At 40.3% G+C, this 72,089-nt stretch overlaps 1 protein-coding gene across 2 annotated transcripts; it reads right to left on the reverse strand.

Annotated features, from left to right (window-relative positions):
- Window positions 1–10,442: 10,442 nt before the first annotated feature.
- On the reverse strand, window positions 10,443–44,635 carry mvb12bb (multivesicular body subunit 12Bb). 2 transcript variants are annotated; one of them, XM_030060624.1, is made up of 10 exons: window positions 44,538–44,635; window positions 42,330–42,480; window positions 37,591–37,686; window positions 35,548–35,644; window positions 34,391–34,520; window positions 33,184–33,294; window positions 27,296–27,354; window positions 16,152–16,207; window positions 15,581–15,640; window positions 10,443–10,886 (listed from the first exon to the last, which is right to left on the reverse strand). In XM_030060624.1, exons 2-10 carry the CDS (start codon window positions 42,438–42,440, stop codon window positions 10,845–10,847), a joined length of 762 nt encoding a protein of 253 aa, XP_029916484.1. In that variant the 5' UTR covers window positions 42,441–42,480; window positions 44,538–44,635; the 3' UTR covers window positions 10,443–10,844. The 2 variants fall into 2 exon arrangements, with proteins under 2 accessions (XP_029916484.1, XP_029916483.1); XM_030060623.1 differs by having other exon boundaries at window positions 10,444–10,886; window positions 27,296–27,357.
- Between the last annotated feature and the right edge of the window lie 27,454 nt (window positions 44,636–72,089).

Consider the following 72,089-nt stretch of genomic DNA (forward strand, 5'->3'; position numbering starts at 1 on the left):
GGGTTTGACAGCGGCCCCCACCCCCTGTGTGACAGCTATATACAAATTTTAAATCTATTGTGAAGTTGGAAACTGTTTGACTGGATTTGCATAGCTGGTTAACACTGGAGCGGAATGGAGCTGTATTTTAAATGGCACTGGGCCTGAAAATTTAGTCCTGACACCCTCCAGAATAACTGATGCGCTGAGTATAATCCAAAAACGGGAGTTTCAACTGCGTGAAAATCTTATTGCTTATAATCTTTTTATAAGAAATGTTCACATGGAAGTTCCTCACACCTATAAACTGAAGAGAGCCCCTATTATGTAGATAGATAGATAGATAGATAGATAGATAGATAGATAGATAGATAGACAGATAGACAGATAGATAGACTCTGATTATCTTGTTACTGCTTACTGAGAGGTTATGAGTTATAAGTGTGTATTCAAGGCTGCGCTGCTGGGACTCTGGATGATACAATCACAGTTGTAATCTATAATCAATACTGCATCAATGCATCAATACTGTAAGTGAGCTCTACCAGTGGTTCAGCTTTATTACACAGCAACTTTTGAAGTTATGTTAGTGAATCTCAGACAGCCCTAGCAACACATCTTCAATAAGCAGAACGTCAATAAATCCTGCAAGAGAAATGGGAAGCATTGATTGAAATCCTGTTTTGAAAATGCACCAGTGTTGCAAGTAAACATGGTTAAAATGAAACATACTGGTACCACTTCACAAGGAGACTACACTTATAAAGGGTTTATGAATATGTTTATAATTAGATTGATTACATTGTAAGCAGTTTATACACCGTGAATACACAATTATAACAAGTTATAACAAGTTTTCAGACATCGATGCAAGCTCACTATTTGGCAAGATCAAGTGATGTCAGCTAAACAGCTAGCAAAATCTGAGATTTGATATAATAGATGCAGTGCAGCAGTAACTTCATCCTGCCAAATAGTGAGCCTGTATTGATGTATGAAAACTGCTTGTTTATAATTGTTAGATTAATAGTGTTGACTCTAATTAATAACCTAATTATAAATCGTTCATAACCACTCCATAAGAACAGTATTACTGTAAAGTATTATCAAATTTCCATTGGAGCTGACAGACTACAATGTCACTTCTTGTGTCTGTTTGAGCAGAGCAGCGTTGCCGTGCAGAGCGTCCAAACCCAGGGGCAGAGACACAGTGACCCAGCCTGCAGCTGTACTCCTGCACCTGGCCCTCTGGCTCAGTCCACACTCCAAACATACTCAACATTTGTAGCCTGGTGGCACCTGAGACTCTGTGCCCCATCATCTGAATTACAACAGCGTCCCCTGCTGGACAAATCCAGGCATTACACCACACTGTGCTGTCTGCAGTACCTGCCTGCTTTAGAGCCGGAGACAACTACAACTTCAGTTTCATCACACGTTTGGTAGAGGAGTACCGCTCACTGTAAATATGTCTATGCAACACAGTAGAGATGAGGCTACTCTTTTAGATCACATAAGCTCCAAATATTAGTTAAGGTACTTTTTTAAACCTTTTAAGTATATAATGTTTGGCTTTTCACAGTGCATTCTGGTTAAAGTAAGCTTCTTCTAAATGTTCCTGAACTTTTCATCTTAGTCATATCTAAATAGACCTACGTGTAGGTAAGTGTATTTTTAGCACACAGCCTGAGTTTCATCAGAAGAATCTGTGCTGTCTTTTATGGCACTATGTAAATCACATTTTTGCCAACAGGGTTTTGATAATTTGTAGCCTATGTAGCTATTGAATACTCACTGTACCATTTTTACTTATATTATTTGCTTTGACCCTGCCTTTTGATTCAGGCATGGTGTTTATTAAAGGTTTGGATTTAGTGTTGATGCAATATTTATTAAGCACTTTGCAGTTTGACAAAAAAGCTATCTAAATTAATCATTTTTACAGTAACAGTCCATCACAGCCTTAATTTTCAGAATGACCTGCCTTGGTCTTAAGTAAGCTCAACATAATTTGTGGTAAACAATATGCTGATGTTGCTAGACATTCAATGACAAATCTGAAAGGAACCAAACTTTTTTTTTTTTTTTAAACAATATTATATTTTAAACAAATATTGCACCAAATTTATTGGAAAATAAAATAAAAAGCATAGAATGTCCTTAAAACCAAGCTGTTTTAGAGACTTTCAGTGGTACAGTGTATCATTACTTTTCTCCATTAACTTATTGTCTGTCAATTAATATATTCAATATTTTAATTCTAAATGTGGGGTTTTAATGGATGCCTAAAACGTCAAATAAGAAAAGGTACCTTTTATTATTACAGACTAATGTATTTGCAGCCATGACAAATTAAGAGAAGAGACAGAAAAACAAGAATCTCAGTTTTGACTTACAACAAAAGAACTCCAAAACTCCTCAGAGCTTTACGGATATTTTATTGTCACTAATTTGTTTGCAAATGACGAAACATGGAAAAAAAAAAAAACAAACAAAAAAAACAGCTATAACACATTGGTTGTGTTAACTTTAGTGATTTACTTTTCATTTCATTTGACACATGTTGTATTTCTTGAGTAACAAAAACTAAAAAGTGGGACTGAAGAAGTTTTGCATTCTCAGTTTCTGGCAAAACTGAAATAAGTTTGTAATAAGAAATATAAAATGTGTTCTAAAAAATGCCAATAAAAATTTTATTACTTTTATCCATTTTATTTATCTGTTTATTTCTACATTTATTTGCAGAGCCCCACCTTGAAAACATTCAAAGCTGCATGGATCAAAGACGGCAGCAGATGAAACATTGTCAAACCCAGTAATAACAAAAGCTATTTCTGCTGTGATGTGGGGATCTCCCCTTCCCTTCTGTTTTATTTCACACACTGGGACTTTCACAAGTCTCCCACTTAGCCTGTGCTCAGATACATGAGGAACAACTTACCACGGTGTAATTTCAAACAAAATTAAATCATGTCTTCCAAATGTCTCCATCAGGCACACATACCCATCTATTTGTGACTTTCCCCCAATTTTTATTGACCATTTGGATAAATTTTTGCTGAACGCCCCGGTAATCCTACATATTTCTCCAACCAAGAAATATTTAATATCTAACATATTCAGTAGGGCTGAATGCACTAGCACGTGGAAAGGAAATGTTGAGAGGAGTGGTTCGCCCATTGAGAGAAGGGTTGCTGTATTTGTAAGTAGGTAATGAAAGGGCAGAGCAGAGTATACCCAACTGACACAATCAAGATCATTAAACAAACACTGGCTCACATGCAAAACAGAAAATGGATATTATAGCCTCCATGTCACAGAGGAACACAGCGGGAAGCATGGCGTTTGTTGTCGTATGTGGGACTGTTTTTATCATTAGCAAAACTGTCTCAGCTCAGGCAAGATTTGCAGTGCCTTTCATCAGATGATCATGTTATTCATTGGATTTGTCTGCAGAAAAATAATGTTTCCTCTGACGAAAAAAAGAAAAAAAAAAGTGAGGCAGCAGGAGGCCAAGAGCATGATTTTAGGATGTGTGCCATTAACAACAAGTATAGGCCTTCCCTAGCCGCCCCTCATGTGGAATGCATAAATTCTCTGTCTGCTGTCTAAATTGCATGTGCCCAAAGACTTTGTGGCTGAGGCAGTGAAAGATGTTCTAAATACATCGACATACACTGGCTGGGATTTAAAGGCTGAGCAATCATGGCAAACATCAGTCTGGACACTCTGTCAGCACGGGGTACACAAGATGCAACTGCATTTACACCATTAAAATTAACCCTGAATGATCAATACTACTACAACTACTACTACTACTACTAATGATAATAATACTAATAACAATAATAATATTAATAATACAATATTGTGATAATGATGATGATTGTTATAATCAATAAGAATTTTATTATTAGCATTATTATTAGTAGTATTTAGTAGTAATTAATACAACTACAACTAATAATATTTTAATATATAATAATAGCTACTAATAATGATTATTTTATTATTTGTAATTAGTAGGTGCATTATTATTATTATTATTATTATTATTATTATTATTATAACAATGGAAACCACAAAGTTCCAAATTTCACTACCAGCAGTGGAGAAACACCATTAGAATCAGACATAACTTTTTTTTTTTTTTTTTTTTTTTTTTGGCTGGCTGCAACAAAATTCTTGTGTGCATGTGTTTCTTTCTCTATGTCACACACAATGAGTGTATCCTGTGTGTATGTTTTCTTGTGTGTGTGTGTGTGTGTGTACGCGCGCGCACTCAGCACATGTATGATTGTGAGTGTGTCATTAATAGGCTGCACTTCAGAGAAAAGGTAGAAATCCACCATATGTCTTGCAGCTGGATGGATCTGGTGGTGAAGATCTAGACAGCATCTGTCACAGGCCAACATTTCTAATCTGTCCTGAACATTAGGCAGAGAGCACTAAAAACCCATCACTGGCCTTGTGTGCAGCTCCGCGCACAATGTGCCGGCCAAAGGCTTTGCATTTAGGCTCTCTGAAAGTTCACAAGTAACAAGAGCAGAGGGATGTAATACCGATCAAACTGAGCAGGAAAATAAAGATGCAGTTTTTGGCAACATCGTGCCCTTCGATGATTTCTTTAAAGTCTATCTACTTTTGCAATGTACGGCTGATAAACTTTAATAAAAACAAAGCGAGGGCTAATGGGCTAAATGAAGTTAATAGGGCAGAGTGCCTAGGGCTAGCAGAGACCAAGGCTTTGAACTAGAGGTCTAACAGAGCTTAGTGAGGTCAAGATCTGTCAAACACCAAGCAGAACAAACATCACAAGGCTCTGGACAGGGAGAACATTTACATTCCCAAACCTTCTCTTGAAAGGACCCCAGTTGTGTAACACTGTGTGTGTGCATTATTAAAACTCAAGACATAATACATTGCGTTTGGGGTTGGGCAACCATTACCTGAAGTTCATCATTCAAGATCTCTACAGTATATCAATATAACATCGGTATCATTTTGTCAATCCTAGACTTAAGACATGTATTAGCCTTCACAAAGTTCCTTAATTAATTTCACATAAATGTTGTTCAATCAGTCATTGTGAAAAGGTAGTATTTTTTTTTTCCCACTGATGGTACCTTGCCTTATCATAAACCTCAATTATAGATGGAAGCATTGAAAACACCTCCTCAAATAGGCTACAGATGAAGCCCTTAAAACCCACTTTTTATATGCTTACTCCTCTTGTTCCACTGTTGCTCCATGCCTAAGAGATTTTTCGGGGAGGAATTTAGGCAGTGAAACTTCTACAACATACCAAGTCTGCCTGATTATATCAAATGAAGTTCTCCGGCTCTGGTGTGAGATGGGAATTGCTCCAAACTGACCTTGATGGTCTCAAGATATTTTCCTTCCTGGGTTCATGTGCCTAGTTACCAGTTGGTCAACCTCATGCCCTGTGAACTGACCCTGTCCTCCCTCTGAGATTTGAAAGGAAAAGAAAACCAATCCTCCGGGGAGCGCTCCGACTAACAAGAAAACTGCTGGCCCGAATCTCTCAGAAGTGCTGTGTTTTCCCACTGGACCACTTTCAGCTTAATAAACATCTTAACTAGCCAGCGGTCCCACGGGAGCTGCTGGGAAATCCTCTGGGCAGCCAGAGCTCAGGAGCTGGCCCTTTATTACATCCAGGTGGCTGTTAAAAAATGCTGGCCGGCCATAAATGTCCAATAAAATGCATGTGGCACCTTTAGGGGTGGACAGGGTCAGTGCACCTGTCTGTGGACGAAAGCTCCCCTCTTTCCCCTATGGCCAATCAGTCTGATGTCCCACTGCTCTTTTCCGCCACCACCATGCCAGCCACATCACTGTCCACTGGCAGCTGGTAGCATGACACCCTGAAAAGGAAATATAGTGCTGGGAGGCTACCTGTCGCATAAATCACCATTCATTACCTATTACCAATTATCTGTTACCAATTACCAGATTAAACATGTGGTATCATCCTTTCCTATTTACGCCACACTCACTGCTGAGTTGCTGTGTTGCTAATATAAGTACTGTAATTACTCCTCCTTTGTTTACAACTACTTCACACGTAAGTGAACAGTGGCAGCAGCCTCCCTTCCTCTGTCCAGTCCGGGTGCTGTCCTGTGGCAGAGCTAATTGTCCCACAGGTTGTGGAGAGACCTGGACGGTGTATTGGGCCTTTGATCTGACTTGAAAGGAGTTAATTGATTTCTGTGTTACTGGCATTTTATGTTGTACTTTCCCAAGAGGCGGGGGAAGAAAAGATTCTTGCTGGTCATTTCACAACATGTGCAGAAAAATCAGAGAGAGAAAGAGAGAGAGAGGGAGGGGATGAAGAGAGAGATCACCTCACACCCGACTCCATCCCTCCTCAATTACAATAATTTGACTCACATGGGCCGGCCGCCGTGGCAGAGCGAGGGAGGAGAGCCGCTGTGTGGGGGAGGAGGGGATCCCTCCCTGCTCTGGGAGATCACTCATCTTACCTCGGGCTGAGGTAAGGCAAGAGGGGTTTGATGTGCTGCTCCCCTCCGGGTCCAGGCCGGGGGCTTGTTAGGGTGGCGATACACAGAGGACCACACGTCCAACCTCTCACTAAATGCCTTTACGGGACACTCCACTGCATGATGACATCAGCAAACAACAAAGAGACAACAGACTGTTGGAGCGCACTGCAGCTAGTTGGCGGTACAGTAAGTCATTGCACCACCTCTTCCTTAAATCCATGTGGCTCCATCTCTGAGAAAAGGGTTTGCACTTATGTCAGGGAGGAAGACATCAGGATTTGGTCATTCATTTTCTTGACCCGCTCATTCCTGTTCAGGGTCATGTGGGGGGCTGAAGCCTATCCCAGCATGCAATGGGCAGGAAGCTACACATTAGGACAGAGGTTTTCAATGGTTCTCGTCCCCCCAAGTTGACTTTCATTAAGTCGCGGATGCATAAAAACACATAGTAGAGGACCGCACATTCTTATTTTACTTCCATTTGCAAACAGATGCCCGACCTTTCAGGCACATGCCTTCATCAGGGGCAAAGCAGAGAAATCTCCAAACACGCTTTATATATGACTAACAAAACATTTCGAGGCATCCCATTGAACAATCACAACAATTACATTTTCCGTGTAGTTCACTAATTACATATATTGCACTGGCATGTCATTAAGCTGTGAATACCCATTTGAAGTGATTTCACCCTAGGAACCCATGATATGAAAAAAGATATTTTGTTTTGTATTAAGTATCAAATTGTACAGATGGCACACGTACATTGACAAATTGATTTAAAATAGTGAAAAGAAAACATAATGTTAAAGCAACCACTAAAACATTTTTTTTTACCATTGTATCAATTGCTAGTGAAGTAAATTATAGTGAAATTTAGCTATTTCTCCTTTTGCAATCTCGACTTTGTAAAACATCGCATTTCGATGCTTAATGTATTTATTTCTTGTTTATCTTGTTTGCCAATAGAAACATAATCTAGTGAACACCAGATGTGGCACCAAATATTCTGTAACAAGTTCTCTCTGTGTGCTCTTACATGAGGACTAAGCAGTGATGTGCTGTATCACCTGTCGGTTGGTCTGTTCTCCATGGGTCCAGGTCTGGTCTGGTCTGGGCCTGCATGGCTTTGACAGGCCTCCTGCCTTCACTCCTTCACCTCTCCCTCTCTCTCTGGTCAGCCCAGCTCAGGGGAAACAGGGCTGTCAGAGGGAGAGTGGCAGGCTAAGCCCGTCTTAACACAGCACCTCAAACCACCTCATAAATACAGGCTTCCTTTTCCAATTTCCAAGCGGCCCATCCACCTCTGTCTACATGCTTACACACTGCTCCATGTCATGCTCTGGGGTGTGAGTTTAAAAATGACCATGGGACATCTGGCAGACTCGCGGAGGGTGGGGCTTTGATGTGCTGTTCTGCAGTTCAGCTCAACTTCAGCGAGCCAAATCCTCCATGCATCGCAGCGGCGACTGAGGGGTATGAAGTGGGCCTTCTAGGTCAGAGATAGCAAGGGAGTTTGAAAGATGCCTTGAAACAAATCCACCATATGTGTAATGCTAAGACACACACCAGTGCCCAATTACTCCCCTAGCCTTTTAACTACTGCATAGCTTACACATAATACAGACAAAATTATGGCCTTTTCCATTTTCATTTTAAAATGTGGTCTCTGAATATCGTTATTATTTTCCATATCATAAAGTAGAGTCAATGGGAAAGTGAAACCATGTGAGGCAGCTTTTTGATGGGTGACGCCGGGCATGGTTCATGAGGGAGTTGTGGTTCTGAGAGTGAGATTGCTCTGTGCCCATCTGGAGAGCTTGGCCATGCTGTCTTTGCTCACCATGGATGCAAACCTCCAACTGGCGTCTAGCTTCACTCTAAACAGAACAAATCTGACGTGCAGAGCTAACATCAGGCTCCAACTGCAGTCTGATGCCCGTGGAAAATCACAACCAACGCCTTCAGTATATCACATTCAGTGCTCAGTGTAGCTTCTGCAGAAAATGTACCCTCTGAAATTATCAAGTTAAATACACAGCCAACACACATGCAGTTGTGTATTCAACCAACATTATTTGTCTGCATGTTATGTATCACGTGACATTACATAACCTGCTTTTATTTTAATATTAAGAATTTTATTTGATTGTAAAGCACTTTGAGCTAAATCCTCTACATGAAATGTGCCCTGTAAAATGTCTATGAAAATGTCTATTATTTTATATCTAATGAACCACAATAACATCAATAGCTGGCAAGATGTGAAAATTGCTTCTCTGAGAAGTTATAATGGATACGGCTGGGTGATATATTGATATTACAGTGATACTGTGATATAACACTAAATATGGTCTGGTATTTTGGATATCGTAATATCATGATATGGTATGAGTAATGTATTTTCCTGGCTTTAAAGAAAGCTTCACAGTAAAGTGATACAAGTTCCTAAACTTCTTAGACTATTCTTGCTGTTCTATTATTTGCCTCTACCTGCCTGGTCATCATATCCATATTAATGATTAATAATGAATGTTTATCAGAAATATCTTGTGTGTAAATATCATGAAGGAGCCAACAGTCATCCATACAATATTGCTGTAATATTGATATCAAGGTATTTCATCAAAGATACATGATTTTCAGTTTGGTCAGTATTGGCTAGATTTAAATGATTATTTTTCTTAAGGGTTTAATTACTAAAAATGGCGAATGCTGTTTCCATCTATTATTGGTTGCAAAGCGCCTCTCCTACATTTACTGAGAAGAGTAAGACTGTGATGGTGGCAATATAAGAGCTCAACTGAGTCTTTCATTCGTACAACCTGCGCTTTGTGGGAATATGGCTACATAGTGTATTTCATGCCGTATGCACTTAATGTACAGTGGTGAGGGGGGCTGTGTGAGGCTGTCACTGTGCTGCAGGGCATCACCGACATGGGTGTCACCTTCATGAATGAGCGTGGAAGCTGTTCCCTCAGCAGAGGATTCCTCAGACCGTCGCTCCGATTTCAACAGCAGAACAGAGGAGTTAGCGCAAATACTCTTAGAGGGGCTGTCATCTGCTGTACACCTCATTAAACACCTGTGCATACCAAAGCCATTAGGAATTACTGTTAGAGGGGAAAACAATCAAACAAACACCACAATCACACCATTTTCATAAGTTCACAAGCTTAGCAGAAATAAAGTGTAATTATCAATTGGGAAATTAATTTATTTTGGGGTTTTTGAGCGCAAGTAGACACACAAAACAGTGCAAGCACTCCGGTAGTTTCATTAGTTGCAAATGATACATCTGAACAGGTGTGCAAACTTTGCTTTCAAACGTGGCAGCAAAACAGTTGGCAGACTTGAAACTGTTCAGTTTGTTTAAGGGGAATAACACTGGCGTTTCATCATAGATAATTATAATTTGTAGGGGGAAAAAACTAAGCAATAATAATTTCTGATACTGATCTACAACAGGGAGGTTTTCTGTGGATGATGGATACATTTTTTTTTTTTTTATAACCGTTATGTTTGAGTTATGTTCAGTGTACACAAAGAAAACTGCTCCAGGATACTGTCATAGTTTTGCCCATCTTTCCAAGTTCATTGTCTGTGGCTATTATTTTACATTTCAAAGCTGATAATTCATGATTTTACATTGTTTAAGACCTGACTCCGTACAGGAGTCACTGTTGTAGTGGAGTGGGTGGGTGTCTGGGGTAAAAATCTCAATGCTGTGCTCATTCTTGCTGCTCACTGCTCATGATGAACTTTGTGATGGAAAGATGCTGGTGGGTGATGAACATCAGAGGAGCCTGTTTGTGTGTGATGAGGCTGCTCTGTATTCCCTGTTGTCCCACCCACTGCTCCTCACTGTCAGCAAGCCCCTGATATTCTGACGAGCAAAAATATGAGTCAAATGTGAGTCACAGCTGACATACTTTATGAATTAATCTGTTCAGGATATTAATTAGGTCACATTTATTTCAAGCACTGCAGTAATTTAAGCCTATTTGAATGATGAAACTCACTGAGAGAGAAAGAGAAAAATACACAGAAAAAATATATGTATATTTTCAGGATAAAAGTTAATTTCCTAAAAAAAAATTATGTGCAAAGTTCAAGAAAATCTTACAAACATAGTAGATTTAATGTAATAACAGAATCATTCAAGTAAAATTCATCCAGGTAAACATGATATAATATTTAAGTCCTTTTCATTCATGAATTATAATTGTGTCCCGGAAACAGTTCTACATTATTTCACAATTTTACAAGCCATCGCTGCTGAGCACTGATAGCGTTCGGGTCCCAGTGGCAGTGCTGGCTCTGCTCGAGCTGGGTGGGAAGTTACGGGGCAATGCTTCGCTCTGCGCTGAAGCTGTAGTGAAACTGCATGGAAACAGAAGCAGACACAGTGAGATGAGTTAAACTACATCCTAAAAAATAAAACAGGGCAAAAATCACTAATATGAAACACTGTCATTATAAATCACAGGATAGCAAAAAAAAGTACTGCACATTTTTGCTTTGCACACAGGTTTAGCACAAGGAAATGATACTCACTGAATGTAGAGGACTAACAATTAGGTCACCCACTGATTAAAAGCTAAATGATGATGTAGGTTTTACTGAGTGTTTGTAAACTACAGGCCTTTAACCGCCCCTAAAGCAGGGTTGAGATGGCAGTACAGTACCAGCAAAGAAATATGAGCAAACACTGCCCCCTTATGGCATGGCATGGACATGAACGTCTAACATAAAAACCAGTGTGGGGACAACAAAAACAAGCATTTTTGGCTTACCTGGCAGTTAAAAGGCGCGACAAAAGCCCCCCTACCCGAGCCTTTCATGTAAATAGAACAGCAACAGGTCACACTGTATGTGGACTTTCCAAAGTTAATCTTCAATTTAGTATCACCTTTGTATCAGCTGAGTTTCACAACTGAGGGCCATTTAAGGACGATGCCAGTAATTTTGAATGTTTGGCAAATTTTAAACATTTAACCAACATTTTACATTGCAACAAGCAATTCTGCAAATTATGTGGGGGTGCTAAAGATTTCACAACATGTAATCAAAACCCCTCCATTTTCAAATTTAGATTTTTGGTTGAAATCCCCACCTTATGATGCCCTGCTTCTGCTACTAATAAAGTCGTCACAATTCATAAACCAAAGAACTGATAATTGACTGTGCAAAGCAAAAATTTCCCCAGGGACTATTTTCCGGCAGAGGCACTGTTTCACTCCGCCCAATTTCAAGTCATCAAAACACAACAGTGCTGCTGCTGTTAGGAAAACTAATGTGGACGACTTTATTACGATGACGGAATAATGGTGTGAAGAAAGTTTCTGAAAGAATATTTTCATCTTGTAGGGAAATGAATGGAAACCAATGGCCGGATAAAAGGTAAGAAAAATGATATCAGAGATCTAAAAAAGATTAGCAGAAAAATCAAGCATACACATGTTCGAGATATTACCCTAAACATGCAAAATCACTGTTATGGTCCTTTAATGTCATCACCAACCTGTCCAATGTAAACAACTAACAAGGTTGTATCAGTTGTGCTAGGGTTAGATGCTACAGTAGGTTGAATATAAACACTGGACACTCTATTTAAAAAAAAAAAAAAAAAAAAAAAAAAAAAAGTGTTACAAGGCAATGTTCTGACAAACAATTTAACGCAGCCTTTTCACAGCATATGTTGTCTATTTTGGCCAATTTTACTACTAAGCCTAACATACAAAAGCAACAACACTGTTAACAGATTAAACAGAGACAGAGAAACCCTGGATTTTAAATTTTTCTAAGTACCAGGTAACTGATTAATATCCAGACAATACCCAGAACTAACTTTCAGCAAATAATTTCTGTCTGTTTTATGAAGAAATACATGTGAATGAGACAACATCATGATGACATCATGACTGTTTAGCCGTCCTGCTTTTTAATCATGATGACTACAGAAATTAAACTGTCTTAGTGAAATAAAACAAACACCCCAACGAAAAAGCTATGACGCAATTGGTATCTTTTGTTATACTATGGATGTAGGACAAATATGAAACTAGAGCAGAAGACTAAAATAATCATCTAATCACGATTTTCTTCCCGGGTGGCTGCATGAACTGAACAGTATTTGAAGTAATCATCATTTCAGTAAGTTAGAGAGCTGTACTACTGCAACACGGCACTAGGTGATGCTGCATGATCACTGAAATAGGTTTTCCAAATGCACAGTCTACCAGGGCAGCCACTGAACCACAATGGCTGAAATAGGGTTTTCTCTCGATCAAAATACCACCTACCCTGATTTTCATCTACTTGAAGGAAGCAGCAAGTTACCCAGAACCTGTCACATATCACAAGCCAGTTAGTTGTGAAGAAAATCCAGCCCCCCCACCACACAAAAATTCAGCCTCAACATCTGGCACAGTAAATAAATAATCCTGTGCGTGTGTGTATGTGTGTGTGCGTGTGTGTGGATGATGGATGGGGGAATGGGGTGTTATCAGGGAGAGCATGTATCAATGTCTGCCACTTTTACACACAGGCTGACAGGACAGTGACACACTAGAACATGGGCGGCAGTCACCCAGACGAGCCGAGCTTCATTTCCTGTCCCTGCTCCACTGCCAAAAATATGTGACATGTTGTCTTCATTAATTCCACCTCTATTTGGAGCTCTCCCTCTCACACCTCTCACATACCCCTGCACGCTACTGTCCTTCCATACATTCAAATGGAAGCACACACACACGCCCACACACAAGGAGGCACATGCCGGCACACAAAAACACACAAGCACACAACCATATGCGCACACACACAAACAGATACCGCCCTGCAAACGCCGAAAACCCATCATACATAGGTGCTAATGAAAATCTTGTCATGTGTGCATACGCAGTTCTTATCCACCCTAGCCTACTCCCTCACGCACTCCCTCTGAAAATCATTAGCCAGCCGCCAACAACATTTTTCAGCGGAGCAAACTACATAAAGATGTCACTTTAAATCGCTTACTAATTAACACTTAAAAAGACACAAATTAGATATGCGTGGCTAAAAGCAATTATAATATCCGCAAGTTTTGCGAGTCATTTGGGAAATGAAAAGAATGCCTAATTGCTGGAACCAACATCATCTGAGACATGGCTTAAGTGATGCCTGTTAGGAAATGGTCTTATCTACAACTACGTCCGTGATTACAACAGTTTTCTTCAATTACATGTGCATATGTATAATACTGGAAAGCACGTCTCTTTCATGAATATATATATATATTTTTTTAATGGATTTAGAAACCAGGCAATTAGAGTCTGTGCAGAAAGTACCTCTACTTCTTGAAGAGGAAAAAAAAAACAAGCCTGCCACAGCAGAGCACTGACAGTGACCTCTTCTGGACAACAGCAAAGAGCAAGGAGGACTGGCTGCACAATATTTAGAAACCTTGGCTGCTGTTTTGTGTGAAAAGCACAGCATTTGTCTGGACTTTAATCCTATTACATCTACACTGCAGAGAATGAACCACAATTTTCGCAGTAGCAGTAGTCATAGCAGACTTTATACTGTAATGTTGATAGGTGTAAACAATCAAAAATAAATAAATAAATAAATAAATTTAAAAAAACTGAAACACAACAGCTTTTCCTTGTTTCCTGTAAGCAATATTTCAGATGTCCTGCATGTTAGCAGGAATATCACCAACTATATTTTCCTCTCGCTCTGGAGATATCATCATGGGATAATAATAAGAGGAGAGAAGTAAAAATAACACAATGGTGAGGGATGTTTCCACTTGGAAACTAATTATCAAGCTAAGCTGTGACTTCATCCTCATCAGCCTGGCCCCACCATTAATCTTGTGCTGTCGTCCACTTCACTAAATCCTGTGTGTTACACTATCTCACATTTACTTCATCAGCTCCAGCGCGGCGGTAATTAATGATTTCTCGCGCCCTTCCCTTCCCTTCCCCAGCTCAACTCACCATGTGTCCTCCTGCTAATCACACTCTGAGAGGAGGAGGAGAAGAAGAAGAAGGAGGAGAGGAGAGGAGAGGAGAAGAGAGGAGAGAGAAGAGAGGAAGGGGGAAAAGAAGGAAAGGAGCATACGGGACGAGCTGCCAGGCTGTCGCCACACTGGACACGCGCACACACACACGCGCGCACACATACACATGCGCACAACGCCATTAATACCTGAGCTGACAATGAGCTTCATTCAGATGACCATATGACAAGATGGCGACTCTTTGTGATTCGGATAGTATGTGACAGAAGACAGAGGCAGAGTGCAGAACAGACACCCAGTTTGATGAGGGAGTGTTTGCTCTGTAACACATCTCAAACCCAACAGCACCTGTTCTTTTACAGTGGTCTGTCACTTCCTGGCAGTTCTGATACCAAGATACCGTGCTAATGAGAGAGAGGGGGGGTGTCACTCTCTTTAATGCACACACACACACACACACTACACACACACACACACCCACATACAGCATGCATGCACACACAAGCCCACATGCACTTCCACACTAACTCAATCTCTTTCTTTCTCTTACTCTCACAAACACACGGGCTCATTTCTACGAAGAAGGAGCTGCACATATATTATTTTGCTCCTGTGCATGCCTGCAGGCTACAGTGTTTCATCAGAAACGGGGGAGAGATTTTATTTGCTCTGCGTAAAAATCTGAGTGATCTCGGCCTCTTCAGTGTTACTTGCGAAGTGAGGGAAGATCCAGCCGATCGGAGCCGAAAAGTTCAACATGCAAAATCAAGTCGTGCTCGTCATCCAGAACAGTAAAGCTCCCGAAAACCAAAAGCACTACGAGAGATGCTAGATTGAGCTGTTTGAGAGAACAATTGCGGAATAAAAGTCAAGTGTTTTGGAACAGGAGACAAAGCTTTTAAGAGAGAATGGCTGCCTAGCCTGGCCATGCTTTTATTCAATTGGGGCTTAGTGGAGCCAACAGGGCCTCGCTGTCTCAGACACTTAATTACAACCCCAAGACCGTTTGCTTTGCATTCTGGGCCAGCGGCGTCAGTGGCAGCCGAGCGTTGCAGCCCCTACTCACTTCCTCCTCGATCTCTGCCAGGGATTTGATCGTAATGCCCATTAAATTGACTTGCTGCATCTGAAATCAAAAGCAGGGAGAGGAGGAAAAAAAAAAAACAAGAAACATGGCGGTTAGGCTCATGGCTAAGTAAGCATGCTTAAAATCTTTAATCCTCTCCCTCTCTGTGTCAATACAAACGGGGCTATAGTGACAACCGCCGCCAGCCAGCCAAATGGACTGCATTGAGCCAGCTCTGCCTGACTGCACGCATTCATCACTCAGTCTACACTAGAGGAGAGGAGAGGAGGAGAGGAGAGGAGAGGAGAGGAGAGGAGTGGAGAGGAGAGGAGAGGAGAGGAGTGGATAGGAGGACTGATTGTAGTTCATGACCTGGAGAGAGGAATACATATGGGCTACACACTGTGAGAGGAGGAGAGGACTAAATATGGAGAATACTGTGCAGATCATGAGCATAATATGGACCATGACTCACTAAAAGATGCAGGACAAGAAACTGTGAATATTATGACCAACATCACCTTTAATGCAAAACTTATCTGGCATTGATTCTTCAACCAAGAATTCTTACCTCTCTGGGAGTGGTATAAAATTTTTCAGAGATCACAAAGGGCACATCATCCATGGCTGCAAAGAAATAAGAAGAATGGTTGAGCACAACACACAAAATTAAAAAAAAAAAAATGTGGCTTTTCATGCAAAAAAAAAAACACAACTCCCTATTCTTGGTCCTTAGTATTTCAACCCAACTAAATGCTGGATTATAAAACAGCACAGCTATCAACATCCGCTGCGGCCCCAACACCTCCCCTTTCTCCCTCTATGGAAAGAAGATGAAAGGCTTTTTTATTCTCTGCTGTATTTGAGCACCTCCACTCTCTCCTCCACCCAGCCCTTCCCACCCCTCCTCCAGTTTAATTACTCTTGATTATTCCTGATTCTGTCTTGTCTGAGAGATGTTCACCTCCGAAACAAAGACACACTCACACTAGCACAGAAAAGCGGAAAGAAGGGAGACAAAACATTCACCAGATATCAAATTTGCATGAAAATAAGCCACACTGTTCAGCCAGCAAAAAGTGGATTGAAATGAGGACTTGCCAAGAGCGTGGTGGTATAATTAGCATTTGACCAAACAAACGAGCTTCAACAGAGCTATAATTAAGCAGGCCTGTAATTAAGTGTATGCCCTTTATCATAATGATCGTGGTTAAAATGGTGTGATGGCTGCCAGTTGATTATTAATGGTGTAACCCTGTACTGCATGCATCCTGCACTGGAATCAAGGTGTCACGACTGTCAGGCTAGAGAGCAGCCCTTTGTTTATAAAATACATTAGGGCCCAAATTAACACAGGGTGACAGGGGACACAAAGCCTCTCGCTTCCAGGATGAAGGGAAAACTACAGCTGCTCGGCTTCATTATAAAACTCCAAATCTGGAGGTGCAAAACTTGCCGCTGTTGGCTTCGACAGGAGCCCCAAAATATAAGGACGCCAAGCTTCCAAGTGGTGTTCTTTAACCCACAGTCCATCAGGCCGCTGGCACAGGAAAAGGATACTCGTAAATGTAAGCCAACGCTGTTCATGAGTCATCGTTTTGGAGCTGACACTCCTTTAGTCTTTCCTCTTCGCAGCAATATTTAAAACGATGAAGTTTTTAAATATCCCTCATTTTGACACTTATGTGACTTGCTTTCCTTTCTGGGTTATACAGATCCGCAGCTCTGCACTTTCCACGCCAGTGAAGCACAATGTGATCTTTGTAATCAAAGCATGACCCTCGGCGTCACGACCGGAGGAAAACCTATTCCGTTTCCTGGCTCCTCAAACTACCGCCTCCCATAGTAAATCTGTAGCATTAGAGAATGGCAAGGACTGAAAGGTTTGCCCCAGGCCCCCATTCACACTCACCCAAGGGCCATTCAATGCCCCAGCCTTGACACTGAACTTGCTGCAGCGCTATTCACCAGCAGCACCTTTGGATGTGTGGCTATCTGGAGTGCCAAGCCAGCGTTATTGGGTGGCTATGATGGCTTGTTTAAGCCCATAAAAACAAGTGAATAAACATGTGCTACTGTGTCGCTGGGAGCGCCAACACCAGGCAAAGAGGTGGGCGGGGGGAATACATTTGAATCAATACCCAGCAACGGGGAAGCAGAGATTGTGGCTGTTGATGGATCTGCGTGGCACGGACAGATGAATGCGTAGAGCTGAAGGCCAGAGAGTTTCTTTATTGCTCAAGGATTACATTTAAAATCAGATCTCACTTTGTATTCCTCCACCATCTATACTAGAGAGGCTATCTCACATCCAGACAAATGGAGAGGCACAGGAGATGACTTGGTGGCAGGAAATGGATACCATACCAGGGGGGAAATCTGGAGGTGCAAAGGGCAAAAATAATGTAAATCCAATCTTCTGACCGGGAATCCCACTATGAAGCATGTTCCTGCTGCTCAAATGGCCAGGCTACAGTCCATTAACTCATGACTGTATTGCGGTCTGGGGACTTTGGTACTTATTTGACATTTGGAGTAGCGCAATGCCAGTTTTGAAACATCTGGTTAGAATTTTGGTACGACTACACAGATGATGATGATGGTGATGATGATGATGGCAGCGGTGAGCTCAGAGGTGGTGTTAAGTAAGGAGGACCCTGTGGCTTGAGTGATGGTAGTGTAAAGAACGGAGTCAGCACGGGCCCCGTGTGGATCATTGCCTTATTAATGGCTCCGTCAGGTGCGATGAGCAATGGCTGCATTGTCATCTCCAGCCCCTGGGCACAGATGAATGGCTGTTTCAGGGCGGGAAGGGCTCCCTCGTACGCTGGGCTGAGCACTAATCCCTCACTCTTCCATTGTTGGATGCACTGTCACCCAGGACTTCAGCAGCCCCACTCGCAACCATACATCGCGTTTCCAGGGCTCTAGCACAAGTGGGCACACGCGCACTCAGGAATACACACCTAAATGAGTATGCGGGCGCACACACATCCACGCACACTTTCTCTCTCACACACACACACGGTTGTGCTCAGACATTGACTGATGGAAAAATGTGCGTGGGTGATCGAGCATACCCCATATTACCTGAACCACAACTCAAGAGTAACACCTTAGGAATGTTGATGAACTTTTATTTTACACTTCACTAATTCAGCAGAATTGCATTGATCTCTGTCTAGTATGATTACCAGGGTGAATCTGTCTCACGCCTGAATCAAGTGAGAAAGTCACACAGTCGGAGTAAAAGCTCTAACAAATCACATAACAAGTACGTATAAAACTAAAGTATTTGTTTCATGTTTTAATTGATGTTTTATTTCATTTATAGTGTGTAACAACAATGAATAATAAGCAATAATGAGTAATATACACAAAGGAAGTTCGATCAGGACTGAGTTTGGAATATATTTCATATTCCACACAAATGGATGTTGCCATGTCTCCATGTGTAGCCAGCCTAGACACTGCACATGTGCAATACCTTTCCTGTCTTGGCTTGACTCTCAATTTGAGACGGATTCTTTATGCAGACCATGGAAATGCTATTCTAGTTGCAGACCCCTCTCTCTGTCACCTCTGCAGATAATGGTGAGTAGATGAACAGAGAGCTGGAGGAGGACCCCCTATGCCCACTCACAGCCCTTAGCCCCGCTCTGACATGAGAAATAGTGCCCAGGCCTGACAGCATCTCGGAGACATATTGTAGTTTATTTTGTCGCCCGGGCATGCCATCTGTGCCATTCCAATAGAGGGTGTGTGTTCAGGCTGCTGCAAGAGAGAGGGCGCGAGGCTCCGGGTCCCTCAGTAGCTCTGCAGCCACGGCAGGTCATTAGTCAAATTGCCTAATGAGAGAGAATACAAATGGCCCCCTACCCTGACAGGAGGAATTTTGGAGGTGTCAGAGCTCCTGACCCGTGCTATGAGAACAGATGATAGCGAGTTGCTATTTTCAGATTCTTTTAATGACTATGGCTCTGTGAAACCCATTCTTTTTCTTTTATCTTTCTCCCCTTTTTTCAAGCCCTCCAGACAGAATAGTGAAGTTTGAAAAAAAAAAAAAACCTTCTTGAATAGACTCAAAATCTCAGTTGGAACAGTGGACGTGCAACTTTTGAATTATTAAAATGTTTACTGGGGATTTGATTAACATTATAAAAAGTGCATAATGACGATACTGAAACAGATCATGCGCCAAAATGATACTGAGGATTTCTGATTATCTATTTTCATTTTCTTTCCTGCCAACTGTGTACAGCTTTTTCCCTTAGTCTCACTGTGGTGTATGCAAGCAGTTTTCTCTTGCAGCTCTTCTGACAGCCAGTCAGGACATGCGGGAACTTCATACTAAAATATTCATCTCAAGGCTCTCTTCAGCAACGTGTGAAATAAAGGTCATCAAAACACTCAAAGGAGAATTAAACTATTTCTTAATGCTAAAAGAAGTTTAATATGACTGTGGTTGAAATCCAACAGATGGGAGAGTCTGTAGTGAAGTTGGCAGAGAGGCTGCTCAACACCCAGGTTTATGGAGTGAAATTGGGGAGAGAGAGCAAAGAATTAGGGGGAGAAGAGTTGGGTCAGTCTACATGAGCTTGACATTTAACTGCTTTGAAAACCTCTTTTTTTAACCAATTACTTTTAGCTCTTTGGTCAGAAAAAAAGTGGTGTGCAACCTCAGGATATCCTCTATTACTTAAAAACAAACAAACAAACAAATAAACAAACAATACTCCTGAAATGTTTTGAATGCATAATCAACAATTTAAACCAACAGAAACAAACAAACAAAAAATAATACTTGTTCATAAAACTAACTTTTTACAGTGAGTTTCACTTAAGATTAGCTTGCAATTTCAGGTATTTCTATATGTAAAAGAACATACTCTATTTTGAAAAAAGTAATAAAATAATACCACTGATGTCCTCTGATTGCAAAAACACAAATATTAAATTCCACGTTTTTTTCTTTTCTTCTTCTTCTTTTTTTTTGAGGGATGCAAAATGGCAAGCTTATGTAGAATGACCCACTTATTTTTCCATCTGTGACAAGCAGTCCTTGAAATCTGGTTGTGGGTAGGGAGCCAGGAGGCAGTCCCAGTCGGGCGCTGGTCCATCAGTCTTCCAGAAAGTGGGCAGAGCCAGCAGCACCTACGGTGAGTTGGCCACAAACACTGCTGCATAACACAGACTGCTTTGAGGAGGTGTGTACATGTGTTATAACTTCTCCAATATGGGCACCCAGGCTGCACATAGAAGCTAGAAATTACATTGAGCCTGTGGGTTCACTATGTAGAAAAGTCTATTTACTGTAATACTGTAACCAGTACAAATATATTATGCTTAAGGTTATTTGGTATAATAAAAGCTTAACCTCATGCTGCACAGCAATTGTTCAAAAGGAGTGCATAGTACATTGCACAGCACATACAGTATACTGCTGCCAGTGTTTGAGAAGAACTGGGAGAGCGCTTCATGATGGCAACTGTTGCGAAGCCTCATGAAATTAAATGGACAATCAGACTTTAATCAGCAGCACAGTGTCTTTTAAGACATTGCCATGGCACTGGCATTGATCCCCAGCTGTGGCTGCTGGTAAATGTGCAGCAGAATGTGTGTGTATAAATGGGGTACGCCTCTCTGGACAAGTGTAAAAGCTGGCAGAGTGCTGACAGTAAATTGCATGTGCCGGATGGGACACAGCAGAAGGCACAATTACACAAATCCCCTCTTAATTAGCGGTTCTGTGGGCAAACTAACCCGTAATGATGCGAGGGATGTGGCGAGCCCCAGAAATCCTAACAAGAAACACTCACCAACATTGGAGACTGGGTCATATGGCCCTGGTTCCCCTGAAGTAGCGACTGACGTGTGATCTGTTTTGATCAGTGCAGCTGTAGGAGATGATTCCCATGCTGCCCTGCTCTCCCCAAACCCCTAGCCCTCGTTGAGCTGCTTGCCCTCTGGACTGTGGGGTAAAGCAGCAGGCCCTGTGTGGTTGTGGGTGGCATTATTAAGTTCTCCATGCTCACAGTACCAGGCAATGTAAAGTGGCACCTCACACGGTGAGTAATGAACTGTGCCAGAGCGGAAGCAGGAGGGATGACAGCCAAAGAGGCCTCCTTGGCAGCCACTAACCTGGGCATCCACCAATTTATCATCCCCCAGAACCAATCCACCAATGCCGCGCTGCCATTTGTCATTAATTATGCTAATAAGGACACCATTACTCTCCTGATGAAACAGGCGACTGTTATTAGTATAATGCATTTACAGTTTGATACATATGCATTTTAGTTATTAGTTATATATGGATTAGTCGACTTTGAAAAGGCATATTTTTCATTGCGTAAACAAAACCGCAGTGCAATGTAGTGCAGAATGAAAATACCATCTAAAGATAAGCCTAGGACTTTATTTTACAGTCTAATTGACCTTTGTTGAATCACAAAGGAACCATTTCTTAATCATGCTATTTGCCTTGCTCTGGAACACAGAAATGGCCCCATCTATGTAAAGAGGCTGATCTGTTTGAACTTTTTCACAGCAGACTTCATGGCTCTCAGCAAACCAGTCTGAGCAGAACTATTTAATATAGCTTATGGGAGCCCCAGATGCCCTTTTCCAAAACGACTTCATTCCCAGAATCTCATTGTGCTTTCTAAATCACACCACAGTATGTATTAGAAGATCATTAATTACAAACTTAACAAGTCAGCAGAGCCATTAAAAGATCTTTAAGGCATATTTGACCATAAATCTCCTTAAACTATATTTAATGACTGGATTTTTGTGAAATATTTTTTATCAAGTTCTAATTAGATGTGTGATAACAAACCCTGCTGTACATGGGGCAAATGAGGGAGCCATGACAGGCCCATCCATTGAGGCTGTCCACGTCTGGACACTGAAACTAATGGAGCACTGCTTCTATCTAAGGGATGGATAGAAAGCAATGAGGGATGAGACTCCAGGGTCCAGTCTGGCCTGCAAATGCAAAGCCATTCAAAGTCACTTATTTGACTGTAATAAGGGTCCAAAAATGCCTTGGGGCCTAAAGGCCCAAGTCAAAATTTTCATCATGAATCATGTGGGATTGGTCCCCAAATACTACATGGCAGAATCACAAGGGGATCTATCATATTTTGGAAGCAAACCAAGATAAGTCCAATTAGATTTTTGTCATATCTGTAGGAAAAAGAGCAACAGGGTGTGTCGCGGAAATTTAATGTTTTTGTTCCTCAATGTACCCACGTGCATTGAGTTGTGGGGAGAAAGAAAGACAACTTTGACTCAGTATTAGGAGAAAGATAAACTGTCACAACAGTTATATCTGCCTCAAATGCATTCTGCACACTCAGTCTTTATTTGGAGAGGCACAGTTGAACGCTTGCTGAGATTAGCTTTGGTCATAAAAGTCCCTGCATACATTTATAAATTAGAGTGTATATTAGACTGTAGCATGTCATATTTAATTACTACTGACCTTTCAGATTTGGGACTCAGATGAGAAATTTCTTACTGTATTTTTAAATTGATCAGTTTTTTTTTTCATTTTTGTTTAAATGTTAGTGATGAAGTGACAGATAGTGATTTGTAGCTGAAAATTATTTTCAATTAAGTTTTCAGTGTAATTTTCTACCAAGGTTTGATTCAGAGTGTACGATTTATGGCAAACAAGCATTAACTCATTAACTGTGTTTTTTTTTTTTTTTTTTTTTTTTTTTTAAGCTTAGAAATCAACAAGAAATTTACATGTTGCTAAAATACAATTTCGGGTATGTGTATATATGTGTAAATATCTTCAGCACTATGCCAGTGCTAAGCCTCTCTCTCACTCTCTCCCCCCTCTCTCTTTTGCCTTTATGCTGACCACAGGAATAAAGAAGCAAAACGCAGGTTTTAAGAGCGTTCCTTTCATGTCTTGATGTAAGCTTTGGCATTACTTCAGACATCAAGATCAGTTTCATAGAAACCCCGCTCCATCTGAAGTAAAAGCTCGGCAGTAAATCCGCCCATACCTCCCCCATAACACTTCCATAAATGATTCATTCAGCTCAATTTAGCTGATGCAAAACAGAATGTTAGTGAGTTGTGGATGGAGCCCAAGCTGCAAGTGGAGGACCAACCCCATTGCTTAGTAATTTCATCAATCCCTGAGAGAGAAAGGAAGGAGAAAGGAGAAAAAGAGAACGGCATACAGTAATAATAACTTTTGTGTCACCATCCAGAGGTCGTGTTTTTTAATCCCTCAGCCTAAAGAATTGTGTTATTCTAAAATATAGCCCCAGCGGTGCAGAAGCAGTTGAGATCCATCATGGTTTGAGATAAGAGCCGGCTGATCTCCTCCCTCTGCACAGCCTCGCCCAGAACTACACGGGGAGATAAGATGGAACTTTTGTTTGAAACCTGATGAGAACCCTCTTAATGAAAGTGCTGGGCCAAAAATAATCTTTTTTCTCCGTGTTAGTCAATCAAAAAATGGTGTAGTTGGGGGAAAAAGAGGAGAAAGAAAGTAATTTTGCATAATCAGTGAGCACCATCTGGAACAATTAACCAAATTCCACAGAACTCAGAGGATCAGTCATATTGGCTTATTAAAGATCCAGAATTATACAAGTAATAAATCCTTGGAAAAACGAAGCGTACCCCTGCCTGTCACGACTATTTTAACTTCAAATACAGTGGAATACTTGATAAGGCTGAAAAGAGGAGATTAATATATGCAAATTATGTCGAGCATTTAAAAGCCCCCCAACAACTGTCTCATTTTTTTTTTCTGTCTCTTATTACGGGGCTTTATGTTTTATTCATACACCAACTCACCTGTCATTTCATAAGCTATAATATTATGAGGGTATTATTAAACAGCATAAAGTGGCGCTTTAATTGGAAAGCTCCATTGCATTTTCCAATTATTTGCAGCAAATTAAAAGCAGATGCACATAGTTTAATAAGAATTCTAATATTGTTTCCTGAAAATCAAAAATCATTGTCATCCTGCCAAGATATTTTGCAAACCCAAGTTAATTTTGAGTCTCCTGTTTTTTTCCCTCTCTCCTCCTCTCTAAAGGATGAACTGTCTTGTGTCTGTTAATTGAAGTTCTTCTAATGGATAGGGAAATAATTGCTCTCCATATTACATTAGATCAGGGCCAATGTCAGGATTTATTTTTGATTAATGCGATAGATATGTAAATGTATTACTTTTTATTAGGTTTACCTTTTTATCAGGAGGATGTCTGCTGAATACTATATGTTGCTCCCTGGGTAATGAAGAAAGACTGCAATGCAACAGACTGCAACTGAATGTCACATAGTGTTCCTTAAATTTGTTATACACTTGAACTCGCTGGAAAATGAAGTATAACTATTGTGGCTGTGACTATGGCTTGAAATGGGCAATTTTCACCATCCTCAATTTATCTTTATGCAACAATGCCTTTTTGGCTATATGTTATGAGGCAAACTTCAATTTTAATTACCTTTAAAAAAATAACCTGCCCCTCTGTCAATATATGGATAACAGACCTAATTGGCAAAGGAGCTTGGCATGGATCAAACCGACAATGGAGGAGCAAAGGGTTGGCGCTGCAGTGAAAACTTGATAACTTTTCAAATGAGCTTGAACTGTCAAGTGAGATAGGGCTGCAAAATAAATGTGAATTAGTTTTTAATATTCTGGTAATAAATGTCAAAGCGCCTGCACATCACATCTGTACATGATGTGACTGCAGATGACAGATTTCCCAGACATGTTACCTCTCCTCCCCTCAACTCGCTCTTTTTTTGTGTGTTGGGGTTTTTGTTTTGTTGGGAAGTGACGGAGGGTTTAATCAAGAAAGCAGGCAATTCATCAATCCTAAAGAAGGCGCCTGTACAACCCTGACAGAGCGCACATGGTTTTAGACCAACTCGAACCTGGCCAGCTGTCAACCCCCACACACGCACTCACACGCACACACACGCTCGTGCACACACATGCACATATACACACACATACACACACACACACACACAGCACAACCACCACCACGCTAACAATTAACACAAATAGGCTGTCGGCTATGACCTCACACTTGGTTTGCAGGCTATCACATTGTTAATGAAGGGAAGTTGCGCTCTCTCACATTCACAATGTGAGGCTGGAAGGTTGACGAGTACACAGTCTCAGGGCGATAAAGCAAGCGCCTCCTCAGGAGAACTCCATTAAAGGTTAGATCCTCTTTGCCTTAAAATCTCACAAACTGATGAAGAGACACATAAAGGTGGAGGAAAGAGGCAGTACAGAGGACAGTTCCTGGTGATAAATGATGATTGCTGGCAGGGTACTGTATCTGCATGTTCTTCACTGTCACTCAAACCCCGTCCCAATGGAGGAAATCGCACACCAAATGCCACAAACCATTCGGCAGTGTGTTAATGTCTACTCCTTCAGGGGCAGACTTTGCACCATCTTAACTAACTTATTACATGTCTGTCATAGCAGTAGGATGATGTATTAATCAATTTCTAATCAATTATTTTTACGTTTAACCAAAATGTAAAATGGAGAAACATAAGAGGAAAAAAAAAGAAGTGTACTGACAGATTACGATTTAGCATGAGACCCTCAAATTAATTGTAAAACATGTCCTAATGCATGTACATTATTTAAACAAAGCCCTATTGTTCATCTATGGCTGTTAAATACCCAGCTGCCAGTATGTAAAGGCTGGGTGTAACATGGAAACTGGTGTGGCTGTAGTTTGGGTGTGCCTCTGCTGGTGAGGCAGGAGGAATCCTCACCACATGGTGTCTCTCTCCAGCTGGATAAAACCTGCCTGCCTCATTCACCTCCTCTGAATCACACACACTCTTCAGACTACCCCGTCTCAGCCGGCTCTGACTGTACGGGCCGGGCCGTCATCGCTGAGCTCTGCCTCCAAACGAATTAGCCTCTCCCTTGTTTCAGTTGCCCGGTATTGTGGTTGAATTTCTACTTGACAAAGAGAAGGAAACCCGTCCGGTGCGAGTACAGTACAGATGTACGTATGGCATGTGATGAATCATCTTTGACAGCTATTAAATGTTCTCTTGAGTGCAATGCTGAACTCCTCTGGGAAGCCACGTTCACTCAGATAAGCCCAGCTCTGTACAGTACCCATCAGTGAGGAAATCTAGACATACAGCGTTTGTAGATCAAGTACCAGAGGAGCTGCCTCTACACACAGGTGGAGTTTACACCGTGTATAAAGGCATGCAGAGTGAATGAAGAAAACATCATTCCTGGATAATAAGACAGTAAGTTGGCTTTAATCAAGATGTCTTCAGAGTAAGTAACTAAAGCAACAAAGGGAAAACAGTTAAAAAGGCTGTCATTGTTTATACAGACTCTGTCATGAATGGTGCTGACTGTGGGATGGGTGATATATTGATATCATAATATAAGACTAGATATCGTATTTTGGATATTGTAAAATTGTGATATGGCATAAGTGTTCAAGCATTTAATAAGTTTATAGGCTGCATTACAGTAAAGCAACTTTGTGATCTTATTAGACTGCTCTAGCTGTTCTGTTAATGCCTCTACCTGTTTGGTCATCATCTACACATTACTAATGACTGTTTAACAAAAATCATGTGTGCATGTATCCTAAATATCCTATTATATATTGATTTGTCTGTATCAGACAGTCCCATGCTGACTAGTAAAAGTGTAAGCCATTTTACCTGACATGGTGTAGATACCGCTGCTCTGGTGCTCATAGTCAGGCCGGCTGATGGTCATCCTGCTGGGTGTGGTACAAAAAAAAAAAACAAAAAAAAAACAAAGCTCTGTCAATTAACCAGTGAGACATGTTTAAAAAAAAGAGGCATTTCTCTAAAAAACAGAAAATAATGCACAGCTATGCAGGAAACATAAGGAAACTTTTTTGTTTTTGTTAAAGAGCCAAAGCATGCCAGACAACACAACATATAATGCAAAGGCACTGATTTAGCACCAAGAAACTATTTGACTCTTTACTCAAAAAAGCAATGTACAGGGCTGAACAGGTGAAATACACTAAGTTCAACTGTGCATTGGCTGTGCTGGAGCTTAAAAACACCTATATAAGGGGATTTGGAGCAGGATCTTGTTAATTCTGCAGGAACTGGGAGATTGTATTATTCAAGGGAAGTCTGTTTTTGCCGTTCCTTGGCCTTGTATTACAGAAAACAGCAAGGAATGCACTTTGCGGGCAGTTGAAGTTAACAAACCATATAAGATTGAAATCCTCATCAATCAAGCTATCATGAATTACACCCTGTGACTCACCCCCACGGATCGATAAATCCACAGCAAGCACGGGGAAAAAAAATTCAGAGCTTCAAGAGAGCTGCATAATGTGACATGCTTTGAAGGTAAAATGAGCTCCAGAGTGGCATTATAAAACAAATTATCTTATAATGATAATGCAGAGCAAAGTACTTGGCAATAGCATTAGAATGGGAATAGCTTTGATTAGAGGCTACACAGAAAAAAAAAACAGCTCATAGTTAAAGAATGGGACCAAGCTGGAGAGGATCAAGAGAAAAAAAAGACTACTGATTTGAGGAAAAAAAAAAAAAAAAAAAAACATCATAGATAGATTTTGAAAGTTTGAGCAAGTATGAAGTTGCAAGTAATAAAGTGTGTTATTGTGTGTGCGCATTTTTTATTTGGTGTGTTTATGGGTAGCACAATCAATCTTACCCCGCAGGTGGGTGTAAAATCTAAATTCTTAAAATTTAAGACTAATGGCAGATCTGCATATTCGGAGGGTGATGGTACCGTGCATGAGTTGTGGCTTTCACAGCCTTATCTCTTCGGATGAGATAAATAAATGCAATAATTTCCATCAAGAGCAATAAAACAAGACTTCTGACAGGCTGTGGTATTTATGAGCTGAAGCCTGCAACTCAGATTTATTTGCCATGAAAGGGTCGACTTTTCTCCTCCTCATTTACATCAGCATTTGGCCATGTTAAATCCAGGCCAATGGTGAATTTTTAAAAGGTTGGCATCAATCTTGTGGGAACGATTGCCACATTCAATGCAGACTTCTTTTACCTTGTAAAGGTTGATTTCACTGCTGAGAAAAGAAAGGTACATATCTTTCAAAAGACATTCTATAAACTGATAAAGTGGATGGAAACGATTTAGATGCTGTTCTCTATATCTGTGTGTGTACACTTCAGCTAATGCTGAAGACCAACAACAAAAAACATATTCTATCTATCTGTCTATGTATCTATGTATATATCTATGTATCAATCTCTAAAATGATTACTTTTAAATGAAGAAAACTGGGGGAAGTGTTCTGTAAGTAGTCTCTCATAATACAAATAAGAACAAAGGCAGTTCTTAAAAACTCACGAAAACAGGAAAGTGAGTACATAAAGTCTTGTAGACAACCTCTGTGGTTGCCATACTCATCTATTTGAAACAGGAAACTGTCTCAGTCCAAATACGGTGACTTCTAAATACAATTTTAGGTACATTGGAGAGGGTAACATATGGCAAATCAATTACAGAACTAATTCTTAAAATATAAACATGGCAAGTGTATTGCTAATCAACAGCAGTGTTTGGGCTCATATTATGTCGGCCACTGGAGTTTTGACAACAATTAATCCTCATTTCAGGCAAGGAGAGCCATATTGACACATATTCCTAATTTGAATATTCAATTATGGTGTACTTCCTCATCAAATTATGGTAAAACTGGGAACACGGCCTAAAAGATTTACACAATTACAACACAGATCAAGAGTCTTGTGGTCCCATGAAATCTGCGCAAGTTTAAATCATATTAGCAAAGCGATGCAAAGCAACGCACTGAGGGCTGCTCGATAACATGAATTACAGGTTGAAAGAGTTTTTTTGTGTGGTTCATTCATATGTTGATCCACGTGGAATAAGGAAACTAAGTTGTCTACCCGGAAAAAAAGACAGAACGGGAAGGGAAGGGAAGCTCTGTGAGACAGTGGGGACAGACAAGTGGTAGTCTGTGGAGAGGCAAGATGAGGATGAGAGTAATATCGCTGAAGAGCCAGAGCTGCGATCCACAGAGTTGGAAGCTCTTGTTTTGACACTCATCCAGCCTTTCCCGTGACAACATCTCCACACCTTCATCTATGTGCCGACAGTGCTGCTTTGTGGGAGCTGCTTTCTCACCCATCATTATCCTCCTTTAAGCTCGATGTCAGGTGTTGAAAAGAGGATCTCTCTGAATTCACTGGCAAATCACTGAACAGTGTGAGCCCATCAGATCTTAGCTGATCATTCTATCATTTGTGGCACTGCTCTGCATCCCTTTGCTCGATCTGAGGTGCTTCCGCAACTTTTCACAATACAACAAAATAATGAATAAGATTGCGCAAAAAAAAGAAAAAAAAAAAGATTGTTTTGCAGCATTTCAGATGGGAGATCTGTCACACGGCACGCTGACAGTCACAGTGTCTCTTTCCCTCAAGAGTCATGTGCAGTGGGAAGTCTTGGTTAACCAGCGAGCAATGAAAGCAGATACAATACTCCTGCAGAGCTCCAACAATGTGTGGAGTGTCAAAGACAGGAGACAGCGCAATGCAAAATGTATTGATATGCATGCCAATCCTGACACTGATGACTCTCTAGGCTTCACGTTCAAGAAAAAAGCCAGCTATGCAGTGGAAAAAGATACTTGGCCTTGACATTTTTATCGTTGGGCCGTTTGATTTAAAAAGTGTCCATGTGTACAATAGGCTATTATTCTAAGAGAAATGTCAAAAACCTTGATTCTGAGGGAAGGAAAAGAAATTGCAATATTAGGACAAGGCTAATTTATGCTACCAGTCACTGTAGAGGTCAGATATCAGCTTCAGCAATGACAGTTTTATCAGGAGAACAAATGGCAGTGTTGGCCAGGAGAAGGAAGGAGGGGCAGGGGGGTACTGTAGTGGACATATTAAAAGGCTGACCGGATGGTACAGGTTTTTCACATTATAAAGTCAGAGAGGGCCGATATGGTCTTTCTTGATAGAGAGCAAGCCAAAGTGGCTGACACCCAACTGAAGCCATGAATCAAATCAGATTCCCGTTGATGGCTGAAATGCTTTAGAAAAAGTTGATAAGGAGACACTAAACACGCATGAGTCAAAAACATTCAAACACCATTGCCTATAGCAACAGTTTTAGTGGCTCAATATTTGGGCTGAACTAACATTGCTGATTAATATTTTGTGTTTTTTCCCCCCTAAATTATTAGATTCAATATCCATTAATCACATTCAGAATCAGAATCAGAAAGCCTCAAGTGATTGCAATTCCAACATAAAAAATAAAACACTTAAAAAAAATATAAGACAAGATTCACTAAAACTGAGGGGCAATAAATATCTACAACATTTCCAAAATTCTGACACATGCCTTTCACAAGTAACCAGAACCCCAAGTGATTTCTTGAAATTATTTACTTAGTCTCACCAGCAGCCGAGAAACCCTCCAAAGTTTCATTTCATAATGATACGAAACAGCGAGGACACATAGGAAAATGTGAAGCTGCAAGCAGCAATTGTTACAAATTCTTACTTCATAAATTATTAAAATGATTAAGCAGTTATCAAAATTTATAATTTGATTTGTTATGATATAATTAAATTAATTTTCTGTCAATACAGTGCAACAGTCTGAGTGCATAATAAAAAAGAAAGAATGTAATTTTTTGGTATCCTTTTGTTACCTCAAGTTCACTTTTAAGGGTCACAACAATAGATCCTAATTACAAAATGTACATTTTTCTTAGTACCTGGAAGATTTTGGGTATATTTTCAAAAAACAACAATGAGAGCGTGTATGGGACATCAACATCTTGCAGATCGAGTACTTTAGTCTGGATGTACATCACACACTGAATAAACCTCTCATGATGCAACACCAAACCGTGACTGTACACTTCAGCTCCATACTGCTGAAAAACCTGCCTTGTGGTTTACGTTTGTACACAAGCGCTCACTGCCTGAGGCAACTTAACATTTGAGAGGGATCACCACAGCTTTCAAAATTATAAGGGTCATTAAAAATTTACACATTATTGACTGTATTTAAAACATCTTTTCCACTGACTGTAAAGAGCACTTAAATTTAAGAGGTGCTATTCTCCAAAGGCCATAAAGTTGTTATACATAGCCCCAAGGAGGCATGGAGGAGAGAATTTCCACATGCTGAATATGAATAAAGTACAGCCAAGTGATGCTACACAGACAATAACACTGGGGCTACTGTACTTACATAAGCAACCGGTGACTGTTGAGCAACTGCTTGTCAAACACGCTAATATGTGACATTAAGAAAATACAGAAGTATCTATGGCTTTATGTAAGGCTGTCTAAAGCATATGTAGCTACACAGAGAGGATGCCATTTCCCAGTGATAAATAGCCAAAGAATCTGCACTGTCTACGTTGGCAAGATCTTCTGCCCACAGTCCTGTCCTTATGTGTCAGTGCATTATGGATGGAAATACACCAAAAAGAAGCCTCTCATGCTAACTGTGGCATGAATTTTAATGTTAATACAAAAACAGGAGCCTGTGATCTCAGCAGGCATCAGGAGGGGGTGTGAGTTGCTTCGAGGTGCAATTTATTCCAACCCCAACGCCTCACCAACTTGAAAGTGGGCTTCAAAAGAATTGAGGATTACCGGTAACAGTTGCAAGGGGGCATAAGGCCTGAGCTCACGCCATCATTCTGAGACATCAAAGATTATTGACCATCTACTGGCAAAATATGGATGATTCACAAAACTCTACTCCTCAGCTTTACTCTGTGAAATCACACTTTGAGTTTGAGCTTACTTTCTGAATTCATGATTGACTCTTTTATTGTTTCTCTCCCACTGAGTTGCCAGTGGGAGAAGAACTGAAGTTCAATTCTCATTGCTCCTGTTCTGGCCTACGCTGTGGTTTTTACATGGTTTTAACTCAGCCAAGCACTGGATGGGATAGCAAAGCATAGCGCTTCAAGCTGGCGTACCCACCGGTGCCCGTGCCAAGCCTCTCTCCACAGTGCTGCCACGCACAAGGAAGAAGTCTCAGTTGTTTATTTACAATTTGCTGTGGAAATCCCCAGTTCTTCGTTGCAATAAATAATTGAGCTGTTTGATCTGGACACAGTACAAAGGGCTGCTCCTTCTGCCTGGGCCCCGAGGCGGAGGAAGACCGAGCAGCTAAAGAGAGGGGGGACACTCCAGCATGGCGGAAATCTCGGAGCTCTCCTCCCTTCCTCTCCAGCTGTCTCTCCCTCTCCAGGCTACATCTCTTCCTCTTTGTCTGCACAGTACAACACTCCCTGTCACCGCAGTCAGAGAGCGACCTGCCTCTGCCTTCTGGGACGCACCACAAATAGCAGGAGTTTAGCCCTCATTGAACTCGTGTTCTTGTTCAGGGGATCCTGTCTAGTTATCCTGTCTCTCCAGTTCACCCTCGCCTCCTCTTCGTCCAGTCGCAACCTTTACAGCACATTGCCCACGAGTGATCAATTGCCTGCATCCTCATTGTCATACAGTATCACATCCACAAAAGAGTACATTGGGTGTGGTATGACATTATGAGAAGGCATTACCTTGCTGTGTTGGGTAGTGCAGAAGCATTTGTTTCGGTGGAGCCTCTCTGAGATGACTGGGGCTGAAGGACATCTCCTTTTCGATACCATATCCCCATACTGTTCAGCTCACTGTGTAAAGATAAATTAACTTAAAAGTGCACTATGCAAAACTGTGTCAATTTAAGTACCATTCAGAATCGAATGACAAAAAACATGGAATAAACTTGTAATTCATCGGTGAGTCAGACCAAGAACCATGAGAACCATGTAGGCTCAATGGAAAAATAGAGTCCTACTGCTCCCATGAATGTTTATTGGTAGACCACCGTCAGCAATAAATGTTCATGCGACCATTATCTAGTGAGTGGACTCCATTTTTCCACCTATTTATCATTTGGATGTGAGTGCTCTTGTAAACCTTAACCATATAGGGTCAACCATCAAATTTCATGCTTATTCCATCTTTTGGTCAGTTGAGTCAACGGGGTCACTTAAATCAAGCCTCGGCAAGGGAGTCATGCTTAGTTACAGCCAACACCATATTAGTAATTTTTCTACTTAAACAGCATGAAAACTCTCAGTGGTGGAAATTTTACTAAAAATTACTTTTCTTGTAGAAGTATTGTTACTTTGCTAACATTTGCAAAAGTACCGAATTTAAAATGTGCTCAGTGAAAAGGTTCCCAAGTTACGTTTTGGAAACAATAACTTTGCTAGAGCTAATCTTTTCCATGCAATTCTAAAAGGACAATAGTATAAACGCAAAATTTAAGATAAAGGATTTTTTTTTAAATTAGAAATTTGGAAATTACAAAAACATGCACCAACAACCAGCCAGGTCACTCTTTTCATCTCTGCTGAGGGACTATTCACTGTGAAAGCCTCCACAGTTTGTCAGTTTATTGATATTCTTGATCCTGATGCTAACATAGAACTAACAAAAATTGAAATGTATAATGGAGGGGATTTAAAATGTAGCTAAGTGCAATATTGCATCAAAAATGTATTTATGTAAAAGTAAAATTGCTGCTTAAAAAATTAAGCATAAAAAAAGCTACTCAATTACAGTAACATGAGTAAATGTAATTAGTTACTTCCACCCCTGCAAATTATAGTATTATGGTTAATCAGAAAATAGTAGAAATAGTACAAAAAACCCCAAAGCAACATTGACTGAAAAATATAAAACCATCAGTTAATATATTTCCAGCATCAAACAGCTCACCCTATACAAGTGTAGTTTACAAGATGGTACTTAGACTTCCCGGTGATCTGAATGTCATATACAGCAGTCTTGGCCTCTGCATGAGGGCTGAGCTTCACACAGAGCCTCCTCTTCCTCGTGGCAGTCTCCTCTGATGAGGCAGGCGCACAAGGTTGGCAGGCAGGAAGCAGAGTTGGTGTCAAGGAGAAATTCAGGTATGATATATGTTCTCTGGGCTTCAAGCTACAACAATCTATGCATTTTCTGATCCTCCAAGAGAAATATACATTCACAAATCCCCCTCACACTTTGTTCCCTTTGCTATTTAGTCATTATGAGTCTCAGGATAAGGGATGAACTAATATCAGTTTCTGGGTGACTTGCTATGCTCAAAGGAAAATGACTGGACAGTGGAAAGCCACAAAATCCACATGCATTATTATCATTTTCATCATTTTAGTAGGTGAAACGACAGAAGCAAGTGAACCCTCCATCAGCTTTAGTGCACAACAGGGATTTAAACTGGATATTCTAGATAGAATCTCATACATAATGTCACATGTATACATTAAACATGGATTCACATAAAGTAATAAAACATTAAATTACACCATAGCCAAACAAAACATAATCTCTTTTCTTCATTCTGGCAAAAAAGCATTGCCATGCTTTCCTATATTGCATCTGTGCCTCGCTCATTTATTTCCCCAGCAGCACTAGAAAGTGCAGTGTAAATGCAATGATAATAAAAATAATAAACAAGCTGTCCTCACTCCCCACACCAAAATATTATTACATTTCCAAGGCATGGATAGTGAGGGGGAAATACATAGCACTCAAAAAGCACTAAAGCATTGGGGAATGCATTTCATTAATATTAGATAACCCCCATCCACTCGTCCTCTCCCCAAATAAATACATAAATAAATAAGCCCCTCATAAAGAAAAGCACAGCTCCAGCTGAGATAAACAATGACTCATGATTCTCTTCTCTTGTACCTCCAGGGCAAAATGTTTATTTTATTCCCACAGTCTACCATAAATTAAGCTAACCTGCACCCATAAAACATTCACTATCTCAAGCAAAGCTGCCCCAGAGGACCTCCGCAGAAGCTGGTTTGAGAGTGAAAACAAGAGCAGGGTAGTGAGCTTGTGGTTGCTATTGACTGTTTACTTACTTGTGTCCACTGTTTCTTGTACAGGTGTGAAGCCCTCTGGCAATGTGTCCTTCATGTCAATCAGCTTCATGTCCACAACAACGTTGCCTTGCTGGTTCTAGCAGAGCACAGACAGAAAATTTAAAGTCGAGTCGCCCACTGTATGCAAATTCAACTTTTAAAGGACAGGGAGCAAGAAAAAGAAAAGGTTACTCATTTTTTGGGGGGCTCGGGAAAGAAAATGTAGAGATAATGGATTCAATGATTTACTAAAAGCTTGGGAAGTCTCTAAAGAGAAGGGTTGACAAAATAGCAGAAGTAATTGCTCCTTAATAGCTTTTTTTTCTTTTCTTTTTTTTCAGTGAGAATGCATCTGTGAACTTGTAATCATTCTCAACCTTTGGAGAGAAGCTGCGGGATGATGGGAGACAGGCCAGGCGGCCTGATCAACAGAATGGGACTGGTTAAAAACAATCAGGGACTGTGTAGTTGACATTTTCAAGCATGACTCTTCCCTGCCTCCCATTACATTTTCATTTTTTGCCATAATAAATTGCAATAATACACAGCGGCAGTAGAGAGTGAGGTGAGCGAGCCGTGACTTGATGCGTCCGAAAGGCTGGATTCCTCTGCTACAGTTGCCCGACAGTCATTACCATTAGAGACATTTTTTATTCATAGTTTTTATACTGACTTAAGAAGGAATATAGATGAATGTTATTACTATGCATGGAACCTTTTTTAGTTTTTTTCCCTCTTTTGCTGGAGAGATTTTTCCCATCAGGACCTGACAAAAGGGCTATCTACCTCCAACCTAGAGTATGATAAATCACAAACTATTTACTTCCCCCCACATAATTCAGGGGCTAATTTTACAGAATCTGTTTTTGTCATAGACAATTACAGTGGGAGCTCCATTGACTGGCAGACAAAATAGCCTTTGTTGATGGCTCTGTCATGTTTTATTTGTGTCAAAGTCCTTAAAACAATGTGGGCACACTTTTAAGATAATATACAGGGACTAGGGGAAGGCTATTTGTGAGCTATATACTAAACTGAAGACCAGACTGAGCTAAGGCATGAGGCAGCCGGTGCCAAGCTGCCTGGCTCTTAGAGGACATCGGACTTGATTGATCTCTAGAAAATGAACTGATGCAAAATAATGGCAAAACTATGAACAATTGAAAATAATGCAAACACATAATCAAGCATCTTTTGCAATTCAATTTACAGTATCTACCTGCAACTAAGGGGAATAAATGAATAGACTGACAGGGCTTGATGAATTGTAGGTCGCATGAGCTAAGGTTAGAGAGGCTGATGACCCAAGAGATGGAGGAGGATGTATTTGGCTGCAGAACCGCTGAAAACAATGCAAAAATAGGGATGAAGCAGCAATGACAATGTGGCAAAAAAGCTATGAGAAGACAAACTTTTGAGACAGGCAAAAAGGGGGGAAAGGGGTAATTGCTATACAGAGACTATGCAACCCAGAGTCTATAAGAGCCATTGGTCAATGATAAATAAAAATGGCTGGACATTTAAAGACCATTCATTCTCGGAGGAACTTGACAGCTAAATAAAATTACCGGATAGCTATTTACAACTATACTGAAAGGGCCTTTCGATGTGTCATTTCTTATAAAACATATTTTCATATTCAAAATTTCAACATTTTGGATGTGTGCATCTACTTTGAAGAATCACTGGTTGGTATCCAAATTCTCTACAGGGACGTTGTTAATTGAATAAATTGGAATAGTTGAGATACAGCTCATTGTTATTTCATGAATAAACATAAATATTATTCTCTGGAGGACCCGCAACATGAAAAATCTCTCTCAGTGAGGTATTATTCATCTATGTATGCACATACATAATACGTTAAAGTTAAAAATTGCATTAGCGATGCTGGCCTTTTAAATGAGACCTTCAGTGATCAAAGTGCTGCAGGGATATATTCAAGTGACAGAGAACTAAGCGAACCACTGGGAAAAAGGTGCTGCAGATGAGGTGTTACTGGAGAATGCATAGGGAGAGGGAGAAGTTTACATTCACACTTACATTTTTTCTGGTGAAACAGAGGTAGCGAGTGACCTTGGATTTGAATAAGCCGTCCTTCCACAGGTCGGCGTCAGAGCCATCTGTTGTTTGTGCAACCTACGTGAAAAAAGAGAGAAAAAAAACAAGGAGAGAAAAAACATGCAGGAGGTGGGATAAAGTTAATGTATGTATGCCATGAGCGTGTTGCTTTTGCCTCTTCCATTGCATACTAGCCTTAATTAACGCTTGCCTGCACTAGCGCTCCATCTCATTAGTGCTCTGTGTGGGTAAAGGAGTCTTAGCCTCCAAAAAGGTGGCTAAAAATATCATCCCTTGGGAACAGGCTGATTAAAGACGCCCTGACAAAGACCTGCTCTAATAAGGAAAACCAAACTTCATTGTGCTTCTCTGGGAATGCAGAGATTCTATTTGGTATAAATATGGAATATATCTTTCTAAAAACCTACTGAACAGCATCCCTTGAGCAAGACACTGGTAAACTGAGAACATTGTGGAATAGTTTTACTTCACTAAGCCCTGTGTGGATTCAATCTATTATTTAATGAGAGAATTCTTCTAAGAAAAAAAAAATACAGAAGATTAAAACCAATTTGATGTGTGTGCCTAAATAAATCTAAATCCAAAGAAGTGAGCAGCCTGTCCTCAAGAAATAGGCTCATTCATGGTTGCAAACGATCAGTTGAGTTGGTAAAAACACAATAGATTGCATGTTATCGATGGCATGTGGCCACCACAAGACAAGCTCAAGGTCTTATAGAACATTGCTATGTAAATGTAGCTGCGCGGGGAGGAATGATAAAGCAAAACATAACTTGCAGACTGTATCAGAGAGTCTCCTCTATCGTTCGAGCAAACATGCTTGGCTGAAACGTCATGTTCCATTGGCTATCATGTGAGAATCACCTACATAACTGCCAGACTTATTTTCTGAAAGGATCCTTTACAAAGAAGAGTCAATCTAATGAGGTTCATTCAAATGAAGAAGTCATAGATCTCTGCACCCACCCACACACATTACCCCCTTGACAATAATGATGAATGACCCCGGTGACTGGGTGGGGGAAACGTGGCATGGAGAGATTCATGCAAAACCACCACTGACTAGATAGGATGAGAGCGGGGACTAGAGAGAGGAATAGGAATAGATAGTGGGATGAGAGAGAGGGAAAGAGCAGAAGATGAGCAGGGAGAGGGATTGCGGGGCGTCTCCAACGGCAGTGCCGTGAAAGGTCCCAGAAGGAGCCTATACATCACCAGCCTCCCTCTTCCTTACAAGACAACCCGTCTTGGCCACTTTTTCCAGGTCAGTAGCCAGCATCCTGTCAGCGTAAACAAAGGGCTAGCTTTGTGAAACCCAAAGTCAAGTTGAGGAGTAACGAGGGCACAGTCCTCCTAGGAGGCACCTCAGGCATCATCCTGCCACAGCCCCCGGCAGCAAGGATGCGACGCAGCTTGAATGTGAAACGCCAACTGCTGAGCCACAGCGGAAAAGGCATGAGCAAAGTTGCGGTGGCTCTTCTTGAGTACTTTCAAGTCTGCCATTGTCTGGCTCCATCTTCACACAGGGCTCGGTAAAGACAAAGCATGACTGACAAAAACAGCTATCATAATTTCTAAAATCATGTGTTTAGAGTGATCTTAAAGCACGCTCTTTTGAGGGTGCTGGATATTCTTGTGAGGGCTCTTGGGAGACACTCACCATGAGTGGGTTTAGCATGAGGCACTGTGTGGCACAGCTGTAACTAAAATGGATATAAAGGCTATAATCAAGAATCTGGGAGTGAGACCAGCCGAAGAAAAAACGCAAGAGTCATGGGGAAACCAACTGGTCCGTGCAAAATGAGAAAAGAAAAGCGCGACTATGTATCTTATCTCACAACATAAAAAAGGAAAACTGACTTCTGGCTATATTAAACAACAACTGCATAATTCTGAAAAGCTTCCCTGACTGTGGCGCCACCTGTTCCTATTATTTTACTTTAAACTGTTATTACTTTGCAGACAGTCCAACTGATCTCACTTTCCAGCGCACTATTGATATATTGAGGGTGTGAGTAAGTTGCTAAATGGTGTACAATATGAACAAGGAGCCATCTATGGTTTGTAAACCAATTCACCAGACATCCTAACTAATTACAGAGGACTCAGATCTCAAGCTAGTACTATGCTACTTCAAATAAACTTATGTTACAGTAATGAATTCATGAGGGTAATATGTCAAATGCTCAGGTGAATTTGAATTGCACACATATCCCCCTCTGCAACCCTTGCCGAGAGTGTGAGTGTGCTTAAGGTGTTTGATGTGAGGTGGCTGCTGGTGCTTCAGCAAAGCTCCTCATCCCAGTGGAGCAGTGTTTGATCTGGGCCTGTGCTCTCTTGTGTTGGAACAACCTGCTCAAGTTCAGAGATGTGAGCACACTGTATCAGAGAGCAAAAGAGTTAATCAGCCCCTTGATCTGCTCTATGAAAAGTACAGAATGGTAAGCAGCCACTATAGAGGATGAATTCAAAAAGAAGTCTAGTATGAAAGGAAGAAAAAAATCAATACAGCATAATATCCTGAGACTTTGCCTCTCAGTGCTGTAGTGGTACACTGATGCCAAATGTTGATATTTTTGTTTTGTATTTCAAGTCTATAGATGAAAGACCCCATGGTGATGTTCAAAAGATGTTCTTGAAGATGGGGGAAATACACTTTAAATAGTGCTTAAGAGTCTGAAAGGCCTTCAATTTTATCTTGTAGGCTGACATGTACTTGACTTTTTATTCATGGGCCTAATTGTGACATTTTATTACCTTTAGGGATATTGAGTTTTTTTACAAAAGTCAAATAAAACACAAGCAGAATACAGCATATCAGAGCTGAATATCCCCAAACATCATACTATAAAATGCATCATAAAAGTAAAAGAAAACTGTGTGCTGCAACTCGGTTTCCAATATTTACACTATGGAGATGACACGGGCATATGAAAATGTTGAGTTTGTCTTATATTTCAGACGGGCTGTCCCAAACAAATATTGCTTTCAATGTACTTGTGCAGTTACAAAGCAACTAAACAATGATCCTTACAGACTGCCTGTATCCAAATAAATAGGAAGGGGAAAAAACAATAAATAAAAACAGACAAGGAGTTATATAAGGAATTATAATCACAAAGTAACCTGTTTGCCTGAAGTAGCCCTGTGAAAATGTCCACACACTTAAACCCATTCTTTCACCTGTAACATGGTGCCATCTTGCAGACTCTATTCTACTACTACTGTGTTCATTCTGACAATCATACTTGTTTGCACTTAGCAATGCATTTCCATCCTCCGGATTATGTATTGCTATATTATGATAAGCATTGCTTTCTTAAAAACATCTACAAAAACTAGTTATGAAATCTGCAATGAACGATCTGAATTGACAGATGTTAATTCTGATTTGTTTTAAAATAAGTGTTTCATTCTTTCGACTTGACTGCAGAAACTGTTTCAAAATGTTTATTAATATTTATGTGTTGTGATGCCAAACTTCAAAAAAAAATGGTAGAAATACAGATCTTTTGACTAACTCCAAGTTTTCCAACCCAACTTGATGGTTGACATGTACACTATTTAAAAGTTAGCCGACATCCAGTACAGAGGAAAACCAATGCTGATAACAGTGTGTAACAAGGTTGAAGCCTTGCAGAACATGCACTGTATTTGCACATCAACTGAAATGTATTGCAGCACTGGAGCAAGTGGAGCAGGAAGTCTGATGGGGTTTCTCTTTTTTTGTCACTACCGCGTGGTGTGTATGCAAGTTTCCCTGCCAGTGGCTCCATTTCAATGCCAACCCACCATCATCTGCCAGAGATTACAACAAACAGGCTACGCAGGGTGGAGCAGGAAGAGAAAAAAATGGGGGGAGAGGGATGCGTTGGGGGCATAGGGTGTAAGCAACAAGAAGAGTGGATAGGTAGTGAGAGAGGAAGAGAGATCTGCCCTTGAGCTTGTTTGGTGCTTTGTTAAACTCACAAGCGCAGTCTTTTCTATTTCTAACTCTCTCTTTCACAGTCAAAAAAGTTTGCAGAAACCAGTTTATACACTGTCCTACTTTACTTTCTCATACAACAGGATTATTGTTGAAGTTGCTGGGATACCAACTCGTCTTTGCTTGAGTATAAGGCAAACATGGGGACAAAGTTGCATGACTGTTGTGGGCATCCGCCAAAGATCATTAAACCTTAGCCTCTGGTGTGTCTGTAATACTACAGTGGCAACAAATAATAATGTCAGGAAGTGGGATCCCCCTAATCATCAAAGTAAACTATATGAATAAGTCATCTAACAGCTCCAACAAAAAAGTCACCAACATTTTGGAAGGCTGCCAACTTCATGGGTGTGTGTTACAATGTACAATCGCTTTTATGGTCCTACAGCAATGTTATTTACAGCCATGTTGTTAATTACAGGGCAACAAAAAGCAAAGACAACAACTTGGCAGAAAATAAAGATTCAGACCCTGTCAATTCATTGAATCGGTGCTTGGCTATTTGGATTCTGGTCATCTAATATTGCTGGGCCAAAAAAAGCATGTTCTGAAGTTTGCCGGGATAGTTACTCAGACATAAGCAGACCAACACTGGAGTCAGATATTTTTTACAAACAGAGAAGCTCAGAGGAAAAAGATTAATCCATCTCTATGAAACCAACATTACTGTATGTGTTTCAAAATGTCCCCTTTACAGTTCAAAACAATTACTTACAACATAGTAGCCATCAGGGCCCTTGTTCAGTGATGTGATCACCCCGACTGCAGTGATGGGCTCTGTGGAGAGCTGCTCCTCTGCTTTATTATGATCCGACACTTCAGACATATCCAGGCTCTGGAAGCACAGCGCTAGTCCCCGAGCAACCCTGTGGGAATTCATTAAAGATGGTTTACTACTGGGGCAAGGCGAAATAGACAAAATCAAATATCATGATTTTTTTCACCCAACACCTCGATATCGATATTGTGACAATATTGCAGGCATGACTGCTGGTGTTTTTGCAATATTTATACAATGACATTTTTGATAAAACAACCATTTGTAATTTGGATATTATGACCAAGCAACTGTAGAGAAAAATAATAGAACAGCTACAACAGTCTAATAGATTCAGAAAACTGCATCCCTTTACTGCAATGCAGCCTTAACATCCAGGAAAAGACATCACTTATGCCGATTCAAAATATTACAATATCTAGTTTCAAATCACAATATTGATATATTACTGATATATTGCCCAGCCCTATTTACTACATTGGCAAAGTATGGTGAAATGCTGAGATTAGATATAAGAAAATTATTTGAAAGGAAATGAAGCAATCCATGTAATTAATCAGTCTCACTTGTTTGTGATTTCTTTCACTGTGAAAACCAAAATTGATTCTCTTGGTTTCTAGAAGCCTTGCTTCTGCATTTGAGTGACCTTCTTTTAAAACAACAGAACAGCAACACAGCAAAAAACCATCTTGTATTGATATCAAACACCACTCAAATTCGACTTTAGATACAGAGAAAGGCAGTGTACAAAGTGTGGTAAAACAGACCTCTAAATGTTTGAAATAGATTATTTTACATGTATTCTTCAATGTGAATTCATACCCAAAATGCAAAAACAAAAACAAAATGTGGCTTAATACAGGCAGAGTGGAAGTTTTGTCTTGGCGGGGGTGACTACAACACCACAGTACTGACTTATCCTGTCTCATTAGCATCTGGAAGAAAAAGTGGCCTTTTAATCCAGGATCGAATGACAAGTGAGACCAATGACAAAAAAGCATTTGGAGACCACCAAATGACTTCACCAAATCACAAATTAGACAGAGGAATCACATATTTTCAAGGAAGTCCCAATCAATTGCTATCCATTCCTGTCTTAGGGAATTTTAGCCTAATGGGTATGCAAGCCTTTTACAGGGTAAGTGGCTTTGCAAAGGTTCCTTTGCAAGTTTATTAGATTAGGTTTAAAGCATTCTTGTACTAACTGACAAAGTTGCTGCATTCAATCTTGATGTTTACGAAATCTATTGCAATTAAGCTGATCAAATTAGGGGATTTACTCAAGAAACAGCTGTCTCTTTAACAAATGTTAGATAGCTGTACTTATTCAAATGAAACAGGATAGCAAATCAGCTAATAGAATGAAGGATCTCTTTCTAACATTAATTTGTTCACCATCAGTTCTGTTTTCCACTACAACGTCATGGGTGAGACTCATCCAGTCAAAGCAAAAGAAAACCCATCCATACTTCCTTTGCTCTCCCTAAGGAAAAAAAAGTACTGCAATATCCCTAGAAACTCCGTTATAAAATGTGTCTGTGATATTCAATAATGAGTTAACAGTGAGCACAGTATACCTAAGGGTACTAAATTTTCTACATTATGTGGCATCAGGAAATATTGGTCTACTATAGGATATATGGAACATTACAGTGATAATTTATATTCCTATGGGGATTTTCTTGTGATAATGCATGTCAATAACTCACTAAATTATACATTAGGTCTATATAAGGGACTTAGCCTACGCGTTAATGACTTTATAATGACTTCATGTAATGTTTAAGCCCACGATAATTGCAGAGTATCTTTCTTAAATTTATTATAGGAATGTTTAATCTCCGTGAAGACTTTAAGACAGTAAAATACAACTTGCCAATGTTTCCAAACTGCAAGGTAGGCTAACCAACACATTGTTAGCTTAGACACAGTTTGAAAAATAACGCACGCAGCTGCTTTATTTATCAGTGTTGACAGTTTTCCAGAGGTCGACAGGAGGAGCCATGACAGTGAGTAACCTGACAGGTGGGACAGCGATGTGTCATATTAAAGCAAAAATAAAATAAAATAAAAAGGTCAACGCTAACCTGCGACGCCTAAAATCCGTCGCCATGTTATTTTTAATTTCATTTTTATTAATTTTACCTGATTAAAACGCCGTCTTCGCTCTCTGAGGTGCTGTTACTTGTTCAGCGTCTGACCTGGGTGGCCAATCTGCAGGAAAGAAAACGCTTCCGGGTGTTGTGTTTTCTATGTATAATTATTAACTAGAGTCAATTTGTAGGCTTATCTCAAAGAGAGAGAGTGAGAGAGAGAGCAAAACGAGGCCACGCTTTACTTTAGAAGACTTTCACGTGCAGAAAAGTGTAGTTTGTTTGTTTGTGTGTTTGGTTTCAGACTCCTGCATTGCCGCCAGGTATTCATAGGAAATCACAGGATGCACAGGATGAATGTGTGCAGGACTCTGAAGTAATTACTGCTGAATGAAAGGCAAAATCACAAAATCATATGCCAAATATTGAAAAACATCATGGCAAGCGCTGCATTGGAAACCTTTCATTCAAAAGATGAGCAACACAGCTTATGAGAGGCCTACCAGAGGCATTATATGAATGGTGGATGTATAGTTTCAGATGCGTGTGGTGTTCATTTCCAGCATCTGAACAGAGAATGGAGGCCAAGTCTATTTTCCATACTCACTGCTTGTGGGTGTATTTCTTTGCAATGACTTTTGAGATCCAATTTGGCCATGGTAACTAAATTAAGGTTGTGTCGTGCGATAGTAAATGACTGTCATTATGTTTATATATCTATGGGTCACCCCCTTCTGACAAGTAGTTGTCTCTCTAATCATCACATGTGATTACTATAATCAGATAAAAGTAAGATAAGCAGCAATGTATTAGCCTAGCTGTAACATTAGGTTGTACATCTCCCAGAATACCAAAAAGCCCCTTCCTCACTGTCCCAACATATCAACAGGCGACAGATGCTTTCATATTGGCAGGCTTATTATTTCTACCCTGAGCATACCCATCAAATAAATTATTTCACTTTGCAACTATTATCCTAATTTATTCAAATCATAGACTTATAGCGCTGTTTTGTGACAGTGCCCCATATGCCGGGAGAGTGTCTTCATTGGAGCCACACATAGTGAAATGCATTTACGAGGCTGCCATGTCGTCACCTGATGTGATCACTTTCCCGAGTTTCCTTTCTTCTTTTTTTCCCACTTACAGTGTTTTCATTATTAGAATGGAGACACTGTGATTTCAGAAGAGCGGAAAACATTTGACCAAAAACTTAAGCCATACACCGTCACGATGTGAATTAAAAAGGTAAAATCTACACTACCCCACAAACTGTTTAGTATTTAGTTGTTCAGTTATTTGTCAGAGAGCCTGTTATTTGGTGTGCATGTGTAGCAGAATGCTAGTCCAACAGTACAGTACTTAATCCAACTGTCTAATTTTGATTCAGGAAATGTCAGTGTGGAATTGAATAGATCACTGCCGGGGTCTCTCTCCTTTCTGATTTCAGATGCCAAATTTCTGTGGAAATTGGTTTCATTTTAAAATGGCAGCAACATGAAACAACTCTACCAATTTTGACACAGGCAAGCTACCTGTGATGACTATGAAAGTACTTGCTTGCCAGCTTTTTACCTTCTTGCTGTTATGCTGCTGACAAATCACTGTGCTTTTAATCAAAGAGGAATCATAAATATTTTTTTCATGTATATAGAACATTTATTAACCTTTTTAGACAGAATATATTGTGCTGTTTCACATCAGCAGAAAAATGGGTGGCAAGCAACCATCCAGCGGCAGAGTGGTGAAAGTTGTAGTTTCCATCATTTAAACAGGTGGTCTCACTGAGATCGAGGTCTCATTTTTAGGAGAGACGTGTGCACAGCAACAACATATGTAAAATAAGAAAGACAAATGTGACAATGTAATCACCCATTGCATACATCAAGTTAAAGGAAACAGTTAAAATAACAGTGTCAAAATAGCCAACAGAACAAAATTTTCCAACAGAAGGAGGAGGAGTTTTTAAGTGCCTTGGAAATCATTCCACCAGTAAGGGCACCAGTAAGAGACAAAGATCCCAAGTTGAGAAAGACAAATCTAAACTTTAATTGTGTTGTGGTGGGTTGGTTATGCGATTTCTGAAATGCCATGTAAACAAGAAACCAAGGTTCCATAATCAGGTTATTGGATTAAGAGAAACCAGGTTAACACAGCTAGATTTCTGCCAGAGAAAACTAGTTACTGGGAGGTATAAAGCCTTTCTGTTTTCTGAATGTTTTTCCTGAATGTTTTTATGCACATGTGCAGGAAATGACAATGGACTAGGAAACTGACACAGTAAAGACAGTAAACTCAATGCTTGGGAAAATAGATAATTTTATGTCCACCTTACCACTCATGAAAATATAAGCAAATGAAAAACACATCTGCTGAGCAGCCCGCTTCATTTATAGTCCAACTGTCTGGCCCTCTGGAGCAGACAACGGAAGCTCCCCACAACAAGAGGCCGGCTGTCCAGTGCGCTTCGGCAGCTGCAAGTACGCTACAGAACCGCCAACGTCAGCAGTAACAGCAGGAACCATGGGGCTGGTGGGACCCAGTTATTGACCTAGTCCAATTGTATTGAGGTTTTACAGTAATCTGAGAAGGTAACACATGTAAACACATAGCTCTGCTCTAGGGTATCAGTCTCCATGGCTAGCATGTTGTAATCCTACTACAGATCATTATTATTATTGAGATTGTAGTTTGCAGAGGTCTTGTTCTGGACTACATTATATTGAGAGGTGTTTGTAATTTTTTGTCCTCCCTATTTATGTACACTTAAGGGGACAGAATATTTGAAACACGTCTCAGTAAAATGCAGTCCAGTACAACAGCAGCACAAACTTTGAGCTCAATGCCAAACATAGAACTGAATGAACACCTCTATTACTGTGACAAAAAGAAAACCTGAGCATTATAGGCATCAGAAAAGTAAACTTTAAGCTAGAACTGTTGGCTTGGATTGTGTTAGGTTGTGCAAGTGGCCACTTATAGCTTGAGGAAGACACAAGACTGCCTAATGGGCAATTTCTTGTGTGTGTGTGTGTGTGTGTGTGTGTGTTTGTGTGTGTGTGTGCACGCAGGCATGCGTGCGTGCGTGTGTGTATAACATTCCCTGTTATGCCCAAAATGTGAGTGGCTGAGACTGGCTCTGTACATGATGTCTGCTATGGACAGCACCTAACATCGGCTCTCTTTCATTTTGACCTGAGTTAAACCACTTCCTTCCCACTGAATCCTGTTTGATAAAACCCACATTTCTGAGTGTCCTGTACTAATTTTTGACTGTCATGACAGGCATCCATCACTTCCTCCATCCAGGCCTGTCTGGAACTTGGGGCGTCATTTCAAACTATAGGAGCTGGGCAATTAACAGGAAATATCGCTATAGAACAAATTTGCTTAGTTGAAAATGAACAGTTACAGCAGAAGACTTCTTTGCATGACATGGGAATTGCACATGGATGGTTGTAAAGGTTGAAGGCAATTGTGTTCACACATTGTCATGATATACATTCACCAGCTGACCTCCACACAGACCTTTTTTTTTTTTTTTTTTTAAATTCAATTTGTAGAATATAAGAAATTGTGGTCCATTTCTTGTCTTACATACAGCTATGAAGAAAAGACGGATGTGGCAGACGAGTGCACTTAAAACATATCCATCCACCCCTCTGATTCTTTGTCTGGCCTGTGTCCTGAAAGAAGAGTTGAACAGTAAGTAACACGTCCCACTAGTAGTAATTTACAGTACTCTTAATGCCAAGTGAGATCAAGCTCACACACCAAACAAGGTTTAATAAACGTAATTAAATAATGAGACCTCTTATGCTCATCGTTTTTCGTGACAGAATGGCATTAAATCAATTGCCATAGCTCACAGGAGCACTGGGGTTACTTTATATAGCCTTTATGTGTGTCAATGAGAGAGTAATGGAGGTAGTCATCGAAACTGAATATTATTGTGTACGCTTGACAGAACAGCAACTATGAAGAGCTCCAGCCTATAGACAGTGTGTTCTCGATCATACACCATCTCAGTGCTATCATTCTTGTACCTATCTTACATCTATATCAGTGACATGTAATTCTGGCAACGAAATTTACATGGTTGAAGAAGCTTTTTCTTCAGATGCACATCTTCGCAATAGTCGTGTTCTCTTAGCTGAACCCCTACCCCCCTTCAGACACACACACACACACATTTACATCAAGGTGTTGGCAACCTATTAAGACCGGTACGCACGCTTTATCTAAAATTTGCAGCATTGCTGAAGTCGATAAGATAAAATCTCAGGTGTCAGATTGGGAAAAAAAAGTCATAACACATGCTCTGGCTGAGAAGAGGTGCACCTGCTAAAGTAATGGTCTAATTATGGAATATGTGATGAAACACTTATTGAGAGTCTGGAGATATCAGCAACACATGCTAACTGTGAAAGCCATCAGCTATTACAGTGTTTTAATGTGTGGCACATCACACGCTGAGGATTCTGGGGTAAGATGAATGATGGCCGTGGCAGATTTCTGTGGGGGAGCAGCCAACGTAGGATGCATAGCATTGCAGCTGGCATTTTGGAAAGGTTCATTAAAACTGGGATTTCTTTGTTCATGCTTTGTTTGATGTATGCTTGGTGACATCACTCAGTTAAAGTCAACACAAAGAACATTTGATCATCCCGTATCTCGCAAGAAATATCCTTCACATTTTTACCGGTACCTTAACAATTTTGTAGCGAGCGGTACTCAGTAGATGACAGAAGAGTGCCTGGAACAAAATTATGCCTCTGTGAATCACTTTGCACCCAACTGATAAAAACAGCAAAGGTTTTCTTTTCATGTGTAAAGGTCATTCACTGTGTTTTGTAATTTGCTGACACTAGTCTGGGGACTGAAGATGGAGATTTCTGTGTTGCCACCCCGAGAGTAATAATATCCCTATCTCAACTTGGGAAATCTACTGCGCCCCAATGTCCCCATCACCCGCATGAACCCATTACAGGCTGTGTAGAAATCTGCAGGTCTCATTTCAAATATGACCCCCACACCCTCCCCTCTTTTCTGTCTGCACATAAAGAACCCCTGTGTCTCCTGAATAGCTTATAATAACATGCTTTAAGAAGCCTACCCTTAGTGCCCCCATAGGATACAGCCTTGCGAGGCTTTATAATATCCATGCTTTTTTTGTAATTAAAGGTCAGTTTGGTCTAGTCTCATTGTTGCCTTGACTGAAAAATCTCCCGAAACATGACGGCTTTGCCAAACGTGATTTAATCTTTAGTTTATGCTATCTGTTTTCTCAGCTGAGGTTGAAAAGGTAGGTTTTACCTGTCCCCTCCCACCCCCCGACTGAACTGTCTCATTCATTTTGCGATTGTTCACATTTGGTCTAACAGACAAATCAAATCACAACTTAGGGAGGCATATTTTATTTTATTTATTTTTTTTTTAATCCCAAAAAGATGATAGTGGATTATCTTCCAAGATCAAACGGACAAGCTTTGCATTTTGAAAACTGGGTCCATTTTAGTGATGCATGTAAAGACATCATGTTGTCTCTTTCACTTCTCAAGCTCATACAAATAAGCCATTGTCAGGCTCAAGCTATTTCATTTTATATGCCCTCACTTATGATCTGCTCCTGCCTTATACTTAATCACCCAACTCAACATTACACACACACACACACACACACACACACACACACACACACACCCGAACGCACACACATACGTGCACACACATTCATACATGCACGTGGACACACACACACACACAGACACACACACGCATACATATACTTTCCCCCGTCTGGTGGGGAGTCTGGACTGCTCCGACTGACTGCGCCTCACTGCCCTTGTGCAGTGGTGTGCCAGTTGTGCCTTCCCCCATCGCTGTGAATGCCACCATCTGGTGTGCCACGTGGACATCATAATCTCCCCTTAATTACATTAGCAGTGCAATCAGTTACTGCATTACAAGGCCGGGCGAAGAGCTTTTAAATCTTGGAGGAAATCATAAATAATTGCACTAAGTACCCAGCGCCAGATGTGCGTGCCAACTTGGCTGGCATGAGATAAATAGTAACCTCAACAACGGTGTTCAATATCGACTCTGCAAACATTTTTTGGACAGTATCATCCCCTTGTCCTTTGGTCTCGTCCCTGTTCTCGTCCTTTGCTGTTGGATCCTCTCACTTTGTGTGTTAAAGCACAGGAAGGGGTGGGCATCCATTGACTCTGCGGTAAACTGCACAGGAAGCTACCTGTTGCTGTGGTATTTCTTCACCGCACTGTGACTGATGGCATGAAACGGTCTGTAACAAGGTGTTATATAGTGTCACCATTCAGTCTTATTACTACATCCTTCAATCATTCTCCAGGCAGTCATGTAATTGGCTGTTTCTCAGGTATCGTACGCGAGAAAATTAAAGTCTTAATGGATTTTGAATAGTTGGGTTTGATGTCGGCGTGTGTACATGTGTGTGGGACGGTAAAGCAGTGCACTTTATGAGCCAGCATCATGTCTTTCTCCTTGGAGGGGATGTTGTGTTGTGTTGTATGGCACTTTTCACTCATCTTCCTGTCATGTTTGTGGTCCCCGGGGCTGCTTACGCTGACACACATCTCACTTCATCGCCAGCCCAGGGCATCTCTCTTTTTACCCACTGGTTAGACAGAGCCAGTGAAATACAGTGCTGTCACTGCTCCAGCGGTCACCGAAAGTTTTTCTCAACTTTGAAATGTAGCTGCAATTGTGTGTGTAGTGGCGGTGCAAGTCTTGAAACAATATAGATTTGTTTTGAAATTAAGAAAAGAAGAATAATCAAGAGGTTCAATGGTTCTGTTTGGAGAGTAGGGTTGGCTGATATGGACAAAATCAACTATCAATATATCTTTGACCAAATACCTCAATATTAATTAGGTTTGGGAATCACTGGGTAACAATATGATACTATCACAGTATTTTAACCACCATCATGTTGGCATCATACAGGCAATTCTGCGATCTGTGAAATATTGTAAGATGATCCATGATGATACATCATGATATCTGTAGTGGAAGAAGAAATAATACCCTTGAAAAGGAAAAATATTTTTTTTATAAGCAGAAATTAGTTGTGTTTGTCATCATTTTATATGTACAGCAACTTCAACGTGAGCATGATGGAGCAGCTCCAGTTAAAAAACCTAAAGACAGGAACAAACATGCCTCATAGTAACTCAGATGTGCTATCTGTGGTAACTAAGTTTCAAATTAAAATATTGAAACTTGGCACAAGTGTATCGATAATGTATCATACAAGGATGTATCGTGATGTATTGCATTATCGATTTATTGTCCCACCCCTAGTATTGATATTGTAGAGATGACTATTGGTGCTTTCTCAAGATATTTACACACAAAATGGTTTTTGATAAACAATCATCAGTAAGGTGGATGACCAAGCAGATAGTGACAAATGACAGAAAAGTCTGAACAGTCCAGTAAGTTCAGAAAAATTGCATCCCTTTATTGTAATGCAGCCTTTAAATTGAGTAAAAGGCTACGTTGATGCCATGTCGTGACAGTATGATATCTACAGTCCCTGACGATATCTAGTCTCATCTCACGGCATCAATCTAATATTTGAATCTTATCGATCTTATTTATCTAATTTGAACTTTACAGTGTCTCGGGCAGCAATTAGGCTAGAGGTAGGTTAATTGGTGGACAAAGTACACAGTCCTGTTACTTGAGTCAAAGTATAAATACCTCTGGTCAGATATTACACAAGTGACCCACAAGTGAAAGTTGTTCAGTCAGATTCTACTTGAGTTAAAGCATTAGAGTACTGTTTTTTTTAATACACTTAAATATCTAAATGTACATTTTATTTCTATTGTCAGCACATTGTTGGATTGGATTGTTATCAGTAAGACTTGTGTTTACCCTGCTATTTCATGTCAAAATGGCTGCTGTGCAAAAGGTCTATATGTCTTATGAAAGTGCAGTGGATAGCGTTGATATAATCTTTAAATTATTACATTTTCAGTAGAAAAGACAACAACAAGACGACAGTGATGGCAGCGGATATCTGTCATGTCATCCATTTCAGTATTGCCCAGTGTTCATTACGGCCATTGCCCAGTCACTCATACTCAGTGCCCATTGCTTGAAAATGTGCCCGATTTGTATCATCAGCTTATGTTGCATTGCCTCTACTCTAAATTGGTCAATCTGTTATTTTTAAATAAATTTTAGGCATTTTTATATTTTCGAATGAGCTCACAGCATATGCATTTGACATTGGGGCATTTGAAAAAATTAGTAAAAAAAAAAAAAAGCCTAATAAAATGCCTGATAAGCTGACATTGTTTGTACAAGCTTTGTGTTTTCTGGGGGGAAAACATATGTTGACACACCATACCTGGTTTGACCAGCAGATACGGTGTGTCAACACGCTCTCTGTCACACTGCACATAAGATAGAGGATCCACAGAAAGGCTCTCTGACGATCTACCTCCCAGATGGAGATACTGATATTAACATGTACAATGCCCATTCCAATTTGATCACAATCTGGCCTTCAAAGGGGTTTATTTAAATGAACGCATGTCTTTTCAACCAAACTGGGAGGGTAAAAAACAGCGAGAGTGAAGAAGGAGAATTACAGGTATTGACTAAACACATCTTATCATTTATCATAATTTCTCCATCCACTTTGTCACGGCTTCAGCATTTAAGGAAGATAGATGATACAAGATGTTGTCCTCTCTTTCATACTTTCTGTGCTCTGGGAAGTGTGTCCAATATGGACTTACTTTACCTCTTTGCTATTCTGTTGGTATGCGTTTGTCAGCTGGGACACAGCATCCATTGTATATACAGTTATTTATTTATTTTTGACTTTTTAGCCTGATATGTGCTTCATGGACGGTGTTCATATACCAGCTTTGTCTTTGCAGCAGCACGCTCATTTTATATTTTCAGTCTTGCCAATAACAAATAGTTAGAGGGCAGCATGTCAAATTACTACACTGGCGTTTTGGCTGGCTAAGCGGTTGATATATGTTATCCAGGGAGCTTTTTGAAGTACAACAATGTTAGTGTAGTGCCATTAGGAGGCAAGACTTTGAAAGGTGTGGCATTTGCTCTGCTATGTCCCAGTGGGCATTGTGCTGAGGTGGTCGTCTTGGCAAGGGCGACCATTAATATCTCCGAGGGAATATTCCCATGGTGAGGTGACTGGTTGGAGAAGGTCCTGCTCCAACACAGACACCTATGAGCATGAAAGTTCAAAAAAGTGCTGACTTGCTCATAAGCGTGGACAGTACCAGCCATCTGCTCCCCAATAACTAATGCAAAATAACCAACGTGAGCAAATCTCCAGGACGGATATAATCTACCATCCAATTTTTCTTACCAAGAGCTGCTTTTTCCATTTAAAATTAATCAAATCTGGTACATATAAACAGATACATGTCAAAGAAATAGGGAATACAAAGAGTTATTAGTTTAATAAGACATAACAATAGACTTAAGTTATCACAGTGCCAGAGTTCTCAATCCTGGCATTTTGTTTTGATACAGCGATCTTCACATCTATTAACCACATAGGACTTCCTCACTCAGCTCTCTTATGTATTTGAATGTGTTGTTTGCCCGGTGTGGTGATTTAGAGGGAACATTTTATCAGAGCTAGCCAAGCAAGCCTGGTCCACCAGGGAGCCAGGCATTTTATAAGGGTATAAATAATCAATGACACTGCATCTGTAATGGCCTGTAATGCAGTTTGTTAACTCCCCAACTCAACCCACCCCCAACCAGAATGGCACGTGTATTGCTCAAACAATAGAAAAGGATTGCCATGGCTAATTGACAGGGCAGGGGAATCTCTCTGAGTCTTTATCTCTCTCTTACTGGCTCTACTGCCTATGGCTGCTCTGATATCATGCAGCAAGATACCTGTTTGCCTTATTGTCTCAGTCATCTTCGGCTTTGAACCTTGCAGAACACAGCAATTGTGTGCATGCTTAGAAAATGTCATGGGATGTTGCCTATTTTTTTCTTCCTCACGATACTGTATGTAGAGCACAGGAATGGAATAAAGGTCATAAAGTCCTTATTAAACAATAACTGGTGCATGCATCACAGTCACATCGTTTTTGTGAATTGTTGTTTATTGTGCGCATCAGTCCCAGGTGAGTTTATATTGACCATTAAAAATCGGAACCCACAAATTGATCTAAACATTTGGCAAGTTTAATGTTGTGACCTTAAACAGCAAAGAAATAATATACTTTTTTTGCTTTGTTTTGATGAATGTGGTTTGTGAAATATCTCTGAGAAGAATTAGCAAAAATAAAAGTGAGAGGAGAGGAGAGAGGTGGTACAGAACATCTGTTAAATATTTTGAAATGCTGTAAATCCCACAATATGATTTTCAAAGACATGTGCACTTGGCTATCACAGTTGGATTCATGCCTCATATTGCACATATTTCCAAAGGAAGAAAAAAAAAATCAAATCAAAACATATACTGTATGGCCACAAGCACCCCCATCCCCCTCTCCACATGCATGCACCCACAGCAGAACATGATACATATTTTGAGTTTCACTCCCTCCCTCCCCCCTGATCTCACCCATGAGCCTCTGATTTCCATTATTATTAATATCTGCCTGTTTAATTTTCGGCTCTGTCATAATGTGTCGGCCTAAACTACAAGAGACAATCCCTTATTGATTACTTTCCCAGCAGCCCCGGCGCATGCCCCAGCTGATCACGCCTCTCATGCACAGACATCTCATGCATTTCAGATAATAAGCCGCTGCTCTGGAGTTGAAACAAATTGGATGTGCAGTCAGTCACTGTCCAAGTGAATCATGTTGCAGTCTGTCAGTGGACTAGGCTTGGATTATCATCTTACCCAACCGAGGCAAAAAGAGAGAGAAAAAAAAATGCCATGAGCACCTGCCATGATGGCAGGGTGGTATGCTATATATGTGAGCCTGATTCCCAAATCGTCACCGAGTTTTATAGCAGGATTATTGATCATCGTATTTTTAGTTTCCAGTATATCCCATTAATATTGATATTCACAAAGTGAAGCACATACATGACCAGAGAACTTGAAATTGATTTCTGCACAGGTTGAAACTTGGTATGCTTTTTGTGCTCTGAAATTATTTATAATTAAATCTTGATGCAGGACTGTGGAATCATGTTTAGCAGCCTCTTGCGCTGTATCTGTATGTCACATGCTAAAAAATCAAGACATTTCATTCTTCTCAACCCAGCTTATGCGACTGCATCACACTTGCATTCAAGAAAAAAATTGACTCATTACACTTAGCATTAAAATAAAACATATTTCAATTTCACCTCCCCTTATCTGACAACGCTTATTTTGTAGCTTCAAACAAACATTACTGGAATCAGCTTCCATTACAGGTGTGTCATTTAGGATATTGTAAAGCCAGCTATTGGCCTTTGGCACAATGATGCCATTTAGAAAGGTTCCCATGGGAGGGATTTGACAAAATACGGATGAAACAACTCCCTTGTCCCCTAAATCGATGGAGTAAAGCCCTTATTAGGAGCAACTTAAGTTTCCATGACAGTTTCATACATGCTTGAAATTCCTGACTCAGCCAGAGAAGTCGACAATGACATTTCTTGCGGTTAATGCAAGTGACACTGGCAATAACAATGGCAAGATTGTGTCAACTAGTGTTTCTTGATTATTTACTATATTTTCTAAGCTGTCAACATCTATTTCTATAGCATGATATAACTTGTAACCTAACAACTGTAGACACCATAAGCACCATGCTCATGTTATACAGTGCATGGACAAGGCAGAGACTGTGCCAAAACCAATTCCAACAGTGTACAATGCCGCTTTTGTATTTACTTGCTTGGGATTCTACAACAGGAAAGAAAATAAAGTATCCTGTCACCCTGGACCTGGCTCAGTATCAAATTCAGTGCACTTTCACGTTAAAAATCAAAAAGGGAAGTTTTTTTGGAGTTGCACAGGAAGACATGATTAATAATACATCAGGATTATAGAGCACAGGCTGTGCTGCACTGACTTTAATAAGTCCATGGAGAAAAAACAAACCCAGACTAAGAAAACAACCACACTCGCTGCCTGAAAAACATCTGCATTTAAACACCAATAAATCTGCATTTCTTTTTTTCCTCTCTAGCATAAAGTATTAGTTAGTAGTTCATAATTAAAATACACCCACATTTTTACGATAGCCATCATATTTGGTTACTTATCTCAGATGCTGCTGTCCAGCATATCAGTGAAATATGAGTTTTTTGGGGAAGTACACCTGAGCTACTGTGGTTTGCTGCAAAACCCTGAGAAGTGGAATAATTGGCACCCTAGTGTAAGGCTCCCTCTGTTAGGTGCCAGCTGTTTAAAATATGGATGATATTGTTTTCATTGCTGGGCTTTTATTGAGTTCTGCTTGGGCCGTGCAGCATAATCCTCTGACTCTGACCTTTTCTGGCATGTGGAAAAAGTAAATAAACAAGGCACTGATGTATTCCCTCCGTTACCAGAGGAGCTGAGCAGCAGCTTCTCAGTTGATCACATTCAGGTGTCTGGATTCAGAAAGCTGTCTGTGGGCTCCCGAGCAGGAGAGGGGGAGAAGCTTCTCCATGGATCAGGTAAAGAATAATGGATGATGGGGAGAAAGAGAAGAATTTATTGACAATTCTGATTGGTGTATACATGTATGTGCTCTCTATTGGTGCATTTCCCATGCAAGCAGAACTAGAGGACGTTGACCTCGCTCTGTGTTGGCTGGAACATTCTGTAAAAATGTACAGTTCTTCACAGAGGTCACATTATAAGACAGTAAAACGGAAAAAAATTTGCAAGACAAGTCATGAAAAATGTTGATACAGTGAAACAAATGCTGTTTGCAGGAAAATTAACACTACTCTGTTGTAGCTTCTACCATTGTATATGAAAAAAAAAAATCATCAAAACAATGAGCATACATGTGGTAGAAGTTTTCTTAGCCACTAATTTTCCTCCATATTTACACATGACATTTCTTGCACAGTGGCTGTGCACAGATATCACACTAATCCCAGTATTGCTGCATTATTCCACTCATGGTCATCCATTGTTGCATAAATACATAGATAAGAAAATGATTAAATTTAAGTCAAGTCCTTCCCGTTACACACTGTCGCCTTAAATCATGCATAAATGTGATAATTACCCACACTAGGCCAAAAGGGCCCATCACTGCCACTTTAAATCCAATAAACGCCGCGACCTGATCACTGTAATTGACCATCTATCAGGGTCATTGAGGAGTCCAATGTTGTTAACCACTGCTTATAATTCCTCTTGATCATTGCTAATTACAGATAGTGGGAGGAACCAATATTCCAGATACCCTGCAGTGATGGCAGAGAGCATCTGCCAGCCGGTCCAGAAAGGTAAGACAGGACGCTTTTATGAGTTAATATGAAAAATGGCATATTGTAATTTACACCACATAAAATAGCAACTTGAAAGAGTATTGCATTTTTTTTCTGTGTCAGCACCACTCTCCTTAAACAGCGCCGCTTGATTTAATTTGCTTTAGTTTGGTTTCTCATGGTAAATGTAAATGAGAACATTTAAGCAACAAATCTCCTTATATTGTAACATAGTTAACTTGGTGTTTAACTTAAAGGCTGGCTTAATAACAAAGGCCATTTTAATACCCAAGGGACAAACGCAGGCTGGTCATGAATTTCATAAAGTGCTGTAACATGCTATGAATATGAGGTGCACTTAGCAGTCATTGTTTTACAAATATCATTAATGCAGATGACCTCTAATGACATTTGAGGGATTTTTTTTTTTTTTTTTTTCATGGAAAGCCCAAATACGACACAAACATATAGCTACATTTTTAACTTTTCATATTTCAAAATTGCAAAACCTTTGCCAGCATTTGCACTCCATTTCGTCCAGTCTGGTATTCTTGCTGTACTCTACTTTAGCTGGGGCAACAAGTCATTGAGAAAATGCACAATTTATTGAAATTTTATGGGAGCACCCTTACCCCCTCTCACTACCACACAATTACGTAAAAAGCCATCTAGTCCTTGAGTAACCCTTTTTATAGTAATTCATTTATGACTCTGGTCACAGAGGGGATGCCTCCCCTGCCACAAACACCCTAAACCATGTGTGGATGGCATGAGGATGAAATCCACACCACACTGAAGGGCACAGCTTTCATCAAGCTTTTCTTTTTCCCTTCATAAGCACATCATAAAATATTTCATTCCACGCTCGCAATCGACTTGTTTCATTACAAAGTTGTACATTTTATGTCCATGAATAGGAATGACTTAACCAAGAATCGTTTGGGTATTTCAAAACGTTTCACGTTAATCGAAAACATGTTGTCCAAATTGCTTGTTGTGTTGAAGGAAAGATGGACAGAACACAAATTAAAAAGAAGCAAGAAAAAGATGCCAGAGACAGAGAAATAAAAGGAAAATGAGACAAAGAGATTGAGTGAGCAGTCGAGAGACCACTATAGTCTCTCCTGAGATGAGTATGATGATTGCACCCACATTCCACTGCAGAGCTAAAACCCTTGGAGGCTTTTGGAATGTGAAAACCTACTTCTTCTCTCTTTATAGTACAACACTTAGGCAGCGTACCACTCTTTTTTTTTTTGCACCCTGAACATTGCTCACATCGCTGTTCCCTGAAGCTTGAAAGCACAACATTTCTCAGCCAGCAACTCCCACTGGGACCAAAGCCCAGAGATGGAAATGCAAAGAATATGTTTTATTGGACAGTTGCAGACAAATAAATCTAAATATGTATTTTGGTCATGTTTGTGTGCAGACTGCATCCTGAGGGAGTTGAAATGATTATATGACATAAATAACAGCACTGTAGCATGATATTAGGTCACATGTTTACATACATGGACCTGAGGTCAAGAAGAAAAAAAATAGTCAAACACTATTTCTCTTCTTTTGAAGTGAACATTGTTAGGGTACACGGCGCTAGGAATCATACTTTCCAGTGTGCTGGCTTTTCACAATGCCGACTACTAATGATAATTAATGAGATATGAAACCAGACAGTCAGGTAAAATATACATAGTGAAGTGGATAAAAGTCATAGCTATATTGAAACCTGCCTGCTGAAGCACAAATCAACCTGTCCGTTGTGGAGGGGACAACATGGGTCACCCTGAATGAAATGGTTTAGGCTCACTGATCTGCGTGAAGGAAAGTCAATGGGAGGTGTCAGTGAGAGGGCAGGCGGGGACTACTGCAATCACATGTCCTGTGATTGACGTGCCCTAACCTGGAGGGCTGTGTGAGATGTCAACATGGTGCAGCCCCCTAATATGGCCTCAGCTGATGTGGGCTCATAGGACCACAGTGAGTTATGGACAAAGGCTGCTCACCATCCTGGCCCTGTAGGTTACATGAAACTTTGTGTTTCTCTTTCCTTAAGTAGCATGGGGGAATAATGTAGGTTTTCATGCAGACATGTAGTCAAAATAAAGGAATCACAGTTGTTAATATTTGGCTCAGTGTTTGAAGCTTTTTTATGCTGGAAGAACCTTTTTCTGGCATGATTTTAGACCACTGATCTCACAGCAGGCAACATCAATACTTATTACTATTGACATATCCATTCTGATTGATTATCTGTTCCCCCTCACTTTTGGTGAAGTTGATGGAAGATGTCATGTCGAATGCCATTACACAGCACCTAATAAATTCTCAGCTGAAATCTTATCTTACAATGGGAGACATTGTCATGTGGTTATCATCATTATTATGCTGTTCAGTGTCTGTCATGATCGAGAGACCTTTTTGGTGTTTTATATATGTATATATATATATATATATATATATATGTGTGTGTGTGTGTGTGTGTGTGTGTGTGTGTGTGTGTGTGTGTGAGACTGTATTTATGCAATGAGGAAGTGATGTATTAAGCTTGATGGATTAGATGAGTTGTCTTTTCTACATTTTTAATTATTACAATCCGTGTTTAAATGAACTTTAATTTCTTCTATAATTGATTTTGAAATGTAATCATTTTACCTGTAAAATATTTCCCTTTTGCTGCATCCCAAGACTCCACTACAATAATATTGAAGGAAAACTATGCGCTTCAACTTTCCAATCCAGTGTTGCTGCTTTGAAGGTAGAGCAAACTTGGGAAATAAAAGCGGCGGCCTGTGGCAAACTGCACTTCAGAGAATTCAGCCCCTTTTTTACTCTGCCACTTGTGACAAGTGAGCCATGCGGCTGTACAGAATTATATATCTGTGTGTCTAATTATTTCTTTTCAACTCTGCACAATAAAAGACTGTATGCTTTCCTCTTACCACGGCTAGGACAGCATGAGGAGTGCCCTCCAAAATATTCCCTCTCATGCCTCTGACATGCACATCTGTCTGCATGTCAGCATAGCAACTTTCTAGACATCTCTGGTTTTTAATGAAAGAGATCTAGATACTACAAATGCAATAGGCGCTGTGATGACATATTTCAATTGCATTGTGCAAATAGAATCTCTCTCTGTCGTTCTTTTCATCTTTAATGTTCTCTGCTTCATAGTTCAAACTACAGCGAAGATTTCAGACAATTGCTCTTCAAAACAAAGCCCACCGCACAGGCTACAGCTTTATTGTAGTAAAGATGTGTTGCATACAACTAGTTTTTGGCAGAATAATAGCCATCTTTATAACAGAAACAATATTAAAATTGTTTTCTATTAGATTATTCCAATTTTGATATTTTACACAGGTTTTAAAGGACACTTATTGCATGCAGAAATACAACCAAATGCCACTGAATGTCTGTATGTTATTTAAATGAACTAAATGAACCCAATATTTATTGTAGTGAAAGACGGTGGTTTGAGAAGGAAATGCTTCTGCTGCATTGTGGTCACAAGGGGGTAGCATTGACACAGTTGTTCAAGCCCTTTAGCAGGCAGCCCAGCAGCAGGACAAACTGCCTTTGATGTAATTGAGGTCTTAGACCTCTTAGAAAAGCATATATTGGTTTGTATGGGGAAATGTTCAAGGAACAATGGATTTCCATAAGTGGATGTAAAATTGTATTTGGAGCATCTCCGGCATGCTAACCACTCTCTAAACAATAAGAAAAAGGACTCCTTCAGGATGGGATGGGTAATTCCAAGGCACTTACAGGCTGGAAATGTAATGGAATGTAGCATTAGGATTAAATGTGTGACTAAAAGATGCAGACCTGACTAGTTCTGGGCGCTTTCCGAGGCGATTCATTCAAATAAATTTGTAGATATTCTCAGCTCTGTACAGCAATACAGTACATCCTAATAGAAACTGGGAAGCAGCATAAAAACACATCTTTGTCTCCTCTCTTTCAGCAGTATGATTGAGTGTGGATTTTTGCCTTTGTTTAGAATTACAAATATGATAATTTATTTTCAGCCAAGAAGAAAAGGAAATGTCAGAGAAAAACATGGGACAGAGAATTATGACCTCCAACCTGTATAGATTAAGCTGTTAATTATCAATCATTCCCTGGCCACACAAATATTCCCCCACAAACATTTTTGTCTATCCGGCTTTCCATCCAAAGTAATACTTAAGAGTACGAGTCTGGCAGGGTCTCATAAATAAAGGTTACCTATTTACATATTCAGTTTATCATGAATATTGCATACTCTGTACATAAAAATTCAAATGCAGTGTTTATGAATTATGATCATGCAGCAAACGTGAAAAGACACACAGCTCAGTCCATTCATACACAGAAGGGATTTAGAGCATCGCTCTGCGATTAATAAAGAATGAAGCAGACATTTGACCTATAGTAATTAACTCCTTTCAAAGACTTTCCCTTCGTTAAATTAACTAGTCCTTTCAGAAACTGTAATCTAGTGTAAACTTCCTTTTTATTATATTTAAAAAATATATATATATTTTAGGAACACAAACCAAATTTGGACCTGACTGACAGGACATCGAGGATTATCGATGGGTTAATGTCCCATTAAGAAGTGACATATTCAAACCCTTACCTATCTGTAACTCACCCAACCAGAAATTCAGCAGAAAATAATGATAGCCATAAAACAACTATTGTTTACTGACTTGTCCCTCAGTGGTCAACTTCTTTACTGTGTGTGATTTAACATGGACAGAATCACTAAATAAAACAGACAATAAATTCTGCATATTTCCAATATTTAGGTCCAGAGTTTTAATACATGTGTCTGTGCTAATGTAGAAACACTGTAAATATATTCACAGCATTCCTGCACTATGGTCTTGCTTTCTACTTAGGGAGACTATGAGAAGTTACTGCATGCCTTGTATGCACTGATGCACTCGAGCATAATATGCATGCACGTAAATGCAAAGACAATGATAAAATTCTCACTGTTTGAATCAGTGACACTATACATACATGCATGCACTCTCACACACACCACGTGCAGTAGGAATATATCAAAGAAAAAGGCGTTTGACTGTGATATATCTGAAAGCACTTTATGTTGTAATGGCATAAAGGCACAAACACTGTGCAGCAAGTGTCTCCTCTCCCTTCATGAACTAGTTAACCTGAAAGAATACGATCTACAAATGTGTTTCAGCAAAAGCAAATTACCTGGGTTTTGTGGAGGGGAACTAATCTCTCCAAGCATGACACTGGACAGGAAAGGCCTCTTACTGTTATTATGATGTGTCGGCTTGTGTTAGATGGAGGGCCTTGATGGCCGCATCAGGAAGGAGCATCGAAGCCCCTCTACCATGACAGCGCGCTGATGGATGCACGGGTGGTGGAGGGGCAGAGAAGATGGAGGTTAGAAGACTGGAGATGAGGGAAGGAAGGAGGGTGCTATGAGGTGCAGTGGGGGTTATACAATAATAAATACCTACACATACAGCACATTAGCAGTAGGTGCAGTATCCGAGCAAGCATTAGCATGCATGATAAAGGTTTCTATTGGACAGACAGTCTTTGAGAACAAAATAAAGGTCCTCCGTGGTGAATTTTGAAAGACCGGTTTTGTGTGACCTGCGAAATGATTTGTTCCATATTAAGCAGACTGATGATAACTGCCCATTTGAAAATAACTCAGAAAATCAAAATATCAGTGTGGCAAAACTTGTTATGCAAAACCCTGCATGGGTTGATTTTTGACATTCATGGGCAAAAAAAAACAAACAAACCAAAACAAAACAAAACACTGTACATAACACACTGACCAAGAGCTGAGGAAGAAGTGGGTGGGGAAGCGATACTTGACTTCACTGTCTTTGTTTTCCTCTGGCAGCAAAACATACGTGCATTTCATGACAGTGTGTGAGTATCAGTGCAGTTGAATTGCATGCCGCCCAACATACATTTTCCCAGCTACCATGTGATTCATCACCCACAGTTAGGAGGCTAAATAGTGATGCTATATATACAATATAACAATCATGGCTCATAATGCCATGGCAGCTTCACAAGATGTAACCTAGCTACTGTTAAAACTAGCATGGGACTCCCAGCTATGGGTCATTAGTCTGGTTCTTTTTTTGTTGTCGTACAGTATCTTTGTTAGATTATTCCAGCAGGGCAGTAGTACCATGGACAGGCACTTGTTGGTGTATCACAGTTTGTTGTTGTTGTTGTTGCTGTTTTTTTTTTTTTTTTTGCTCAGAGCTCTTGTGAGGGGGTGTAGAAATCTTACACACACCAGCAATATCCATACTAAAATATTAATGGCCAGTTTTTCCCCTACGTCAGCAGGCTGTAATTTGATTTCTGGTCAAGAAATGCAGTTTTGGGCGGCAGATCTCCCAGTGAACACCGGTCCCTGGGTTCCTCCCCGCCTTGCTCCTTTGGGTCCCAGGAGACTATGGGCGGGGGAAAGTGTTATGGAGAGAGATGGTGCTCCTCCTTGGCCTGGTAAAGATTGGGGGTGCCGACGCACAGCGGGACAGGTGTTCTGAGCTGCACACAGGGGAGTCTCACCAGGCTGCAATGCCTGGCCTACATCCATCTCTGTACCTGGGGAGATGAATGGAAAAATGTGACCCAAACAGTCTAACATCACAGCCATGGCAGGAACGTGTTCTAACAATGGGGAGCAGGGAGGGTTCCCCGTATCATTACTAAAAATGAGGCACACTCTGCAATTAATTCCGCCCAAAAATGAATGTCCATAGCTCGCAGCGTACCTGTCTTTGGCACAGATGAGAAATAGATTAATAGCGCAGAATAGAGAAAATAATCTTATTCAGTACCATGCTGCACTGATATAAAATGAGCTTCAATACTTGGCTCATTTCTTGATCAACATTTTTTGTCATCTTGCAAACCCTACGTTTCAGCCTTTATTGTATAAAATGGTGTGATCTTTCGACTGCCCTTTGTCTTGGAAGAAAAATTAATTCTCATTTGCATTACCACGTCTAAATGTCAGCCACCGATATTTTGTTAGACATTAGTAAAGCTGGCAGCAAGAGGCGCTGGATAATTGCACTCAGCCTAGCAGAGGGATTTACATAATTTCAGATAGCAATTAAAGAATCCTTGGGAATTTTCTTCGTGGCCTCCCTCTCTCTAGCCCACTCCTACAGCAGTACAAAAGAAGCATTCGTTTACATTAAGCTCCATGCTCCTTGCTGTTCATTTGCATGAAATTAAAGGTTTTCATGATCTCGAACAGCAGGGTAACATTTAAAATGCTGTTTTAAAGCCCTCACCTTGGAATAATGAAACGCTTCTACTTTTTTTTCGAAGGCAGTGGGAGTTCATTGACTGCCTGTCCACAGCAAACTTTCTTATTTTCCATTCACTTGTACAATGTGGTCCTTTATTGCTTTCAATTAATAAAAATGATTGACCTTTTTTCTCTTTCCAAGGTCCCTTGTCCCTTTGATCTGGCCATACCTAACGCCAGCCCACCACGCCCCCACACCACTCACCAGGCTTTTAAATATGACAGGTATCCTCGGTCGGTCAAAATTTTCTCGTTTATGTGAAATAACTATTTTTGAGCATAAGCCTATACTGCAACTCACTTCCTGTCTTTTTGCCAGGACAAAACCATGTGGGGACTTTTACTAGTGCTGTGAAGATAAACCTCTCATGTACAGTATCTTTAATTAGGTCCCTGTGGGTCCCAGTGTTATCTGCCATGCTGATTAGGATGAACATTAACTTGCCTTAGCCCTGCGTCTGATAATAAGCATTGGTGTATGGCGAGAGGAGTGCAAAATCCAATTGGACATCTTTTGCAGACAGCACAGTCCGCTGTTTTTGAAGAATATGATATTTCTGTGGCTTCTTTGAGCTTATAGAAATATTACTCTCATGCTATCAGAAGGCAAAGCCATCTTGCTTTAAAATCCTGTATGATTGTTGTTGGTGTGGTCTGGATGACACATATGATATGGGTATGGATCATAAGGATTAGTTAAACCAAACCCCTCCTCCTGAGAGCTCTGTGGCTCAGCAGGCCAGTGTGCATAATATTATGTACTGTACTTGCAAGATTGCAAGTTCAGGTCTGGCTCTCCCATGTCATCCCAGCCCCCATTTTTATGTCCTATCATTTTATTTACTGTATACTATCCAATAAAGCAGAAGTGCCGTCACAATAATCTTAAAAAAAAAAAAATCCTGATGAATAATAAGGCCTTTGTTAAGACAATAAAGCTTTGTCAGGAAGCTGCTTCAGAGATAAATACAAAGCCTCATCAGAACAATACCCTTCACACTTCTTCCTTGATTCCCTTTACGTCCTTAAAGGCATCACAGAACATTTTCACACTAGTCGTCCCACCGCTGTGAAATAAATTGTGACAGTAACTCAATATGAAGTGAAATAGCTGAGAAAGCCTTGAGTTCACTTGCGCTGACAGTGCTGTTTAATTCCATCTTGTGCCAGCCTGACATTTCTGCTGCCACTAAATATTAAACATGTGTACCCGTTTCATTTGCATCTGGTAATGAGGTGGGAGACAGCGCCCAACTGGTCAAGCCACTCTCATGGTAGTGTGCCTGTGCTACCTCCAACACAGTCACATGGACAAGGATAAACCAACAGAAATATTTAGAGAGGAAGGGAAAGGAGACAGAATGGAATATAGAAAAAGGGGGAGGGGGAAAGTGAAGGATAGAGCACCCTTGTGTGTGCTCCCCAGAATTCACAAAACCAGTCTGAAATGACCCCAGCTCTCCCGCATTGTCTGCTTTGGCTGACATTTTTCCCTGAATCTTTTAAGATGCATCCCTTGCTGCAAAATGCATTAGTGGAGAGAGGAGAAACAGGAGGCACAAGAGGAGAGGGTTAAATGTGATTGCTCTAAATGTCATCACATCTTCATAATGCAATATATATTCATGATCTGGTGGTCCAGGAGGGCAGACATCACAGTTGTGTGCTGTAATTTAAATGTTTTATCCCAATTTTGATCCACTATACAATTCTGTGCAGACATTTCAAAGCATGATATGCATCAGTTTTATAGGCATTATAGATTTAGATGGAATGATAGGTATCTGAGCTGTGTGCTGTGTGATGTGCGTGTTATTCAAAACACACAGGGAAGTTCACAGAGTGGGCAAGCTCAGTCTACCGTTATCCTTACAGCATATGGATAATAGGATTCATATCAGAGCCAATCTAACACTAAGCATGTGTTGCTTATTTTATTCTGTATTGAAGATGTGCTATGCAAAAGGCCAAACAATGAGAACCACGCAGACTCAACCATCACATGTCATGTTTTTTCCATTCCCTTTGTCAGTTGAGTCTAAATGGTTCTCACTTCAGTCAACTCTCAGTAATTTGGCATAGTCCACATTTAATGACTACTAATTTAATAGGCTCTTTATAATTTAATGCTAAAATACCAGTGTATAAATACTGATGCTACTGTATATAAATAATACATATTAACAACAAATATAACGAGTTCATTCCTCTGGCCTGTTCATTTTATCAGTGATACTGAATCAGTATTGTGCTCTTCAGTGTTTACAATACTGTACAAAAGCCAGGGCTTATGATGTGCTGCATGAATAAAAAAAAAGAAAGAAAGAAAGATAGAAAGAGTATTCCCTTTCCTCTGTCAACTTTCCATGACAGTGTACAGCTATAATCACTTTGAGAAAAAAAAAAACTGTCTGTCAAGGACCAGTGTGAGGAAACTTTACACGTTAATTTTACTCGTATGACTTCTTAGGCACAGATTTACCTTCTTGCAGCCAGCGCTGGAAAGGGAATGTAGCGCTGTCATTGTTCTGCTCGGTACATCCCTCCGCAACAGTTAAAGTTTGGAGACACCTTCTCTTTCCATGAGGGCTTGTATTGCTTTCATAATATGTATCAGATATGTCGCAGGAAATCAAACCTTGATCAAAACCAAAGCTGACTGTCTAGGAGAAACAGGGAAACATCAAAGAGCTTACAGTAGAAAGGCAGAGGTGGTTGAAGTGAAGGGGGGTGGAGGTGGGGTGTGTGTGTGTGTGTGCGTGTGTGTGCGTGTGTGTGTGTCTGGTGGTGGTGGGGGGGTCCTCTTCTTGTTAATTCTTCTCATAAGAGCTGTTAAGCACATTCAGCAGTCATTGAGAATTGTGTCCACTCCTGGGCCTCCGGTGGGACTGCGTGTCCTGAGGTTTACTGTTGCTAGCTTGTCATGTCCACGTCAACAGCACTTATCGCCTTCTGTCTGAGCGCTGAGACATTTCCCAGGCATTTAGCTGCCTGTTTGTCTTCTCTTGATTTCCCCTCCAAATCTGTCACATATAGTCTTCACCTGACACCTCACAGAGTGTTCCTCTCTCAAACACTGTCAAAACAGGAAGATCCAACTGGAAGAGATAGCAGCAGGGAACCACAGATTGCCAAATGTTATACACTCATCAAGCACGGCAAATAATGACCTGTGTATGAAAAACAGGTCTAGGATCTTTTACTTCATCAACACACTGAAGGCTATTCAAATAATACAAAAATAATAGCTGGTGCATTTGTTCCTTGTTCTTGTTTTGCAGTTCAGCGGTATTCACAATTATCAGGTGCTGCTTTATGCTGCTCACACATTATGCTGAACGTCAATAACACAGAGTCCAGAGTTTTCACATCACTAAGACTTTCTCTGTCCTTTATTTTTCTCAGAGCAAATGCACTGGCAAGAAAACAATGCGCTTCATAGTGAAGGCCTGGCATAGAATCAAAGACTTCTCTTTGGTGCATTTTTCTTTCCTTGCCTTTCTTCCCCGGCAAAGCCCTTCTATTATTTCAATAAGCACTTGGTTTTAATACATTATTGATCTTAAGGTTGAACTAAGGGCCATTGCATTAGGACCAGGATTCTAAAGCCCATCATGGTATGACACTCATGTACTTGTGAAAAATTATACCAATTATGAAATCAACCAACAACTACCTCAAAAAGCAATCAATTGTCACATTGGAAAGCATTTTGTCCCACAATGCTATTGGCTTTGTGGTTACACAGAAGGAGTGGGCGTTGGATGTTTAATGACTTCCAAATACCGATTTCTCTTTTCTTTTCTTTTCTTTTTTTTTTTAAGCTTATTGCTATTCACCGTGGACTTGAGATGGTTTTACTCTACACTAAAGCAAGCCTTCGATTGTATTTGATGCTGTATGTTGAGCGTCTGTGTGCCAATAAGACAATAGCATTTTCCATCGATTAGTCTTTATGAGCAGCAAAAGCTCAACACCACCATGTGCACTTAAAAGCCTACATTAAGGCTATGAATTATGATTAGTATACTATGTTTCAGTGCATTAGGCAAGGATATATTCATTTTAATTCTGCAAATGCCACAAAACTAGCTGAGAAGAGAGCCATTTCTCGACCCTTCTAAAGGGGGAGGGTGCCAGGGACTGAGTGCTTGTGGGGTCAAGTGCAAGCCATGTCTTTGACAGTGGCTGCCTGGCTGTGTTTCCATATCACAACGTTCAATCATGCAGTGCCCTCATGCAGAAACCTTTAACTCAATGCTCATAAATGCAGGGAAGCAGGGCTTAGTGTCTGCTTCAGCACCGGCACCCTCTGTGGTAGTATTTGTTGTGGTCAGTGGGCATTTTTCATTCCTTTGTGTGAACAAAATATGCAAAATGTAGAATGTAGAATTTTCTAGAATTTTCGTCTGCCTGTAAAAGACACAAACTAAGTATTATCAAAATCAACCAGCACAGTGCTTTCTATAGGGCTCCAGGCATAGTATGAGCAACTAGAATTAAGGTCACCTTTATTGTTTCCTATCTAAATAATCTTTGTGACGTCTAAATGACATTTTAATGAAAAATCCAGACAGCTTATTTTGAATAGTTTCCTAAAAGATGCAAAAGGGCTGAGCTGTAGTGAATTGCAAGTGTCTTTGGGGGGACGGGTGGCTTGACGGGCATACGAAATCTGAGCCAAATAAATGAAGTGGAGATGGTAATACAGTGTGTTATAGCAGAGAGTGACAAGCCTGTTCCTCCCATGAAGCAGCTGAGCTGGCATTAAACAGACAAGACATCCCCTTCAGTCAGTTATCAGCCCAGGAATAATGAAGGAACAGGCCGGCAGACCAGGACGAGTCACCCTAGTCAGCCAAGTGGAGAATTTAATTTCGTGCAGGTTTCTCTGCAGCCAAGCATTTCCCCATCGGAGGTCCACTGGTGCTTGGGTGAGCATGGACAACTCAGTGCACCCGACTGCGAGTCTCTCTGGCACTGACAGAGATGTGTGGTGATGGATTTTAGAGTGGCTGGGGAGAGGGTGGACTTTCGTTTGGGTAGGGTCGTTAAAGAGGAGAGAGAGCGATGACAAGCTAAGTTCACAGAAAAGTAAGAAAGCGATCACTCGTGTTTCTCATTTTCCAGAGTATGGATGTATTATTAAATAAAAGACAGTGAAATGAGAAATGGATCTCGTGTGCCCCAGAGATCTGTTGGAAGGAAATAATATTGTCTGTGCTTAATGTAAGCCTAACCAACAACCACTCTTCCTAACATCTTGGCTGCTAATTTTTTGTACTTTGATTTCTCATTGTTGTACAAAAGCATTATACTTGCAAATCTAAATACTTAATCTGAGTGCATGCATTTATCTGCCGACCTAATAGTGGTAGCATTGCTGAATTTTTAATTTTAATGTTTATTTTTAATTTTTTATATGGTCGACTTTCCCCAGTGCCTTAACAATTAAACATAGGTGAAACCTTTACATGTTGTATAAAAACACTGGTTTTCTCTCTTTTTCTTCTCACTTAACATCATCATTCCCCGACGGTTTCAGTCTTGCACTTGCTTTTCTGGTCACAGGATTCAGTTTAGCTTGAGCTGAATGTTGAAAAAACTGACAACTGATGCCCTCGGCCTATGCCCACCACCTTCAGATTTCCATGCCCTGCAGCCATAGCACTGCATGCCCCGTCCATGTGCGTTCTTGCAGATGTGTAAGGTCTGCACAGCACAATGGCCTTGCAGGCATGCTGAATACACTGGCGATCTCCCAACCCAGATGGCATTTTTCCATCGCGGTACCATGTCTTACTGTGAAAATCATAATTTCTGATTCATTTCCAGGAATAGTACGCTAACCCCTCTTGCTTCCAGGACCCAGCGGTTACAGATTTTGTTCTCATTTGGTATGTGGTCAGGACCACGGTGCCTCTGAGCAAATGCAGGAAAGCTGGTTTTAAATTTGGCAATAAAATATTTGAAATCATGTAATGTAACAGCATTCGTCCTGAAACCAATTTCATCAACAACAGGAAGACAATGCAAAACCGAACATAGGTACAAGCTCACTTTAAGACCTCAATTGCTTTTACATTCATGTAACCTGAATAGCAATTCTGAGGCTATTTATTTGACTGACCTATATCACAGAACTGAACTGATGATTAGTGCGTTCAGAGGTTACTATTTGACTTGCAGAAATTTGATATCATATTTCATATTCACTTTGAGTTGCTGAGTTCAGAAAATGAATTTGTAAGGCAGTTCCTTGAGATTGAATATAATTATATTGACAGTCACTTTCAACTAAAGCTTCAGCTTCACTTTTCTCAGATAAAATTCAGTTTTCTAACTTCAGGTGCAAAACACCCATCAGGGATAAACGTAAAGGATCAGACATAAAGGAAATGTCCGATCCAAGAACTGACACCACTGTATAGCAGTTTTCTGTAGTTAGTCAGTGTTTTCTTCTTCATCTTTTTTTTTTCTTTTTCTTTTTTTTTTTTTTTGCACTTTCAGCCACTTTTCAGTCAAGAACTTGTCAAAAAATTATGCTCACTGACATTGTGGGACTGGATCTTAGCTATTTTGCTTTTTCAAGTGAGGTAGGATATGTATGTGTGTGTGTGTGTGTGTGTGTGTGTGTGTGTGTGTGTGTGTGTGTGTGAAAGAGCTCAATCTGAATGCAGGTCAGGTGAACATGAATCTGTAAAGTGCTTATAGATATGAGTGTGAGCATGAATATGTTTGTCTATGTGCTTGCCCTGTGATGGACTGGAGAGCTTGTACAGATCAGAAATCTGTGGCTGTGCAACAGGACAAGCCTCTTTTTCTGGTGAGGGTTTGGTTCACTCATCACCTACA

Source organism: Myripristis murdjan, chromosome 9, assembly GCF_902150065.1.
Source record: "Myripristis murdjan chromosome 9, fMyrMur1.1, whole genome shotgun sequence".
In the NCBI taxonomy this organism is placed as follows: domain Eukaryota; kingdom Metazoa; phylum Chordata; class Actinopteri; order Holocentriformes; family Holocentridae; genus Myripristis; species Myripristis murdjan.

Bases quoted from the DNA above. Each gene is read 5' to 3' on its own strand.
- mvb12bb (XM_030060623.1), bottom strand. From the start codon at position 42,440: ATGTCTGAAGTGTCGGATCATAATAAAGCAGAGGAGCAGCTCTCCACA. The intron at 34,521-35,547 runs GTAAGTAAACAG...CTGCCTCATCAG, and splicing joins ACAAGAAACAGTGGACACAA to AGGAGACTGCCACGAGGAAG. The intron at 33,295-34,390 runs GTGAGCTGTTTG...ATCTTTACACAG, and splicing joins GTAAACTACACTTGTATAGG to TGAGCTGAACAGTATGGGGA.